Source organism: Pristiophorus japonicus, chromosome 24 (genome assembly GCF_044704955.1).
Source record: "Pristiophorus japonicus isolate sPriJap1 chromosome 24, sPriJap1.hap1, whole genome shotgun sequence".
Classification (NCBI taxonomy): Eukaryota; Metazoa; Chordata; class Chondrichthyes; family Pristiophoridae; genus Pristiophorus; species Pristiophorus japonicus.
The window spans coordinates 13782905-13854993 of NC_092000.1; the positions used below are offsets into that span (position 1 = coordinate 13782905).

General features: G+C 47.6%; 1 protein-coding gene across 1 annotated transcript; it reads left to right on the forward strand.

Annotated features, from left to right (window-relative positions):
* Positions 1-5678: 5678 nt before the first annotated feature.
* LOC139237940 (protein lyl-1-like) lies at positions 5679-50842 on the forward strand. Its single transcript, XM_070867266.1, has 4 exons — positions 5679-5707; positions 17621-18186; positions 45578-45672; positions 48360-50842. Exons 1-4 carry the CDS (start codon positions 5705-5707, stop codon positions 48875-48877), a joined length of 1182 nt encoding a protein of 393 aa, XP_070723367.1. The 5' UTR covers positions 5679-5704; the 3' UTR covers positions 48878-50842.
* The last annotated feature ends 21247 nt before the right edge of the window (positions 50843-72089 follow it).

Sequence of the window (72089 nt, forward strand, 5' to 3'; positions counted from 1 at the left end):
GGCTACTGACTTTAGATCAGTAACCTCTTTGGCTTCCTCTTTATTTTTTGATTGGAGGAAGCCTTTAAGAGCAACAGCAACATGCGGGAACCAGCGAACACATCTAATGCTACACTGGTATCCACATGATTAAAATCAGACATTAACAGGCTAGTTTTGATTAAATTCGAGGATAAAAAAGGCTTCTAATGCTTTGCACAGGAGTATAACACTAGCATCGCCCGTCTCCGCCCCTGTCTCAGCTCATCCACTGCTGAAGCCCTCATCCATGTCTTTGTTACCTCTAGACTTGACTATTCCAACACACTCCATGGCCGGCCTCCCACGTTCTAGCCTACGTAAACTAGAATTGATCCAAAACTCGGCTGCCTGTGTCCTAACTCGCACCACGTCCCGCTCACCCATCACCCCCTGTGCTCGCCGACCGACATTGGCTCCCACTTAACGCTTCATTTTCAAAATTCTTATCCTTATTTTCAAATCCCTCCATGGCCCTCACCCCTCCCTATCTCTAATCTCTTCCAGCCCCATAACCAGCACCCACACCCCCCCCCCACCACCCGAGATGTCTGGACTCCTCTAATTCCGCCCTCTTGAGCATCCCTGATTATAATCGCTCAACCATCACTGGCCTTTTGTTGCCTGGGCCCCAAGCTCTGGGACTCCCTGCCTAAACCTCTCTGCCTCTCTTTCCTCCTTCAAGACGCTGCTTAAAACCTACCTCTTTGACCTGCGCTAATTTCTACTTATGTGGCTCGGTGTCAAATTTTTTAAATCTCAGAATACTCCTGCGGAGCGCCTTGGGACGTTTCACTACATTAAAGGTGCTATATAAATACAGGTTGTTGTTGACGTGTAGGTAGTCCAACCAACTGTTGACAAGCAAAATTCATTTGCACTCAAGCCAAGGTAAATGCCCAGGGTTTATCCGTCTTTTTTGTGTCTAATTCCTGAGGAAATGTAGAGTCCTACAACAACTTCCATTTATGTAGTGCCGTTAACATAGTAAAAGATCCCAAGCCGCTTTACAGAAAATTAATAAAATTTGACACCGAGCCAGAGAGAGAAATATTAGGACAGTTGGACAAAAGCTTGGTCAGCGAGGTAGGTTTTAAGGAGCGTCTTGAAGGAGGAGAGAGCGCGTTAAGAGAGGTGGAGAGGTTTAGGGAGGGAATTCCAGAGCTTAGGGCCCAGGCAGCTGAAGGCACGGCCGCCAATGGTGGAGCGATGAAAATTAGGAATGTAGAAGGGGCCAAAGTTGAAGGAGGACAGACATCTCGGGGGGGGTTGTAGGGCTGGAGGAGATTACAGAGATAGGGAGGGGTGAGGCCACGGAAGGATTTGAAAACTAGGTTGAGGATATTTTTTTCATTGAAGCATTGTCGGACCAGGAGCCAATGTCAGTAAGCAAGAATTTAATTGGTCTTCAGGATTTAGGTAAGAATCAAGGATGAAATTACTTTCTTTCTCAAGATTTATCAGATGAAATTTCACATGAGTCAAGCAATTGAAAGAGCTTTGCTTGGAATCGATTTTGCTCTAATTAAATATGACACTGAAGTGAAATAGATTTCCACATAAATAAGCGCCAGAGTCACGTACAAGATAAGAATTGTGCCGCAAGAAATGTGACAGGCATGAAATCCATGCACACAAACTATTTTTATGATATTACAGATACATAATGTTTTGAGACCAGCTGTCACACTTCAAACAGAAAAAGAGAAAAAAAAGGTGTTGTAATAATGTGCTGGTTTATTCGGATCTGGAACTCAAAATTTACAAGTCTCCGCCAATCTACAGACCTCTCGCCAAAAGCAATCGGCAACAACTTGTATTTATATAGCACCGTTAACGTAGTAAAACATCCCAAGGCGCTTCACACAAACGTACACAAACAAAATTTGACACCAAGCCATATAAGGAGCTATTAGGACAGATGACCATAAGCTTGGTCAAAGAGGTTGGTTTTAAGGAGCGTCTTAAAGGAGAGAGCGGCGGAGAGGTTTAGGCAGGGAATTCCAGAGCTTGGGGTCTTAGCTGCTGAAGGCACGGCCACCGATGGTGGAGCGATTAAAATCGGGGACATAGAAACATAGAAAGTAGGTGCAGGAGTAGGCCATTCGGCCCTTCGAGCCTGCACCACCATTCAATATGATCATGGCTGATCATTCACCTCAGTACCCCATTTCATGCTTTCTCTCCATACCCTTTGATCCCTTTAGCTGTAAGGGCCACATCTAACTCCCTTTTGAATATATCGAACAAACTGGCCTCAACAACTTTCTGTGGTACAGAATTCCACAGGTTAACAACTCTCTGGGTGAAGAAGTTTCTCCTCATCTTGGTCCTAAATGGCTTACCCCTTACCCTTAGACTATGACCCCTGGTTGCACAAGAGACCAGAACTGCAGTGGTATCCTGGAACTCGGCTCCCAATTCTCAAGCACAAAGTTCTACATCAATTGAAAGCACTTTAATTGACACAGGCATCAAAATACCGAATTAATCTGGGCAATCAAAAAAAGAGAATTCCTGGATGTTGAACAGCAACATGAAAAGCAATTAAATTTTAATCTCAGAGTTTACTTAACAGTACATAGACCCTATGGCCTCAAAGGGACATTAGAATTAGACAACAGAGTAATACATTCTCGTTTACATGCTATAATATTGTAAAATAACTTATCTCCCAAGTTACCATGAGCAATCTATACTGGATATAGTAGAGAAATAGAAAAAGTCTTGGATTTATATAGCGCCTTTCATGACCACTGGACATCTCAAAGTGCTTTACAGCCAATGAAGTACTTTTTGAAGTGTAGTCACTGTTGTAATGTGGGAATAGCCGCAGTCAATTTGCACACAGCAAGCTCCCACAACCAGCAATGTGATAGTGACCAGATAATCTGTTTTTGTTATGTTGATTGAGGGATAAATATTGGCCCAGGACTCCCCCCTGCTCCTCTTCAAAATAGTGCCATGGGATCTTTTACATCCGCCTGAGAGGGCAGACGGGGCCTCGGTTTAACGTCTCATCCGAAAGACGGCACCTCCGACAGTGCAGCACTCCCTCAGCATTGCACGGTCAGCCTTGGTTTTTGGGGGGCTACAGTTCCAGGAGTGGAACTTGAACCCACAACCTTCTGACATCGAGGCGAGGGTGCTGCCCACTGAGCCATAACTGACACGGTGATATTAGATTAATAGATAAATAATTGGTCAAGCATGAACAATCAGTAAAATTTACCAATTGACAAAGGGAAATTAAGCAAATCACTCTACTTACAGCTGGTATCTTGGGGACACTTGTATAATTTGCCTCTCTGTGCCCCAAAAAAAACATTAAAAAACAAAAAAAAGGGGGGCACTTGAAAAATGTTTGGAGTGTCCTCCCCCTTTAATCAGGGGGCACGTGATTTATTGGTTTAATTGTTTACAACCAAAAGAGTTGTACCAAACACTTATTTGCTGAAAGTAAAGTTGGTAACATAATAAAATATATATTTTTTTAAATGCTACACTTACAAGATAATTAAACATTCCTACACAATCGCATTTTCTGTGCTTTGAAATACCTGAAACAGTACCAACATGTGAAGTCTGATGCTGGAGTGCTTACAAGTTCCAAGTCACATTACCATCAGTTTCAGAGATTATCCACAGCAACAGGGAACATCTCCTGCGCCGGGTGCTTACAACCGCTGGGGATGTTAATGATCGACAGCCAAACTGGCTATTCACAGAGTAGGGCGGGACTTGCTATTTACAAGCCCCACCCCTCCAGTTGAAAATCACCCAGAACACAAACTGTCAAGGAAACAATTAGAATTCACTAGAATTCATTTTTTTGCATGATGAACAAGGCAAAGCATAATATTTTTTCTGCAATAACTTTGAAAGCAAAACGATTTTTTTTTATTATACATTGCTGCTTGCAGTAACTACAGTTGCTAAGTATTGCAATGCAGTCAAATGCATATATTTATAATACGACACACTTATGTCAGCCTGGTTCAGTGGGCAGCACTCTCGTCTCTGACTCTGAAGGTTGTGGGTTCACATCCCACTCCAGGCACATAAATCTAGGCTAACACTCCCGGTGTAGTGCTGACGGGGTGCCGCACTGTCGGAGGTGCCGCCTTTTAGATGAGACGTTAAAACCATGGCCCCGTCTGCCCCCTCAGGTGGATCCCATGGTGCAATTTCGAAGAAGAGCACAAGATTTCTGCCCAGTGTCTTGGTCAATATTTAACCCCTCAACCGACATTGCTGAAAATTAGATTGTCTGGTCATTATCACATTTGTGGGATCACGTGAGTGAACTTTGGCTGCCGCGTTCCTTCCATTGCAACATTTAATGCACTCCATTGGTTGTGAAGTGCTTTGGGACTTCCCAAGGTTACAAAAGGCGCTGTGCATAAGAAATAGGACCAGGCCATCTGGTCCTTCGAGCCTGCTCCATAATGATTCAATAAGATCATGGCTGATCTGATCTTGGTCTCATCCGGGAGGGCGTTGAGCTCTTCGAGTCTCAATGCAAAGAGCGTGAAGAGGCCAAGCGCAGGCAGCGGAAGGAGCGCGCGACAAACCAGCCCCACCCAACCCTTCCCTCCACGAATGTCTGTCCCACCTGTGACAGGGTTTGTGGCTCTCGTATTGGACTGTTCAGCCACCAAAGAACTCAATTAGGGAGTGGAAGCAAATTTTCCTCGATTCCGAGGGACTGCCTATGATGACAACCCTCACATCCAGCCCTCTGAACCTTCCCTATTGCAAGAGCAAAATTCACAAAGAGACATCCACAGATGTTGATAACTTCAAATTGAATAATTTCCAATATTTGTTCTGTATTTCTTGTTGTGCTGAATTTGCAAAGAACACATTATAAAGTGCAACTTAATTATTGCTGCATCTAGTGTGTCCGGTGCGCTGATAGTGCCAGTCACAAAATAATCACAATTAATATTTGAGGCAAACACTTAACTTCTGTACAAATCTCTCAAACTGCGCTCCCAATCCTTCCAGCGGCCTGCCTAACCTGCTTATAACGATGGAGCTTGACTCGCCATAAGCAACACGGGAGATGCACCAATTATTAAGATACCATCAATAATGCTGGCTGTCTCAATTTGCAAATTGTGCATAAAAACACAATATGTCAAACGATTCAATAAATGCAAGATATCAATGTATTTCACATGTGCCTATTATTATAGAGAAACATTTTCAAACGGATGGAAATTAAAATGAGACATTTATCTAATAAGTTTATTTTAAGTCCCAATGTCGATTAATGTCCCGTTATTAAACAATAATAGTTTACAAATATTAGAAAATGGGAACTTGGGCCATACAATGTGCAGATCCAATGCCTCAAATGCATTTTTAAAGAGAAAGAACGAGAGAGCAGAAAAAAAAATCTATTCCTATGTAATCGTTTCCTCTTATGTTCAATAGACCGGCCAAATAGGCAGGGTTGGTTGGGGCTAAACGTGTGGCTTCCTTATCTGGGCTGCACAGACTGCTCCGGGCTCTTATCCGGAGCTGCACCTTGCGGGACTGCATCCTCTCCTCGTCTTAAATAGGAAATCTGCACAGACCAGGCACTGCGAGAGAGGGAAAAAAAAACTAACTTAAAAGCACAGCAGCCACAAATGGAGACTGGAGAAAATGGCCCCGTTCAGATCCCCTCAGCGCAGAGATGGTAAGCTCAAATTTTAGCTTTCAATAACTATAAAACACACAATTTAAAGGGTCCCTCTGGGCTGCGGGTTAGGGCTGATTGTGGCTGGGGCTGTACGAGTGAACTCTAGCAACTAAGGTTAAAACAAATAAAAAGAAGAGAGATTTAAACTTTTAAAAATATAAGAGCTGAAATGTATTTTTTTAATATACATCCAAGGTTAAATGTCTGCAAGACAGTTTGAAACTATTTCTCGTCTGAAACCTGGTCTCAAATTGATTTTGAATTCAGTTTTAAGAAGGACATGTTCTAGGACGATAAACAGCGTGCAATGAACCACAGTTAACACATCTGAGAGAGAATATTGCAATATATGTGCAGAACAACTTTAACATATATATTCGCAAATGGTAAATTGCAGGTTTGGGGTGGTGTTAGAATTTTACAAAGTAGCAATTTATTATTTGCCACATGTTGGCTTAATTGCATTCTAAACGGTTACATTAATAAAATACATAATTGTAGCATTTTTTTGTTACTTACAGGCTGTGCTTGTTTTGAAAAATCGAAGCGATTGTTTTAATGGGACGAGGTTATGTTGGTGATAACTGGCAGCTAATGGTGCATATCGGCCCGTTATTTTAAGATAACATATCACGGGTCTATATATATATATATATATATATACGTGCTTCCGTAGCAATCAGAATATCTGGTCACTTTAAGCGGATTGGAGGTAGTATTATTTGAAACCAAATTCTATTCGAATGTCTCAGCCAACTTGGATCAATTTCTCAGGTTTTGCCCAGTGATAACTGGAAAATCCCGCAGCTAGATGTTTCCAACACACTTGGAATAATATTTAGAACATTGCAACAAATAGATTGTGTGTAAAGTTTGATCAATTTCTTTATTGTCAAGATTTAAGGTAATTCGCTCGTGTTTATTTTTTGAAGTAGTAGAATTGGGCGGATAAAGGATTAAACAAGTAAGTCGTTATTTCAAAGCCGGGAAGGAGAGGGAAATCAATAGTCTAATTTCCAAGACTGAGGGAGAGAAACTTTGTCACTTTAATTGTGTGTTTGTTTAAAAATAATACGCAGTGGAATGATACATTGCAAAAAAGAGGAATTGGGAGACTTTGCACAAAATAAGACGGTAATTGCAATGGGCTTTGTGTTTTGCCACTTTTTTTAAAAGCACACTTGCACTTTGCAAAAGAACTCCCAAAGAATCAGGCTTGCAAATGAGCCGAGGTCATTAATGCAAGCGTAGTCCTGGGACAGACGTGTGCTGAGCAGTAAGTTGCAAGAATCTTTCAGAACAGTAGAAGACCAGATCAGTCGCAGGGAGGGCAAAGGGAAGTACTGTGGGGATATTTTTAAATTGTAAAATTGCCCAACCGGGATTTTAAAAAAAAATCACTTTCGATAATGAACTAATTTGTGCTCGTGACGATCCGGTTGTAGAGGCGCTGTTTTAGGTCAGAAATTATTAAAATAAATGGAGTACTAAAATTAGCCAGATTATTATTTCCTTGCTAATAAGCTACAGATATTCTCGAGGTTATTTAGGTTTTTTTTTAAATCTAGAATTCTTAATCTACCCCGGTAAACCTCAGTTTTACTGCAGTAACCTCTGGCCAAAAACAATAATTAGCAGCACCTATAATGTGGTACAACGTCCCAAGACGCTTCACAGGAGCGTTATCAAACAACATTTGACACCGAGCCACTTAAGTAGGTATTAGCGCAGGTGAGCAAAAGCTTGGTCAAAGAGGTAGGTTTTAAGAAACATAAAAATTTACAGCGCAGAAGGAGGCCATTCCGGCCCATCCACGTATCCACGCCGGCCGACAAAGAGCCACACGGCCCTCGGTCAGCAGCCCTGAAGGTTACATACAAACCTATGAACAATGGCGGAAAGGTAAAGAGCACCCAGCCCAACCAGTCCGCCCCACACAACTGCAACACCCCTTATACCGAAACATTCTACACGCCACCCCAACCGGAGCCATGTGATCTCCTGGGAGAGGCAGGAGTGTCTTAAAGGAGGCAGAGAGGTTTAGGGAGGGAGTTCCAGAGCTTGGGGCCTTGGCAGCTGAAGGCTCGGCCACCAATGATTGAGTGATTATAATCAGGGATGCTCAAGAGGCCAAAATTAGAGGAGCGCAGATATCTCGGGGGCGTTGTGGGGCTGGTGGAGATTACAGAGATGGGGAGAGGCGAGGCCCATGGAGGGATTTAAACACCAGGATAAGAATTTTTAAATCGAAGCGTTGCTTAATCGGGAGCCATTGTAGGTCAGCGAGCACAGGGGTGATGGGTGAGCGGGATTTCGTGTGAGTTAGGACACGGGCACCCAAATTTTGGATCACCTCTAGGGTGAGGCCAGCCAGGAGCGCGTTGGAATAGTCAAGTCTAGAGGTAATAAAGGCATGGATGAGGGTTTCAGCAGAGATGAGCTGAGGCAGTGGTGCCATTAAATACAACTCTTATCAACAAGTCTCGTTTGAATCATGTCTTACAAGTAGGGACATTTCTACCGATTCATTTCTGGGTTTGTTTCAGTTGAAGCGGATTTTCCTCATGATAGTGAAAAAAACCAAATATCCCATTATATAATTACCCCAAATATGGTCGAGATTCTTGTGCATCACATTCGCAATGTCAGGTATACATTGAAGAGCCTGGATACTGAGTACTGTTACATAATTAGCAAAATTAAACTTTGGCATCAATTATTTCATATTTCAGTCAGACTATAAAAAAATGTGTCTGTTTCGCAATACAATGGCAGTGATGTGCTAGGTTAAACATTGCTTTTATCGGGCGATATTTGGCAGTTCACAGTCCACTCACAAATAGAAAGAAAGACGTTCCATATCGCATCTTTGATGACTTCAGGACACTGTTGTAATGTGGGAAACGTAGCAGCCAATTTGCGCACAGCAAGCTCCCACAAACAGCAATGTGATAATGACCAGATAGTTTGTGTTAGTGATGCTGATTGAGGAATAAATATCGGCCCCAGGACACTGGGGATAACTCCCCTGCTCTTCTTTGAAATAGTGCAGTGGGATCTTTTACGTCCACCCGAGAGGGCAGACAGAGCATTGGTTTAACGTCTCATCGAAAGACGGCATCTCCGACAGTGCAGCACTCCTTCAGCACTGCACTGGGAGCATCCACCTGGATTTTTGTGTTCAAGTCCCTGGAGCGGGGCCTGAACCCACAACCTTCTGACCCAGAGGTGAGGGTGTTACCCACTGAGCCATGGCTGACACACACATACTGTACTGCAAACGTGTTTCTCTGCGGAAAATAGTTGAACAGTGGTCATGGAAACGTTTGGAAGTGCTGGTAAGGCCCAGAGCAAGTAACGACTGTAAACTCTAAATAATTGTGGGTTGTTAGTTAGCTCAACTGTACCTTGTTATTCCCTTGCCTGATTTTGTACTGATTTAGTGATTTTAGTAAAACAAAAAGCAGATCTTCTCTGAATGTATCGCCTTTTTGTACTCTCATTCTTCCCCTCTGATGTTTGTGACGCTAAAAATAAAAACCGCTTGAAAAAAAAAACACCCTAAAAACCCTGGGATTTTTTAAAAATCAGCAATATGAGGTGACTTTTTAAATGTCTTTACTTATTAGTAGTCAACGTTTTCAAATGAATACTCCGAGTGTTTTGAGATTAAATCGCTAACAATGAAATGCTGGTACCCTGTAGTGGGAAATACAGGCCGATGTTCACAACTGTGGAGAGGTGATGAGAGGAGCTCACTAAAAGGGCAGAGAGCAAAACCTAGTCCGTTCGTTCACAGACGGCTCAAAAACATGGTAAGGTTTTAAAGGAGGAGAGAGGCGGGGAGGTTTAGGGAGAGAATTCCAGAGCTTTAGGCCCAGGCAGCTGAAAGCGCGGCCACCAATGATTGAGCGATGAAAATTGGGGGCGGATAGCATCATAGAATCAGAAATTTACGGCACAGGAGGCGGCCATTCGGCCCATCGCGACTGTGCCCGCAAGAGGCCAGAATTAGAGGAGCACAGAGATCTCGGAGGGTTGCCGTACTGGAGGCGTTTAGAGATAGGGAGGGGTCGAGGCCATGGAATGATTTGGGAAACCAGAATGATAATGTTAAAATCGAGGCGTGGCCGGGCCAGGCCACACAGCGGAATTCAACAAGAACGCATTAGCCGCTTGCACTAGCAGAGGAAATTCAGCCATAAAATATTAATCAGGGCTCATTACATTTTTCTGCATCATCACGTGCGGAGAGGGGGAGTTCCTTGATTGGCTCAGGGTCTGAGCCAGTTAGGTAGCCTGCTCGAAACAGACTGAATTAGAACCCACATTGACAGTCAGATTCAATTAGAAGGAAATTTAGATGGTGGCATGTGTATCGTATTAGTTATCTTGATATGATATATTTATGTCTGTGTATATATATTATTATGTTTGTATGCAACATGTGTGCACCTGAATATCCTTATTTGTAATAATGTTAGACATGTATTTCCTACATTGCAAGAGTGACTACGCTTCAAAAGTACTTCATTGGCAGTAAAGCACTTTGGGGCACTCTGAGGTTGTGAAAGGCGCTATAGAAATGCAAGTTCTCTCAAGTCTTTATTTATAATGTGTTTACCAGTTTGTTACTTCCCCATTTCTCCCCATCCTGACTATCGATGGGCCCTCCCTTCTTCAGCGGCAGTAACCTTCTGGTACCCCACCCATGTGATCATTCCTCATGCGAGCGCCCAAATAGTAAATGGTCGCAGGCTATTCCATCAAGAAAGAAAAGAGGAAGGAAAAGGAAGGAAGCTGACTGACTGGCATTTATATAGCGCCTTTCATGACCACCGGACATCTCCCAGCGCTTTACAGCTAATTAAGTACTTTTGGAGTGTAGTGACTGTTGTAATGGGGAAAACACAGCAGTCAATTTGCGCACAGCTCCCATAAACAGCAATGTGATAATGACCAGATAATGTGTTTTTGTTATGTTGATTGAGGGTAAATTTGACCCCAGGAAACCGGGGATAACTCCCCCTGCTCTTCTTCGAAATAGCGCCATGGGATATTTTACATCCACCCGAGAGGGCAGACGGGGCCTCGGTTTAACGTCTCATCTGATAGACAGCACCTCCGACAGTGCGGCATTCCCTCAGCACTGCATTGGGAGTGTCAGCCTAGATTTATGTGCTCAAGTTCCTGGAGTGGGATTTGAACCCACAACCTTCTGACTCAGCTACAGCTGATAATCGGGGGCATCACAGATGCATTTTCTAGTGGGGGGGGGGGGGGGGTGCAGGGGAGGAGTCACTGGATAGAAAATTAGGAACCGAACCCTGGGCTGATTCCACGCCCAGCCCAGAGACCAATTCTAGCTCCCCCAATGCCTTCCTATCAGTCAGTTCAGCACGCACCAGGAATCTAATCGTGCTGATGGTGTGCGTGACTGAGTATCAAAGGGCACTTGCCCACTTCGACTTATTTGTCGATGCCAGTGTAATAGATGCAACTGTGATGCTCACAGGTTTGAAACATAGAAACATAGAAAATAGGTGCAGGAGTAGGCCATTCGAGCCTGCACCACCATTCAATAAGATCATGGCTGATCATGCAACTTCAGTACCCCCATTCCTGCTTTTTCTCCATACCCCTTGATCCCTTTAGCCGTAAGGGCCACATCTAACTCCCTTTTGAATATATCTAACGAACTGGCCTCAACAACTTTCGATTGTAGAGAATTCCATCGGTTCACAATTCTCTGAGTGAAGAAGTTTCTCCTCATCTCGGTCCTAAATGGCTTACCCCTCATCCTTAGACTGTGATCCCTGGTTCTGGACTTCCCCAGCATCGGGAACGTTATTCCTGCATCTAACCTGTCCAATCCCATCAGAATTTTATATGTTTCTATGAAATCCCCTCTCATTCTTCTAAATTCCAGTGAACATAAGCCTAATTGATCCAGTCTTTCTTCATAAGTCAGTCTTGCCATCACGGGAATCAGTCTGGTGAACCTTCGCTGCACTCCCTCAATAGCAAGAATGTCCCTTCCTCAGATTAGGAGACCGAAACTGTACACAATACTCAAGGTGTGGTCTTACCAAGGCCCTGTACAACTGCAGTAAGACCTCCCTGCTCCTATACTCAATTCCTCTCGCTATGAAGGCCAGCAGCCATTTGCCTTCTTCACCGCTTGCTGTACCTGCATGCCACTTTCAATGACTGATGTACCATGACACCCAGGTCTTGTTGCACCTCCTCTTTTCCTAATCTGTCACCAGAACTGTTTGTTGAGCTGTTGCATTGTGCCTTAGGCAGTCATGTGATGTTCACAAGACTCAATAAAACCCCAGCCAGTTGGGTTCAAGGGATCCACGATAAAGCAAGTGGTTGTGAGCCTGGTGGATGAACTGATAATGTGTAGTGTGATTGTGAAGCCTTTTGTTAATAAACCAACTAGTTCTTAATAGCAGTGTGTTGCTATGAATTCTTAAGCAAAGAACCCATGAAGCAAATATATTACAGTCAGGATTACCAACTCTAATTGGACATATTTCTGGATAACGAATAAATGAAACTTTTCCCCCCAAAAAAACACAATTATATTTTTTGTTCCGCTTATGATTTTTCTCCCGGATTTTGTTCGCAGTTTCCAGATGAATATTTAATTCCTGGAAACTCCAGGGCAATCCGGAGAGATGTTGGCAAACCTACTCAGCTGAGATCAGCACAGGTCAGGAATCGATCCCCAAACCTTCTCGGGCTGAGCTGCTACCCAAAGCTACAATTTAAAATCGCAATTTTTCCAGGTCGCCCTTAAGCTACCCGACCTTTATTCATGTGGCTCAGGGCCTCAAAGTATAGTGTCAGGTACCTGAGTGTTATTTGTATAGCATTACCCCATCATCTACAGCTATACAGGGTATTGGTGAGGCCACACCTGGAATACTGCGTGCAGTTTTGGTTTCCATATTTACGAAAGGATACACTTGCTTTGGAGGCTGTTCAGAGAAGGTTCACTAGGTTGATTCCGGGGATGAGGGGGTTGATTTATAGCAAAGGTTGAGTAGCTTGGGCTTCTATTCATTGGAGTTCAGAAGAATGAGAGGTGATCTTATCAAAACGTATACGATAATGAGGGGGCTTGACAAGGTGGCTGCAGAGAGGATGTTTCCACTGATGGGGGAGACTAGAACTAGAGGGCATGATCTCAGGAATAAGGGGCTGCCCATTTAAAACAGATGAGGAGAAATTTATTCTCAGAGGGTTGTAAATCTGTGGAATTCGCTGCCTCAGAGACCTGTGGAAGCTGGGACATTGAATAAATTTAAGACAGAAATAGACAGTTTCTTAAACGATAAGGGAATAAGGGGTTATGGGGAGCGGGCGGGGAAGTGGAGCCGAGTCCATGATCGGATCAGCCATGATCTTACTGAATGGCGGAGCAGGCTCGAGGGGCCGTATGGCCTACTCCTGCTCCTATTTCTTATGTTCTTATCAGGGTTAAGATATCTGCACCCGCTGTCAGAGAGAAGTCTTTTGTGTGGAGTGGTGGTTTTGCACTGTTGGTCAAAAGCCACCAAGGTGTCAGCCACAGTGTGTCGTTTGATAGACGGTGCCACCACACACAGAGAAATCCCTATCTTACTCCTCCCGTGAATCTCGTTACGAGTTGTTACGCTTAAGCATGAGTCAGCAGTTAACCTCTTCAAGGAACGCCCTTTGCAAAGATCTGCAGAAAGTAACACGAGACCGTTGAAAACAAGAGATAAGCACCTTTAAAAAAAAAAGTGTTTCAAGAACGCAATCACACGAACAACTGTTTTAATCATAGAATGACAGTACAGAAGGCCAGTCGACCTCGTGTCAAAGAGCTATCAAACTAGCCTCACTCCCCCACCCTTTCCCATATCATCATCATAGGCGGTCCCTCAAAACGAGGATGACTTGCTTCCACGCCAAAAACGGATGAGTTCACAGGTGTTTCAATGAAGGACCTAATATTCCAGGTCTCAAACTACATCCTGAAGGGTGGAAGATGTCTGTGCGTGGATTTTTTTAACGTGGGGTGGCCGTTGCACACCAGCCACCACACGGGCTTGACAGAGCTCGGTCTTGGTCCAGTGGCAAGGATTGACCAAGACAACTGGAGACCAGCTCTGCTGCACGGACCCAGTGCGCGCACATATCGCAGTGTGGGCTGGGCCCGTGCTGCCCCTGGGCCCTCGCCTCTTTCCCTGGGTCCTCGCCTCTTTCCCAGATCCCTGCAAGTGTTTCCCCTTAAAGTACTTATTCAATTCCTTTTTGAAAGTTGCTACTGAATCTGCTTCCACCGCCCTTTCAGGCAGCGCGTTTCCAGATCACAACCACTCTCTGCGTAGAAATCGTTTTCCTCTGGTTTCCTTTGGCACTTTTGCCAATTACTTTCAATCGGTGTCCTCTGGTTACCGAACCTCCTGCCACCGGAAACTGTTTCTCCTTCTTTATTCTTTCAAAACCCTTCATGATTTTGAGTAGAGACCAGGCTCCATTTTCGTTTTCAATAACTTTGGGGAATAGGAGAAAATATATCCCGTGGCGACTTTAAAAAAAAATTAATTCCTGGGCTGTGGGCGTCGCTGGCAAGGCCCAGCATTTATTGCCCATCCCTAATTGCCCCTTGAGAAGGTGGTGGTGAGCCGCCGCCTTGAACCGCTGCAGTCCGTGTGGTGAAGGAGCTCCCACAGTGGTGTTAGGGAGGGAGTTCCAGGTTATCCACTTTGGGCAAAAACAGGAAGGCAGATTATCTGAATGGTAACAGATTAGTAAAAGGAGAGGTGCAACGAGACCTGGGTGTCATGGTACATCAGTCATTGAAGGTAGGCATGCAGGTACAGCAGGCGGGGAAGAAAGCAAATGGCATGCTGGCCTTCATAGCGAGAGGATTTGAGTATGAGGTCTTACTGCAGTTGTACAGAGCCTTGGTGAGACCACACCTTGAATATTGTGTGCAGTTTTGGTCTCCTAATCTGAGGAAGGACATTCTTGCTATTGAGGGAGTGCAGCGAAGGTTCACCAGACTGATTCCTGGGATGGCAGGACTGACATAAAGAAAGACTGGATTGACTAGGCTTATATTCACTGGAATTTATAGGGGATCTCATAGAAACATATAAAATTCTGACAGGATTGGACAGGTTAAATGCAGGAAGAATGTTCCTGATGTTGGGGATGTCCAGAACCAGAGGTCACAGTCTAAGGATAAGGGGTAAGCCATTTCGGACTGAGATAAGGAGAAACTTCTTCACTCAGAGTTGTGAACCTGTGGAATTCTCTACTGCAGAAAGTTGTTGAGGCCAGTTCGTTAGATATATTCAAAAGGGAGTTAGATGTGGCCCTTACGGCCAAAGGGATCAAGGGGTATGGAGAGAAAGCAGGAATGGGGTTCTGAAGTTGCATGATCAGCCATGATCATATTGAATCGTGGTGCAGGCTCGAATGGCCGAATGGCCTACTCCTGCACCTACTTTCTATGTTCCTACATTTTGACCCAGCGACGATGAAGGAACTTCCAAGTCATGGTGGTGTGTGACTTGGAGGGGAACGTGGAGCTGATGGTGCTCCCATGCACCTGTTATAGCAAACCCTTCCTTCTGCTGGGCCAATTTGCATTGCTCCCAATTCATTTAATCTCCACTTGAAAATATGTAAGCACCGATAATACTTTCGACAGAAGAAACCCTCAATTATAATGTGCAATGGCTTCACAAAATATGTACTTGTATGCAAAATTGACTTCAGCTGACCCTCAACCAGTGGTAGGAAGGAGAGATTTTGACCCAGCGACGATGAAGGAACGGCTGATATATTTCCAAGTCAGGATGGTGTGTGACTGGGAGGGGAACGTGAGGTGGTGGTGTTCCCATGCACCTGCTGCCCTCGTCCTTCTAGGTGGTAGAGGTGTCGTGTCTGGGAAGTGTTACCGAAGAAGCCTTGGCGAGTTGCTGCCACAAGGTGGGGGAGGGCGGCGGGCTGTTGCAGGGGCCTGGTACGTGTGTTGGAGAAGATTGTCTGTGTTCAGTACTTCCAGTAAAGTGGCCGTACACCAGGAATTCTTCACAAAATGGTGCTCCCATTGTGGAGCCTCTGGCGTTAGGGAATCAGGGTTGCCATCTCTGATTGGACGTATTGCTGGAGGTTTCGTCACATGACCTGCCTCCCTCCCACTTCCACCATTGTCGACCATCACATCTAATCCTGCGGCACACCAACTCCCCACGGCCAATTGGGAAGCGAACAGACTCTTCATTATCTGATTGGGTGATTCTCAGCTTGAGTAAAACGGCCCTATTTCCCATCTCCAAAATTTTTTTTTATAACCAATAAGGAAAAAAGTGTTGAAAGAAAATGTTTTAAAAGCACACCTTTTTTTGTTTTTAAAACCTCCTGATGATTTTTCTTTTGGAGTGCTTGAAGCCATGCCGTAGAGATCAAGATTGAGTCGATTGGGCCTATACTCTTTGGAGTTTAGAAGAATGAGGGGTGATCCCATTGAAACATATAAGATTCTGAGAGGGATTGACAGGGTAGATGCAGGGAGGATGTTTCCCCTGGCTGGGGAGTCTAGAACCAGGAGTCACATTCTCAGGATAAGGGACCGGCCATTTAAGACAGAGATGAGGAGAAATGTCTTCACTCAGAAGGTTGTGAATCTGTGGAATTCTCTGCCCCAGAGAACTGTGGAGGCTGGGTCATTGAATATATTCAAGGTGGAGATAGACAGATTATTGAGCGATAAGGGAATAAAGGGTTATGGGGAGTGGGCAGGGAAGTGGAGCTGAGCCCAAGATCAGATCAGCCATGATCTTATTGAATGGTGGAGCAGGCTCGAATGGCCGACTCCTGCTCCTATTTCTTATGTAATAAAGAACGAACTTGCATGAATACAGCACTTTCCACAACCTCAACACTTTACAGCCAATTAAGTAATTTTGTAGTACAGCTGTAACATAAGTTAACATGGCAACCAATGTGTGCACAGTAAGTCTCACGTACAGCAATGTATTAGCGACCAGATCATTTGTTGGTTCAGGGATAAATATTGGCCAGGGCACTAGTGCGAACTCCCCTGTTCTTCTTCGAAATAGTGCCGAGAGATCTTTTACGCCCACTTGAGGGGGCCGATGTGGCCTCGGTTTAGTGTCTCATCCGAAAGATAGTGCAGTGCCCCCTCAGCACTGCACTGGAGTGTCAGCCCAGATCTTGTGCTCAAGTCTCTGGCGGATGTAAAATATCCCATGGCTCTATTTCGAAGTTCTCCTCGTGTCTGACCCACTTTTAATCCCTCAACCGACACCTAAAAGCAGATCAACTGATTACCACCTTGCCGTTTGTGGGAGTTTGCTGTGCGCAAATTGGCTGCCGCGTTTCCTACATTACAACAATGACTACACTCCAAAAAGTGCTGTAAAGTGCTTTGGGACATCCCGTGGTCACGAAAAAGGTAAACACAATGCAAAAGCACAAATTCGGATGAAAAGAATTAGAGCTCGGCTATTTTTGGAGCGTGATCAGGAAGCATTTTTCCACTCAAATGGTGGTAGAAATCTGTAAATCTCTCTCCCAAATTGTTGCGGAGGCTGGGATAATTAGAGCTTTCAGGACGGAGTCAGATAGATTTTTGTTGGGTAAGGGGATCAAGAGCAAAGGCAGGTTAGTAGGATTGAAGTACTGATGAGCCACGATCCACTTGAATGGCGGAGCAGGCTCGAGGGGCTGAATGGCCTCTTCCTGTTTCTATGTCTCGTATTCCAGTAACCTTGGTCTCAGGCAATAAAACAAGCAGGGTCTTCAAATGGTTAAAGAGGTTTCTCCCATGTTATTTTCTCCCCCCCTTTTTTTTTATATACAGCATCGTTTCTTACCTGTCTCTCTTCCCCGCAGCTAACCCACAGTGGATTGCCAGCGTGTTCGACAGTCCATGCGGTGCACTTCAATTTGATGCAAGGTACACCGGTTAAAAAAGGGAGAAAGATGATGGAAAAAATCGAGTCGCATTCGCCTCCCAGCACTGGGGACACGCTCAGCCCTGTGAAGACCGAGCCCGGGCCAATTAGTGAGTCCCCGGCTAACGAGGGAGACGGAGCGGACATCACGACCCGAGCTCTTGACTCGGTCCCCGGGGACGCTGCTCAGCCAAGCAAGCGAGGTGGCCCGTCGGCGCCGGTTGCCGCGGCAACCCCCTCCAGCTCGTCGGGGAGGCTGCCGTCGGCGGCCGTGCCGGTTATCAGCCTGGGACACAGCAAGCTCCGCCCGCCGGCCGACGCCCACCTGCTCAACGGAGTGGGGGCCATCCACACCACCGAGCTGACGGCCCTGCACCCCATCCCCGCCCTCATCCAGTGTTCCGACAGCAGGATGGTACAGCTCTCAAACCACACGGTGACGTCGCTGGCGCTTCAGAGCCCGCTGCTCGCTTCCCAGTACCACCCTCACCCCCTCATCAACAGGTCAGTTAGCTCCGTTATTTATCCTTCGGTCGCTGGCTGAACCATCGTTCCTTTAACCCCTTCTGGTGCCGCCTGCCTTGTTCTCGATGGGTCGCAGTCAGTGTAATCCTGTCCGCCTCAGTTTTGAAAGACTTGCATTTATATGGCGCCATTCACGACCACCGGACATCTCTCAGCGCTTTAGAGCCAATGACGTACTTTTGGAGTGTAGTCACTGTTGTACTACAATGGGAGATATTATGAATCGCATTGATTTCTGCATTGACAATACATGTATATAATCTTTGCCCATAGATTCGATGTGCACATATGGGTGCGGGTGTACTTGAGATATAGACTTGAAATGGTGCTGTTTGGATATTACCAGCGCTTAACACGATTGTGTGAAATTTGTGCACAGCAAGCTCCCACAAACAGCAAAGTGATAATGACCAGATAAACTGCTATATTGATTGAGGGATAAATATTGGCTGGGACACCAGGGGGAACTCGGAGGGGGAACTCGGAGCCTAGATCAACTGGGCCTGTATTCACTGGAGTTTAGAAGGATGAGAGGGAATCTCATAGAAACATAGAAAATTCTGACGGGACTGAACAGGTTAGATGCAGGAAGAATGTTCTCGATGTTGGGGAAGTCCAGAACCAGGGGTCACAGACTAAGGATAAGGGGTAAGCCATTTAGGACCAAGATGAGGAGAAACTTCTTCACTCAGAGTTGTTAACCTGTGGAATTCCCTACCACACAGAGAGTTGTTGATGCCAGTTCATTGGATATATTCAAGAGGGAGTTAGATGTGGCCCTTACAACTAAAGGGATAAAGGGGTACTGAGGTGAATGATCAGCCATGATCTTGTTGGGTGGTTGTGCAGTCTCGAAGGGTCGAATGGCCTACTCCTGCACCTATTTTCTATGTTTCTATGCTCTTCTTTGAAATAGTGCCATGGGATCATTTACATCCACCTGAGAGAGCAGGCAGGGCCTCGGTTTAATGTCTCATCCGAAGGACAGCACCTTCGACAGTGCGGCGCTCCCTCAGCACTGCACCGGAGTGTCAGCCTAGATGTATGTGCTCTAATCCATGGAGTGGGACTTGAACCCACAACCTTCTGACTCCAAAGCAAGTGTGCTACCCACTGAGCCACAACTGACACTGGGCAAATCATGTACGAAAATGTACTTGTTAAGTAATGCATTGGGTATCTGGGAGTGTATTCAATGCAGGAACCTGATCAAGGTTGCAGCAATTTCTTTCCCCACTGCCTTCCCCAAGTTTCCTCCATTCCTCTTCTGATGGTGCTAAGGTGAAACATGTAAGATTCTGAGGGTTGATGCGGAGAGGTTGTTTCCCCCGGGCTGGAGTGTCTAGAACCAGGGGTCACAGTCTCAGGATAAGGCCATTTAAGACTGAGATGAGGAGGAATTTCTTCACTGAGGGTCATGGATCTTTGGAATTCTCTACTCCAGAGGGCTGTGGATGCTGAATCATTGGATTATATTCAAAGCTGAGATCGATAGATTTTTGGACTCTAAGGGAATCGAGGGACATGGAGATCAGGCGGGAAAATGGAGTTGAGGTAGAAGATCAGTCATGATCTCATTGAATGGCGGAGCAGGCTCGAGGGGCCGAATGGCCTACTCCTGCTTCTATTTCTTACGGTCTTAACTTATGCCTTGGGACACTATCAATTTTTTTAAATTGACGTCTCATTGGAAATGGTGCCTTTATTTCTCATCCCCAATTTCTCCAAGAAGGTAGCAGAGGGAATTTGTTGCTATAACCGGCTTGCTAGAGGGTGTCAAAGGTCAGCCACATAGCGTGGGAGTGTGGCCATGTATGGGATCAGTTGGGTTTTTAAACAACAGGGCCATTTTTCCCCTCTGGCACAAGCTCACAGGATTTAGTGAATTCGATTCCACCACTAGCCATGGGATTGAAACGGTCGACCTGTAGGTCATCACTAGTCCAACACCACAACCATTACCCCACCACACCCTTTTGGCCACGTGTCAGTCAGTACCAGCAAATCATCATCCCTGGAGAGAGCAGGGCCTCTCGGTCAAGACTGACCCTGAACTCCATCGTCTACTCGTGCTCCTTTTCCAATAGAGGCATGAGATTGGTATCAGGACATAATACCATAAGAAATAGGAGCAGGAGTCGGCCATTTGGCCCCTCGAGCCTGCTCCACCCTTCAATGAGATCACAGCTGATGTGATCTTGGCCTCAACTCCACTTCCCTGCCCGTTCCCTATAACCCTGGACTCCCTTATCGCTCAAAAATCTGTCAATCTCTACCTTAAATATATTTAATGATCCAGCTTCCACAGCTCTCTGGGGTAGAGAATTCCACAGATTCATGACCCTCAGAAGAAATTCCTCCTCACCTCCATTTTAAATGGGCGACCCCTTATTCTGAAACTATGCCCCCCCCCCCAGTTCTAGATTCCCCCACGGGGGAGAAACATCCTCTCTGCATCTACCCTGTCAAACCCCCTCAGATATCTTGCATGTTTCAATAAGATCACCTCTCATTCTTCTAAACTCCAATGAGTACAGGCCCAACCTGCTCAACCCTTCTTCATAAGACAACCCCTTCATCTCATGAATCAACCTCGCGAACCTTCTCTGAACTATTTCCAATGGCTGATTCTTCCGAAGGCTGGACGAGAGCTATAGCTTGTTGCATCTACCCAGCCACCAGCTCCCTGTCCGAGATCAACTAACTCATCGCAGAGAGCAGAAAATAAATGGGGGCCCCCTCATTGGAACAGGAGAAGGCCAATCAACCCCTTGAGCCTGTTCTACCATTCAGTTGTATCACGGCTGATCTGTATCTGAATGCCCACCTTGGTTCCACAACCTCCCTTACCTAACAAATAAGAACAGAACATAAGAAATAGGAGCAGGAGTAGGCCACATGGCCCCTCGAGCCTGCTCCGCCATTCAATAAGATCATGGCTGATCCGATCATTGACTCAGCTCCACTTCCTGCCCGCTCCCCATAACCCTTCACTCCCTTACTGCTCAAAAACTATTGATCTCCTCCTTAAATATATTCAATGACCCAGCCTCCACAGCTCTTTGGGGCAGCGAATTCCACAGATTTACAACCCTGAGAGAAGAAATTCCTCCTCATCTCAGTTTTAAATGGGCGGCCCCTTATTCTGAGACTATGCCCCCTAGTTTTAGTTTCCCCCATGAGTGGAAATATCCTCTCTGCATCCACCTTGTCGAGCCCTCTCATTATCTTGTATGTTTCGACAAGATCACCTCTCATTCTTCTGAGCTCCAATGTGTATAGGCCAATATCTATCAATCTCCGATTTGAAATTTATAATTGACCCCCAGCCTCGACGGCAGGGGGAGAGTTCCAGATTTGTGTGAAAACGTGCTTCCTGACATCACCCCTGAACGGCCTGGCTCTAATTTTAAGGTTACACCCCCTTGTTCTGGACTCCCCAACCCCCACCCTCCCCCCCCCAACCAGAAGAAATAGTTTCTCTTTATCTACGCGATCAATTCCTATTAATCACTGTAAACACCTCAATTAGATCACCCCTTAATCCATACTCGGGGGACACAAGCCTAGCTGGTGTAGCCCGTGCTCATAATTTAACCTTTCTAACCCCAGTATCATTCTGCATCCTATCTGTATGGATCAGTGAGCAGTGTGCAGAGCCAGGGAGCCACCAAGAGAGTTTACGCAAGGGATTTACAACTCTTAACTGAACTAGGAGGATATTGCCTTGAAACTAATATATATATATATATAATACTGTCAATATTATGAGGGAGGAGTTCAGTTCGGAGTCTTGCGTTGACAGTCATTAACAGTATTCGGTTCTACAGTGGTAATATAGGTAGTATATATTATTGTAGGGGTTTATTTCTCTCCCCCCCGCTCCTACAGTAATTGCAATACTAGACCTAGAATTTCCCTTAATTATCACAGACTATTTCTCAAGAAATCTAGTGTAATGATGCCAAAATCGTTGATCCTTCAGGGTGAACATATTGACACCACAAGCCAAGCTGGTTAACCCTCGCCACTGGATAAAGGCCTAGCTCTGTCAAGCCTGTGAGGTGGCTGATGTGCAATGGTCACCACACATTTTTAAAAAAAAATCCATGCACAGGTATCTTCCACCCCCCTCTGTTAAGTATCGAATAACTCCACGAGGCTAAGTACGGTGAGCTAGTTCAGGCATGATCTTACTCCAGTTTATTTATTCTCAAAGTGAGGATTCAACATGGCTGCCAACATTATATGCACGGCGTGCACGTGTCTGCCAGTCACCATTAGGACTCCGACTGTCACGCCCTCCGGTGGCAGGTAAAACCCAGTTAACATACACAACGCCCTCAACTGGAGTTCAGGACTGGAACATCGGGTCCTTCATTGAAACATCTGTGAACTTATGTAGAAGCAAGTCATCCTCGTTCAAGGGACCGCCTATGATGATGATCAAGTTGGTATCAAAACTAACTTGCACCATTGGCATAAACCCACCCAACACATGCACACAAAAGTTTATATTACAAATCAGAATAGGGAGTGGAAGAAAGTTGTAATCTAATCCAAGGCTGTAGATTAATTCAAGTTAGGCCATCAGCTGGAGTACTGCGTGTAGATCTGGTCACCACATTACAGGAATGAGGAGATTGCACGAGAGAGGGTGCCGAGGAAATTTACGAGGATGTTCTCCTGGACTGGAGAATTTTAGCTATGGGGAAAGATTGGATAGGCTGGGGTTGTTTTCTTTGCAACAGAGGAGGGACTTTATTGAGGTTTGAAAAATGATGAGGCGCCGAGATAGAATGGATAGGAAGGACTGATTTCCCTCAGCAGAGAGGCCAACAACCAGGGGGCACAGATTTAAAGTAATTGGTAGGAGGTTTAGAGGGGATTGGAGGAGAAATGTCTTCACCCAGAGGGTGGTGGGGGTCTGGAACCCACGGCCTGAAAGGGTGGTAGAGGCAGAAACCCTCACCACATTTAAAAAGTACTTGGATGTGCACTTGAAGTGCCGTAACCCACAGGGCTACGGACCGAGAGCTGGAAAGTGGGATTAGGTTGGATAGCTCTTTGTTGGACAGCACGGATACGATGGGCTGAATGGCCTCCTTCCCTGCTGTAAATATCTACGATTCTCTTATAAAATCCTTTTATGTTCATAGCAGCTGTCGGTTGCTTTTCTTCTTTGAGAAACTTAAAGCATTATTGTAAAGTATCTTCATCTCCTTATTCTTGGCTTGGAGGAGATTTACCGGTATCTATGGCAACACTGAGGAGAAGCCCAACTAATCCGAGCTGTGCCAGCATCAAGGTGTACGCTGCATTTTTGTTGCTTCGCTAAAGGCTCACAGTTCAGGAAATCACCAAGGAGGAGGAGGACAGAAGAGGAGACATAGGAACATTGGAGCAGGAGCAGGCCATTCAGCCCCTTCGAGCCCACTCCAACACTCAATCATTTCACAGCAGGTCAGTCAAATCGGGACGGATTGATTCTGCGACACTATTCGTGGGTTTTCGAAGCCTGTAGATTGTCAGAGGCAGGGAAAACTGAGGGAAGCAAGGAACTCGGGGCCCTTTTAGAATCAGAAACCGTACAGCAAGTCTTGATTTCAATAAAGAGGGGTTTCAGGGAAGAACAAGGTGTAGTGCTCTTTGTTTGGAGCTTAAGAGGAACGAAGTTTGGAAGAGCAATGATTATTATAATATCGATTAAAATAGACAGATAAAGGTTTCAAGAGAGAGAGAGAGAGAGAGAGAGAGAGAGAGAGAGAGAGAGAAAGAAAGGCCGAAGAGGGAAGAAGGATCATTTATCAGACAACCAGCTTTTTCTTGTACACTCCCCAGGGTTGTGAGAGGGGTCTTCTTGGAGCTGGGTGCAAGATTCAATTCTTGGACTGGCTTCAGCTTTGCAAAGAATTCCAAGAGAAATATCGCGCCTTTCACCATCTCAGGGCGTGCCAAAGCGTTTTACAGCCAATGAAGTACTTTTTGAAGTGTAGTCGCTGTTGTAATGTGGGAAAGACAGCAGCCAATTCACGCACAGCAAGATGCCACAAACGGCAATGTGATAATGACCAGATAATCTGTTTTTGATTGAGGGATAAATATTGGTCCCATGACACCGGGGATAACTCCCCTGCTCTTCTAACAAATAGTACGAGGGGGCAAATGGGGGCTCGGTTTAACGTCTCATCCGACAGAGAGCCCCTCCGACAGTGGAGTACTCCCTCAGCACTGCACTGGGAGTGTCAGCCTAGATTTGTGTGCTGGAGTGGGACTTGAACCCACAACCTTCTGACTCAGAGGCGAGTGTGCTGCCCACTGAGCCACAGCTGAGACTTAACAGGTGGTAAGGGAGATTTAAGTATTTGGCACAAAAGCGTCTTTCCAATTGACTTCAGTACCCTCAGACACAGAAGGTAAAATTTAATACTAATCTTTGCATCACTTGAAAACACTTTGCCAGTGTGGAAGTGGCAATATAGCTGGAGCAGCGTACTACATCAACCTCAGCGCGCGCTGCTCCAAGGATTTTGAGATGGGCGACGTCATCAAAATCCTGGTCGCCGTTTTGGAGTGTGGGCAGGAACATCGGCAGGACCCAGGTACAAAGGAGTGGGAAGGTCGGGGCGGATGAGCGGCGAGTGTTTGTGGCGGAAGGTACGGGGCCCAGAAGAGCCGAGGGCCCAGGGTCAGCACGGGCCCAGCCCACACTGTGCGATATGTGTTCGCGCACGAGGTCCGTGCAGCAGAGCTGGTCTCCAGTCGTCCTGGTCAACCCTTGCCACTGGACCAAGACCTAGCTCTGTCGAGCCCGTGTGGTGGCTGGTGTGCAACGGTCACCCCACGTTAAAAAAATCCACGCACAGGCATCTTCCACCCCCTCAATTGGAGTTCAGGACTGGAACATCGGGTTCTTCGTCGAAACACCTGTGAACTCGTGGAAGCAAGTCATCCTCGTTCGAGGGACCACCTATGATGATGATGATAACTCTGGCTTGTGAAGTTCAACAGAGTCTGTGGAGCGAACAGTTGGGATGGACTATTATGTATGCATGTCAATGATGTACTGTAACACTCGACCTGAATGTACCTTCACCCTGTATATACCATACCTGTACACCAGAGGGTACTGCTGCTGGAGACCCAAGGGTCACCTGTACACTGCAGGTAACCCAGTATAAAAGGGAGCTCACCTCTTGGTGTCCTCACTCTAGGAGCTGCAATAAACGGACTACAGTCTGTCCAGTTCAAGTGCCATAGCCCTGCCTCGTGGAGTCATTAACAGAGTACTTACATATACAATAGGCTGAAAGGACTTTTTCCACCCCATACTTGTGTACTATTCCTGCGACAAGCAGTGTGCTATTTTTGCTTCTAAGGAAGTAGTAACTTCCTTGAATGATAACAGAGAAAGCTACTCTGGGTTCAACCAGTGTTTCTGCCCAGTACATGTGGTGGGATCCTGTCCGATTCAGACTTTAGGCAGGTGGTTTCCCTGCAAACTTCATTGCTTCATCAAAACAATCATACGATTGGTGACCTCAACCTGGCACAAACTGGTCAATAGTAGGCGAGGGGAAAAGGCGTTGATGCTTGTGTGTTTGCACAGGTGCAGATTTTCCAGGGGAACAGGGGGTAAAGAACCTGGAAGCCTGCTCGATTGTCATTGTGCCCGGCGTTTCGCAGTTTGTGCCCAAGATTGACCTCCGTCATTGGAGAGAGATGACGAAAAGGAGGCGGGAGGGAGGGACAGAGTGACTCCAGGCCACCCCCGATCAACTCCGTGCTGCTGGTTTCACAGGAACGTTAAGAATTAGGAGTCAGCCATTCGGCTCCTTGAGCCTGCTCCACCATTCAATGAGATCATGGCTGATCTTCTACCTCAACTCCACTTTCTCGCCCGATCCCCATATCCCTTGATTCCCTTAATATCCAAAAATCTATCGATCGCTGCCTTGAATATACTCAACGACTGAGCCTCCACAGCCCTCTGGGGTAGAGAATTCCAAAGACTCACCACCCTCAGTGAAGAAGTTTTTCCTCATCTCAGTCCTAAATGGCCGACCCCTTATTCCGAGACTGTGACCCCTGGTTCTAGACTCCCCAGTCAGAAGGAAACATCCTCCCTGCATCTACCCTGTCAAGTCCTGTAAGAATTTTGTATGTTTCAATGAGATCATCTCTCATTCTTCTAAACTCTGAAGAATATAGGTCCAGTCTACTCAATCTCTCTTCATAGGACAATCCCCCCAACCCATCCCAGAAATCAGTCTGGTGAACCTTCGTTGCACTCCCTCAATGGCAAGTATATCCTTCCTTAGGTAAGGAGACCAAAACTGTGCACAATACTCCAGGTAAAAAGGAACAGGAGGAGGCCATTCTTCCCCTCGGGCCAGCTCCGCCATTCAATAAGATCATGCACCTCAACTCCATAGTCCTTGATGCACTTGCCCAACAACAGGAGCAGCAACAGAAGCCTGCTGTGTGGTGCAGCCTGCAGACAGATCTTCCAACACGAGAAGAATTTCTGACGGTGCAAACTCAGCCAAGTATCGCAGGCTGCATTGTAACAGACGATTCAGGCCGCCCAGAAGCCTCGAGTTGCCACAAACCCCTTCATTTATTCAGTTAGATAGAAAACATATCAGCCAACGAAGTAATGAGGTAAATGTATGCGAGTACTGACACCAGTGTGTCAGTTGGTGAGTTGGGGGCTGGACTTGTGGCTGGACTCGCAGCAAACAGTATATTTTACAGCAAATGGAGTCTTACTTTTTTTTTTAAAAAGTGTCTCGGCGAACTTCAGCAAACAGAACCACTGACCGAAAACTACAGCAAAGTCTCCCAATAAAACAGAAATATAGAAATTTACAGCGCAGGAGGAGGCCGTTTCAGCCCATCGTGTCCGCGCCGGCCGACAAAGAGCCGCACGGCCCTTGAGCAGCAGCCCTGAAGGTTACATATAAACCTATGAATAATGGCGGAAAGGTAAAGAACACCCAGCCCAACCAGTCCGTCCCACACAACTGCGACACCCCTTGCACCGAAACATTCTACACTCCACCCCAACCGGAGCCATGTGATCTCCTGGGACAGGCAAAAACCAGATAAAAACCCAGGTCAATTTAGGAAGAAAAATAAAATCTGGGAAAATTCCTCTCCGACCCATCCAGGCGATGGAAACTAGTCCAGGAGATCACCCTGGCCGTATTCTATTCACTGCAATACTTACCATTACATCCAACAAAAAGGTCATCCAGTCTAATCCCAATTACCAGCTCTAGATCCGTAACCCTGCAGGTTGCTGCACTTTAAGTGCCCATCCAACCATCTCTTAAAAGTGGTGAGGGTTTCTGCATCCACCACTCTTCCAGGCAGCGAGTTCCAGATCCCCACAACCCTCTGCGTAAAGAAGCCCCCCCTCAAATCCCCTCTACCTTCCACCTTAAAACTATGCCCCCTCGTAATAGACCTCTCCACCAATGGCAATAGACCCTTACTATCCACTATGTCCAAAGCAGAAATATTTCTCCAGCAAAATTCAGCAAGTGGAGGAGTGTTGCATTTGCCGGTGAGCAAAATCGATCTCAGTCACTTACAACAGTGCGGTCTCCAGCCGTGATCGACGGGGGAATATCCCAATCATCTCCATTCTGGCCGGGACTTGTGGGGTCACTATAATCAGATATAGTAGGGTCACTATAATCTAAGAAAGAAAGACTTATCGAGGGCAATTAGGGATGGGCAATAAATGCTGGCCTTGCCAGCGACGCCCAGATCCCAGGAACAAAGAAAAATAAAACAATTATCAATAATCCAACACAAATGGGTTTTTAAGTTTGCTTAGACCAAGTTTATTAACCTTGTTGGGGGTGGTTCGAGAAAAAGGAATTCTGGGTAAAAAGAAAAAAACTTGCATTTATATAGCGCCTTTCACAACCACCGGACTGAGTGTAGTCACTGTTGTAACGTAGGATATATATATATATGCACCTGTGAGTATGCTCATTGGTTTGTAGAGCTGTTGGTTCACCGGTATGCTCGCGGCCTTCCGCGAGAGGTGGGCGCCGGAGGGACTGGAGTGCATCATCACCCCCGGCATCCAAATTTTAATTTGACCATTTAATGTCCGAAGTTTAATTTGTTAATTTGTCTGTTTTAGTGTCCCTTTTAAGCTGGGGGCTGGGGGGGGGGGTGGTAACACTTGATTTATAGTTTAATTAAAATAGTTGTAGAGCTGTTGAGTCGGGAGTGGGTTAGCCAGTCACATGATGTTCACAAGACCCAATAAAACCCCAGCCAGTTGGGTTCGGGGGATCCACGATGGGGCAGGTGGTTGTGAGCCTGGTGGATGAACTGGTAATGTGTAGTGTGATTGTTAAACCTTTTGCTAATAAAACAACTAGTTCTTAATAACAATGTGTTGCTATGAATTCTTCAGCAACGAAGCAAAAACATTACAGAGACCATTCGGCCCATCGAGTCTGCACCGACTCTTAACATAAGAACATAAGAATTAGGAACAGGAGTAGGCCATCTAGCCCCTCGAGCCTGCTCCGCCATTCAACAAGATCATGGCTGATCTGGCCGTGGACTCAGCTCCACTTACCCGCCCGCTCCCCGTAACCCTTAATTCCCTTATTGGTTAAAAATCTATCTATCTGTGATTTGAATACATTCAATGAGCTAGCCTCAACTGCTTCCTTGGGCAGAGAATTCCACAGATTCACAACCCTCTGGGAGAAGAAATTCCTTCTCAACTCGGTTTTAAATTGGCTCCCCCGTATTTTGAGGCTGTGCCCCCTAGTTCTAGTCTCCCCAACAGTGGAAACAACCTCTCTGCCTCTATCTTGTCTATCCCTTTCATTATTTGAAATGTTTCTATAAGATCACCCCTCATCCTTCTGAACTCCAACGAGTAAAGACCCAGTCTACTCAATCTATCATCATAAGGTAACTCCCTCAGCTCCGGAATCAGCCTAGTGAATCGTCTCTGTACACCCTCCAAAGCTAGTATATCCTTCCTCAAGTAAGGTGACCAAAACTGCACACAGTACTCCAGGTGCGGCCTCACCAATACCCTGTACAATTGCAGCAGGACTTCCCTGCTTTTGTACTCCATCCCTCTCGCAATGAAGGCCAACATTCCATTCGCCTTCCTGATTAGCTGCTGCACCTGCAAACTAACTTTTTGGGATTCATGCACAAGGACCCCAAGGTTCCTCTGCACCACAGCATGTTGTAATTTCTCTCCATTCAAATAATATTCCCTTTTACTGTTTTTTTTTCCCCCCCCAAGGTGGATGACCTCACATTTTCCGACATTGTATTCCATCTGTCAAACCTTAGCCCATTTGCTTAACCTATCTAAATCTCTTTGCAGCCTCGCTGTGTCCTCTACACAACCCGCTTTCCCACTAATCTTTATGTCATCTGCAAATTTTGTTACACTACACTCTGTCCCCTCTTCCAGGTCATCTATGTATATTGTAAACAGTTGTGGTCCCAGCACCGATCCCTGTGGCACACCACTAACCACCGATTTCCAACCCGAAAAGGACCCATTTATCCCGACTCTCTGCTTTCTGTTAGCCAGCCAATTCTCGATCCATGCTAATAGATTTCCTCTGACGCCGCGTACCTTTATCTTCTGCAGTAACCTTTTGTGTGGCACCTTATTAAATACCTTTTGGAAATCTAAATACACCACATCCATCAGTACACATCTATCCACCATGTTCGTTATATCCTCAAAGAATTCCAGTAAATTAGTTAAACATGATTTCCCCTTCATGAATCCATGTTGCGTCTGCTTGATTGCACTATTCCTATCTAGATGTCCTGCTATTTCTTCCTTAATGATAGCTTCAAGCATTTTCCCCACTACAGATGTTAAACTAACCGGTCTATAGTTACCTGCCTTTTGTCCGCCCCCTTTTTTAAAACAGAGGCGTTACATTAGCTGCTTTCCAATCCAGTGGTACCTCCCCAGAGTCCAGAGAATTTTGGTAGATTATAACGAATGCATCTGCTATAACTTCCGCCATCTCTTAATACCCTGGGATGCATTTCATCTGGACCAGGGGACTTGTCTACCTTGAGTCCCATTAGCCTGTCCAGCACAACCCCCCTAGTGATAGTGATTGTCTCAAGGTCCTCCCTTCCCACATTCCCATGACCAGCAATTTTTGGCATGGTTTTTGTGTCTTCCACTGTGAAGACGGAAGCAAAATAATTGTTTAAGGTCTCAGCCATTTCCACATTTCCCATTATTAAATCCCCCTTCTCATCTTCTAAGGGACCAACATTTACTTTAGTCACTCTTTTCCATTTTATATAAAATCGGTAAAAGCTTTTACTATCAGTCTAAAAGCTTTTACTATCGAAGAGCAATCCAGTTAGTCCCACTCTCCCACTCTTTTCCCCCATAACCCATGCAAATTTTTCTCTTTCAAGTATTTATCCAGCTCCCTTATGGAGGCTGCAGTTGAACCTATATCCGCCACTCCTGTCAGGCAATGCCTTCCAAATCCCAATCACTCGTTGCGTTAAAAAAAAAAGTTACGCCTCATGTCGCCAACCACCTCACAATAATAACGCAGGTGATGGTACTAAAATGGTGGTGTAGCCTGCCAAGTCAAGTCAGGGATGCAATACCAGGGCAAGTTCAGCAGTCCCACCCTCCCAGAAGGGAAGCCACACTTGAAGGAAGCATGGTTTGAAGGTGGGGGATGGGGGAGGGGGAGAGAAAAGAGGGCAACAGGCCACAAATCCGCAAATCTCACCACCGATTTGCCCCTTTACGAGTTCAGGTCCCGCTGGGAGTGTGGAATCTACCCGAAAGGTGTAGCGAGTCCTCAATAACAAAAAAAAAAATATATAGGAATATTGAGAATTCCGTTTAGTATTTTGTTCAGCTCTCTGTAAAAGTGTGTGTCCACCGAGGGATTTAATGAGGGGCATGTATTAGAAAGTCGGTTCTGTGCCCTGAGCTAATGAAAATGCACAGTTGTCACGGTAACATAAATTAACATTGACAAAGATCCTCACCGGAGCTACTGTTCCAACCCGAACTGTGTCGCCTGCTTTTAAAGTAGTCGTCTTTCGTGGGTGGAGTGCATGATGTGGACAGCCTGTTTTTTTTTTACCCCCCCCCCCCAACATAAATCTAGAAACCATATTTTTCAGGCAATAGCAGGGGCACCTCGGTCGCCATGTTTGAGGTGTGCAAGTGGTTGTCAGTGATATGGAAACCACAACAGAGGAGGAAATGAGGGGGAAAACTGATCACTGCTCAGACATCTAGCTGCAGATGAGTTTTTAAGTTTGAAAATATCTTCCGCCAACCAGGGCCGGATTCAGGGCCTGATGGGCCTGGGGCAAACTGATCCAAATGGGCCGATAGTTCTGTTTGTTCATGTTCATTACATTATATATATGATTCAGAGTATGAAAACATATGCCAGTATATTCAACAATGAAAGCATATATATTCTGTATCAAGTAGGTAAATATTATGGTTCTGGTAACATTGCAATAATAACTTGTATTTATATAGCGCCTTTAATGTAGTAAAACGTCCCAAGGCGTTTCACAACAGTGTTACAAGACAAAACAGATAATTTTGACACCGAGCCACAAAAGAAGAAATTAAGGCAGATGACCAAAAGCTTGGTCAAAGAGGTAGGTTTTAAGGAGCGGCTTAAAAAAGGAGGTAGAGAGGCGGAGAGGTTTAGGGAGGAGTTCCAGAGCTTGGGGTCCAAACAGCTGAAGGCACGGCCACCGATGGTTGAGCAGTTATAATGAGGGATGTTCAAGAGGGCAGAATTTGAGGAGCGCAGACATCTTGTGGTTTTGTGGGGCTGGAGGAGATTACAGAGATAGGGAGGGGCGAGGCCATGGAGGGATTTGTAAACAAGGGTGAGAATTTTGAAATCGAGGCGTTGTTTAACCAAGAGCCAATGTAGCACGGGGGGGGAGGCGGGGGCGATGGGTGATCGGGACTTGGTGCGAGTTAGGACATGGGGCAGCCGTGTTTTGGATGACCTCAAGTTTACGTAGGGTAGAATGTGGGAGGCCAGCCAGGAGATACATTTATGCAAATTTTGCTCAATAACATGCAAAATAAAACAGGCTAGTACATATTCTGTTCTGTATATCGGTACATTAGTGTATATAGGTACTTCTGTAAATAGGGAGAAACAAGTGAATCTATTTGAGTTCAAAAATTTCAGAGTGTAACCGCTGCCAATCACTGGCTCCCTTTCCACGCCCCCCGCTCAGAGGCCATTAATTTTTTTCTCCTTGTCTCTAATGCCAGTTGGTCATTATCCCGCCATTCACGGCCTATCTTGACTAATATTTTTCGAACTCCTGGCATTACCATTTGAATTTGTGCCATCATCCCCTTTGTCTCTCTAATCTCTCCTGTCTTCCACCCTATCACAGACCTTCCCTTTTGTTCTTTCCTCCCCGCCCCCTCTCAGTGCTCGTAAAGAATCTGTTCTTTTCGAACTCTCTGCGGTTCTGATGAAGGGTCACAGACCCAAAACGTTAACTCTGTTTCTCTCTCCACAGATGCTGCCTGACCCGCTGAGTATTTCCAGCATTTTCTGCTTTTATTCTGCATTTTGCTTTTGAATCTATTTTCCCTCGGTCTTGTTTTTCCTCTCTTACTGTCTATTCGATTCAGCTTATCGCCGAGAGCGTGCAGAAAACAAGCGCAGGCAGCGGAAGGAGCGTGTGGCAAACCAGTCCCACCCATCCTTTACCTCAACGACTATCTGTCCCACCTGCGACAGGGACGGTGGTTCCCGTATTGGACTGTTCAGCCACCTAAGGACTCATTTTTAGAGTGGAAGCAAGTCTTCCTCGATTCCGAGGGACTGTATGTTTTGGGTGGCCTTATATATATTTTTTTCCCCTACATTTATTTGGTGGGCCAGGGCCTGCAGCCCCATGGTTAATTCCCCCCCCCCCCCCAACGCTTAACGCGGCTTGAAATGTTTAATAAAGCCGGCTCGTTCTAAAATGTGCCTTCGGAGGCCGAATGGCCGATTGCTGGAGGAGTCCCGATGGACGTGGGCGAATGGGCTGCCTTCCATCTAACTCAGCAAGCAAGCTGCTGGACCTGCAGCCAAGAGCAGTGAGCGGCAGCCCTTGTTGTTTCCTCTCTCATCAGAAGATGGCAGAGAGGTGCTGATGGTGCCACAGCGATGCCGAGGACATCTGTTAGGCACGGGAACCGCAAGATGCCAGGCTGGAATCGATACACAGAACGCATCTGCTGAGCACAAACTCCGTGGTTTTTTTTGTGGCTTTTTTGGGGGAAATTGTGTTTTTCAGCTGTCTGTTGGCGAGGACAGCGGACAGCTGAGGAAAGGGTAGTGATGGGGGGGGGGGGGGGGTGTTGGGAATGATAGATGAGGAGATGCAAGCCAGAACGCAGCACAGAAGCAGGCTGGAGGGAAGCAAAAGGGAGAGAGGCATTGACTCAGAGAGCAGCAGGCTGCAGAGAAATCGAGGCGACTACTGGCAGGTGTAGATCAGGAGAGAGAGACCGAGACCGAGACCGAGACAGACAGCAAGAGAGAGAGCCAGAGAGAGAGAGAGAGAGAGAGCCAGAGAGAGAGAGAGAGCCAGACAGAGACAGAGACAGAGACAGAGAGAGAGAGAGAGAGAGACACAGAGGAGTGACTACTGGCAGAAGTATAGATCAGGAGAGAGAGAGAGAGAGAGAGAGACACGGACGGAGGAGTGGGAGAGGTCAGACAGCGATGGAGCAGAGAGGGGGCTGGGGGGGGGTTCAGGGAGCTAGATATAGAGAGAAGGGAAGAGATACAGGAGAGTGGTAGAAAAGGGAGCATGGAGGAGAACAAAGGAAGGAACAAATGCGAGCGAGAGATAGTGAGAAAAAATGGAGAAGAAAGGAGAGAGAAAACATGAGGAAGAGACACGTTGCGGAGAAAATCAGGCAGATGAGAGAAAGGAGAAGAGATGAAGGAGACAACGGGAAATAAAGAAGGACTAGGGGGAAGACAGGTGGGGAAGAAAGACAGATAAGAGCTAGTTGAAGAGAAGAAGATAAAAGGGAGAGAGAAGAAAGAGTGAAGGTTAGAAGATAAAAGTTTATAAACTGGGAGAAAAGGACAGATAATTAATAAAAAATAAGGATATAAACAATACGATGAAGGAAGGAATATTTAATCTAAGCTAAAAATATTACGGTTTTAAATTGAGCCCTAAACTTAAATCCAGAAGAATCATCGCGTGCCTTTTTCTGGTAGGGTAATAGATGTCACTTGGATTTGAATTAAACATGGTATTAAGAGGACCGAGTCGATATCTTTTGATGCTATTAATTGGTTCGAACACATGGTGTGGCATGGTCTATTATATTAACAGCAGGGAGCAAGGCAAATTGAATTTAGTGTCAATCTCGACTTGGTGAAAATTAGTATCGTATTTTCACTGACAGACTGCACACGCAACTTAGAACAAAAATACTACCCAAGACTTGCCATCTCTCTTTGCGAGCTTTCTCTGCACTGCTCTTCAAAGAAAATAACAAAGACTTGCATTTATTTAGTGCCTTTCACAACCTCAGGATGTCTCAAAGCGCCTTACAGCCAATCAAGTACTTTTGAAGTGTAGTTACTGTTGTAATTGTCTAAATGGTCAGACTGTTTGTCCGACATCCAGTGCTGGATGAGCAGAAATTTTCTCCAATTAAATATTGGGAACACCGAAGCCATTGTCTTTGGTCCCCGCCACAAACTGCGTTCCCTAGACACTGACTTCATCCCTCTCCCTGTGATATCTTCAGAGAGCACACAACCTGTGAGATGGCTGCAGGTTCTGCAAACTTCTGGCCTCTTTATTAAACAGCACTAGCTGCAATAACACAGACGTCCATAGTGTGGGGCTACAGACATCATACTCTCCAACTTCTGTCTGAGGCTGAACCAGACTGTTCTCAACCTTGGTGTCATATTTGACCCTGAAATGAGCTTCCGGCCACATATCCGCGGCATAACTAAAACCGCCCATTTCCACCTCCGTAACATCGCCCGTCTCCGCTCCCTGCCTCAGCTCATTCACTGCTGAAACCTTCATCCATGCCTTTGTTACTGGAAAGTCCTGTCCCCTCAGTACAGATTCACACGAGGCATGTAGTGAAGTCAAGGTCACTCTGGACCTGCACCTTTATTTCACAGCTCTGGAATAATGCACTTGCCTGAGACCTATCCTTATATATCTGTCTCTTGCAAGTGCACCCTTGGTGGTAAGGTATGCTGGTGGTTAAGGTCATATCTTATTACAGTCATGTATAGCATGTGAGGATGCAGTTATATATAATAATGTAAGATACATGACATCACCCTCCCCCAAGGTCTTATTGTCTTTATAGGTTCAGTCTCTCAGGTGGTCTACACTCTCGCGTGGAGCGTCTGAGTTGTGGTCAGTTGTTTGCCTTGGTGTCTGTTTTTCTTTGGGTGTGGTTGCTGGTATCTCGCCTGGGCTGTCTGTTTCGATTGGTGTGATTGTTGTTGACTCGCCTGGGCTGTCTGTTGGGATTGCCCTTTCCTCAGGTTGTTCTCTGTCTGTCCACCAGGTGTGGTGCGAGTTCCACATTGTAGTCTGCCTCTGGTTCCGCAGTGTTGTTGGTAAATCTGCTTTTGACTTGGTCTACATGCCTCCGGCAGGTTTTGCCATTGTCCATTTGTACTACCAGTAGCCTGTTTCCTTCCTTGCCCGTTACTGTCCCTGCAAGCCATTTGGGACCCCTGCCATGGTTTAGTACAAACACTTTGTCCCCTATCTCATTCCATCTCCCCCTCGAATTTCTGTCATGGTACTCATTCAGCTTACGGCGCTTTGCCTCAACGATTTCGTGCATGTCTGGGAGGATTAATGAGAGCCTTGTTTTTAAAGTTCTTTTCATCAACAGTTTCGCGGGAGGAATCCCAGTCAATGAGTGCGGACGAGATCTATATGACAGCAGCAGTCGCGACAGGCGACCCTGCAGCGTGGGACCTTGGATTTTGAGCATGCTTTGTTTAATGATTTGCACTGCTCGCTCCACCTGGCCATTGGAGGCCGGCTTGAATGGTGCCGTCTTGACGTGATTTATGCCGTGGTCAATTATAAAGTCTTGGAATTCTGCGCTGGTGAAGCATGGACTATTGTCACTGACCAATATGTCAGGGATTCCGTGCGCTGCAAACATGGTTGCGAGGTTCTCCACAGTGGTGGAGGTTGTGCTAGAGTTTAAAATGGTGCATTCGATCCACTTTGAAAATGCATCTACAACTACGAGGAACATTTTGCCCATGAATGGGCCCGCATAGTCTACGTGCACCCGCGACCACGGTTTGGTAGGCCAGGGGCTCAGTGGAGCCTCCCTGGAGACATTGTTGAGTTGGGCACAAATGGTGCACCTTCGGACGCAGAGCTCCAAGTCTGCGTCAATACCAGGCCACCAGACGTGGGATCTGGCTATGGCCTTCATGAGAACGATCCCCGGGTACTCGCGGTGGAGCTCCCGGACAAATGCCTCTCTGCCTCGCAGAGGCATGACTACTCGGCTGCCCCACATCAGGCAGTCTGCTTGGAGTGATAGCTCATGCATGCGCCTGTGAAAGGGTTTTAATTCCTCCGGGCAGGCATCGCGATCCTCTGCCCAGTCACCGGTTAGGACACATCTTTTTACTAAGGATAACATGGGGTCGCTGGCCATCCAGGCTCTGATTTGGCGAGCCGTCATGGGCGAACCTGTGGACTCAAAGACATTGATTGCCATGACTATCTCACAGTCCTGTTCGTCAGACCCTTCCATGGTCGCCAGGGGTAGCCCGCTGAGCGCATTGGCACAGTTGTCTGTGCCTGATGGTATAGTTGTAGGACGCCAGCATGAGTGCTCACCGTTGAATTAGCGCCGAGGCGTTGTCGTTTATTGCCTTGCTCTCGGATAGGAGGGATGTGAGGGGCTTGTGGTCGGTTCCTAATGCGAAATTGGCCCCAAAAAGGTATTGGTGCATCTTTTTGACACCGTTCACGCACGCGAGCGCCTCCTTCTCTACCATTCCGTACCCGCGCTCCGCCCGCGAAAGTGACCTGGAGGCATAAGCTATGGGTTGTAATTTGCCCGCACTATTGACATGTTGCAAAATGCACCCGACCCCATACACTGACGCATCGCATGTGAGAAATAGCTTTTTACCTGGGCCAAAGAAAGTCAAAACACTGTTGGAACACAGAAGGTTGCGTGCTTTATTGAAGGCGCATCCAAGGCCTCCCCCCCAAAACCAATCGCACCCCTTCCTGAGTAACACGTGGAGAGGCTCCAGCAGCGTGCTTAAGTTCTGCATAAAGTTCCCAAAGTAATTGAGTAGCCCGAGAAAGGCGCGCAGTTCTGAGACATTCCGGGGCCTGGGTGCAAGGCGAATTGCTTCTGTTTTGGACTCTGTTGGGCGGATTGCATCAGGGCAATCCTTCTGCCCAAAAATTCAACCTCGGGTGCGAGAAACAGGCACTTGGATTTCTTGACTCGTAGGCCTACCCGATCCAACCGCTTTAGTACTTCCTCCAAATTACAGAGATGGGAGTCGGTGTCCCTGCCCATGATAAGTATGTCGTCTTGAAATACAACCATCCCCGGGATGGACTTGAGCAGACTCTCCATGTTGCGCTGGAATATGGCAGCTGCCGACCTGATGCCGAATGGGCATCGATTGTACATGAAAAAGCCTCGATGTGTGTTGATGGTGGTGAGTAGCTTGGATTCCTTGGTCAATTCTTGCGTCATATACGCAGATGTGAGGTCTAATTTTGAGAAAAGTTTACCTCCAGCCAATGTGGCAAATAAGTCCTCCGCTCTGGGCAGCGGGTACTGGTCCTGTAGGGAGACTCTGTTTATGGTAGATTTGTAGTCCCCACAGATTCGTACAGATCCATCAGGCTTCATGACTGGGACGATGGGACTTGCCCAGTCGCTAAATTCCACGGGTGATATAATGCCTTCCCGCAGAAGCCTGTCTAGTTCGTGTTCAATCTTTTCCCTCATCACATAGGGTACAGCTCTGGCCTTGTGATGGACCGGTCTAGCATCCTGTGTGATGTAGATTTTGACTTTGGCCCCTTTGAAAGTGCCCACACCTGGCTGAAAGAGATGTTCAAATCGCTTTATAACTGTTGAGCAGGAGGTCCGTTCCTCTAATGACATGGCATGGTCATCATCCCATTTCCAGTTTAGTTTTGCCAGCCAGCTTCTCCCCAGGAGTGTTGAGGGGTCTCCGGGGACAATCCACAGGGGAAGTTGGTTCACTGTCCCTTTGTGTGTGACAGAGAGCATGGTATTGCCGAGGACTGGTACGATTTCTTTGGTATAGGTCCTTAGTTTTGTGTCGACCTTTGAGTTTTGGTCTGTCTCTTTTATGCGGCCACAGTTGTTCAAATTGTTGAGTGCCCACGAGAGATTGACTCGCTCCCGTATCCAGCTCCATGTTGACAGATATTATAGGAGGCGACCTGTTGTAGGAGCAGCGGCCATTGATCGTGTTGTCCCGCTGTACATCGTTGTCCCGGGTACTGTCCCCATCTTCTAGTCCGCTTTCAGACCCATCCGATTCGTATACCAGCCGAGCTGCCGTTTATTTGCACATGCGGGCCAAATGCCCTGTATATTCACAATTTCTGCAAACAGCCTGCTGAAATCGACATCCCTTTGATGAGTGCCCACCCCCACACCTCCAGCACAGACCTGTTCCATTGTTCAAAGCGTCCCCAAAGAATGAACTGCGTCTGGCTGATCTCTCTTGAGCTTCTCTCAGTTTGTAGTTGATTGCTTGCATTGTGGGTTGATGAGGTATGAACGGCCATTCCTGTGGCCCTTGATGGCTTCTGCCTGCTGTCGAAAGCCTGTTCTCCCGGTTTTGTCTGTGTGTGGGGGTAGCAGTTTGTTTAGTGCTGTGAACTTCTTGTTCCGATATTTCGTTAGTTGTCGTACCTGCATTGTAAATCAACCTCGTTTCTTCTTCCCCTACCAAGAATGTCTGTGCAACCAGTGCTGCTGCCTCTAAGGTCAGGTTCTTGGTCTCTATGAGCTTTCGGAATATGCCTGCGTGGTCTATTCCTTCAATGAAAAAGTCTCTCAGCATTTCTCTCCTCAGTTCATCGGAGAACTCACATAAACTAGCCAACCTCCGAAGTTCCGCCACGAAGTCGGGTATGCTCTGGCCCACACAGCGTCTGTAGTTGTAGAACCTGTGTCTGGCCATGTGTAGGCTGCTCGCTGGCTTCAGGTGGTCTCTTACCAGTATGCTCAATTCTTCAAACGACTTGCTTGCTGGTTTCTCGGGTGCCAACAGATCCTTCATTAAAGCGTATGTTTTCGAGCCACAGCTGGTCAAGAGATGGGCTCTTCTCTTGTCTGCCTTATCGTCACCTAACTAGTCTTTGGTTACAAAGCTTTGCTGGAGCCTTTCTATAAAGTCCTCCCAATTGTCTCCCGCATTGTACTTTTTCGCCATTCTGTGGATTCTGTAATCCCGTAACTCGTCGCCACTGTAAAGTCCTGTCCCCTCAGTACAGATTCACACGAGGTATGTAGTGAAGTCAAGGTCACTCTGGACCTGCACCTTTATTTCACAGCTCTGGAATGCTGCACTTGCCTGAGACCTGTCCTTATATACCAGTCTCTTGCAAGTGCACCCCTGGTGTAAGGTATGCTGGTAGTTACAGGTCATATCTTATTACAGTCATGTATAGCATGTTAGGATACAGTTATTTATAATAATGTAGATACATGACAGTTACCTCTAGACTTGACTATTCCAACGTACTCCTGGCCGGCCTCCCACATTCTAGCCCACGTAAACTAGAGGTGATCCAAAACTCGGCTGCCTGTGACCTAACTCACACCAAGTCCCACTCACCCATTACCCCTTGTGCTCGCTGACCTACATTGGTTCCCAGTTAAGCAACGCCTCGATTTCAAAATTCTCATCCTTGTTTACAAATCACTCCATGGTCTCACCCCTCCCTATCTCTGTAATCTCCTCCAGTCCCACAACCCCCCCCCCCCCCCCCCCCCCCCCCCCAACATATCTGCGCTCCTCTAATTCGGCCTTCTTGAGCACCTTGGATTCTAAATCGCTCAACCATCGGTGGCCGCGTCTTCTGTTGCCTGGGCCCCAAGCTCTGGAACTCCCTCCCTAAACCTCTCCGCCTTTCTTTCCTCCCTCAAGATGCTCCTTAAAACATACCTCTTTGACCAAGCTCTGCCGTAATTTCTTCTTACATGGCTCGCTGTCAAATTTATTTGGTATGTCTTATAACAATGCTGTGTAGCGCCTTGGGACGTTTTACGACGTTAAACAGTGCTATATAAATAAAAGTTGTTGTTGTAATGCAAGAGCAGAGGCAGCCAATTAGCGCACAGCAAGCTCCCGCAAACTTCAATGCGATAATGCGGCAAGGTTGAACTGGGGCCCGTGCATCCTCCGACCTGTTCCCCTGCGAGCCCGTCTCCCGAAAGGGAGCGTGGGATTGCACAATTGCCCCTTCAAAAATGCTCATTTTTTGCATCTTCAGAGTGCCAGCGCTGTAAGTTTAAGTGATACACACAAGGATGTAAATCACAAACGTTATTGACAAGTCATTCCGTGTTTGTCAGGGAGCTCAGATAGAACACGGCAGCCACAAGAGCACAATTATAATTCAGCATGGTAATTGCTTGGGATCTGCATCTTATTTTATTCAATGTAAGGTGAGACGTAATTGAAAAATGTGTTAACATCTGCACAAAGTGCCCCTGGTGGTGGGGGTGAGGAAGTGGGTGTGGGAGACTCGGCTAATCTAAGGCATGCCGGTTTCAAGGTATACGATGTACGGAATCATAGAATGATAGATATTTACAGCACGGAAGGAGGCCATTCGGCCCATCGTGTCCGCACCGGCCGACCAAGAACCACCCAGCCTAATCCCACTTTCCAGCTCTCGGTCCGTAGCCCTGCAGGTTACGGCACTTCAGGTGCACATCCAAGTACTTTTTAAAATGCGATGAGGGTTTCTGCCTCTACCACCCTTTCAGGCAGTGAGTTCCAGACCCCCACCACCCTCTGGGTGAAGAAACTTCCCCTCAAATCCCCTCTAAACCTCCTACCAATTACTTTAAATCTATGCCCCATGGTTGTTGACCCCTCTGCTAAAGTGAAATAGGTAATAAGAACATAAGAAATAGGAGCAGGAGTAGGCCATACGGCCCCTCAAGCCTGCTCCGCCATTTAACAAGATCATGGCTGATCCGACCATGGGCTCAGCTCCACTTCCCTACCCGCTCCCCATAACCCCTTATTCCCTTATCATTTAAGAAACTGTCTATTTCTGGCTTAAATTTATTCAATGTCCCAGCTTCCACAGCTCTCTACGGCAGCGAATTCCACAGATCCACAACCCTGAGAGAAGAAATTTCTCCTCACCTGTGTTTTAAATGGACGGCCCCTTATTCTAAGGTCATGCCCTCTAGTTCTAGTTTCGCCTATCAGTGGAAACATCCTCTCTGCATCCACCCGGTCAAGCCTCCTCATAATCTTATCCGTTTCGATAAGATCACCTCTCATTCTTCTGAATTCCAATGAGTAGAGGCTCAACCTACTCAACCTTTCTATCCAGGCCCCTCATAATTTTACACACCTCAATCAGGTCTCTCCTCAGCCTCCTCTGTTCCAAAGAGAAAACAACCCTAGCCTATCCAATCTTTCCTCCAAGCTAAAATTCTCCAGTCCTGGCAACATCCTCGCAAACCTCCTCTGCACCCTCTCCAGTACCGGGAGCTTGTTTGATTGAGAAATGCCTCAACAGTGCAAGACCAAGGTCGACAAGAGAAAAAGAGAAAAGACGAGAGCGATGGAGATCGCGGGGGGGCATCAGGACGAGTGGCGAAGATTTAAAAAAAATAGAAACCGGTCGACTGTAGGAGAGACGGAGGCAGGGAAAGGGTTCCCGTTGGGGTGTTCTGGGACAAGAATGAATAGGAGGTAGAGCAGCGAGGGTTGGGTTCAGCACTGTGGGAAATGCAGAGAGATAGGCCGAGTCTCTATGCCTCCGTCAGGAAGGGCTACGTGATGATTTTGCATTGCTGTGCAGTGCGATTTGGGGGCGATGTCATCGTAACCCTCTAAGATCATAGAAATTTACGGCACAGAAGGAGGCCACTTCGGCCTCTAAGCTCTGGAATGCTAAGTTACGAGGAGGGATTACACAAACCAGGGTTGTATACCCTAGAATTTAAGGTGGTTCACGGGTGATTTGATTGAACTTTACGATACTAAGGGGAACAGGGTAGATATAGAGATACTATTTCTGCTGGCTGGGGATTCTAGGACTAGGGTAGGGAGCATAGACTAAAAATTAGAGCCAGACCTTTCAGGAGTGAAGGGAAAAAAACACTTCTACACACAAAGGGCGACAGAAGTTTGGAACTCTCTTCTGCAAATGGCAATTGATGGTAGATCAATTGTTAATCTTAAATCAGAGATTGGTAGATTTTTGTTAACCAAAGATATTAAGGAATATGGACCAAATATGGAGTTAGGTCGCAGATCAGCCGTGATCTCATTGAATGGCGGCACAGACTCAAGGGGCTAATGGCCTCCTTCTGTTCCTGGGTCTCGTGCTCCCTTGTTCCTATCCCTAAACCTCTTCTCTCTCTCTCTCCTCCAAACCTACCTCTTTGATCAAGCTTTTGTTCACCTGTCCTGATGTCTCCTTCAGTGGCAGTTTTTCTCTGACTAATGCTCCTGTGAAGCATCTTGGGTAGTTTTATTACGCTAAAGGCGCTATATAAATGCAAATTGTTGCGGACGTACTTAACCACGGCCAGAGTGCGGACATCAGGGGGGGTGGAGTTCTTTCCCCAGCGTGACGTTAGCAGGGCTCCGCGGGGTGGAGTCTGTTTAACACATGAGGTGTGGTGTGCAAAAAATCTAGAGATTTCTTCAATTACATCGGTCGTTAAATAACTCCAATTTGAGAATGAGGAGGAAAAACACTTGTGTATAGAAGAACTTCACGAGGCGGAGTACTGTGAGCTAAACTGAGTGTGACCTTAGTCTTCTTTATTACCACTCCAGAGTGCCTAATCAACATGGCAGCCAACCTTTTATATTGGCCCTGCACATGTGTGCAGGTGACCATTAAGACTCCAACAGTCGCGCCCTCTGGTGGCAAGTATTACATCGTTACATATATAACAAAAACACTTCCCTTTCGTTACTGAAATAACATCACGGACGCTCGGTACATTTATTTAACTATAGCGTTAACCAAATGGATGTGACTCCCTCAACCTGCTCGAGCCTGATGTACAAAAGCAACGGGAGTTTGCAGCAGAGAGGGAGACCATTCAGCCAGCCAGGTCTATACACCAATTGCAGAAAATGTTTTGATATACAGCAACGTTGGCTCTATCTGTAGCATCAATTGTCGTTTGCGGAAGAGAGTTCCAAACTTCTACCACTCTTTGCGTGTAGAAGTGTTTCCCCAATCTCACTCCTGAAAGGCTTGGCTCTTGAGAAAATCGAGAGGTAGGTTTGGAGGAGAGAGAGAGAGAGAGAGAGTGTGAAAGGTGAAAAGATTTATGGATAGAAACAAGGGAATAAGAAACCTAGGAACAGGAGGAGGCCATTCAGCCCCTCGAGCCTATTCGGCCATTCACTGAGATCACGGCTGATCTGCGACCTAACTCCATATACCCGCATTTGGCCCATATCCCTTAATACCTTTGGTCAACAAAAATATAGCGGTCTCCGGTTTAGAGAGGTCCTTGAATCCACTCTAGCAAAACCTTTCATAATTTTAAAGAGAATGTTTCCACTTGTGGGGAAGAGCATAACTAGAGGCCATCAATATAAGATAGTGACTAAGAAATCCAATAGGGAATTCAGAAGAAACTTCTTTACCCAGAGAGTGGTGAAGTGAATAGTATCGATGCATTTAAGGGGAGGCTGGACAAGCGTATGAGGGAGAAGGGAATAGAGGGTTATGCTGATAGATTTAGATGAGGAAAGACGGGAGGAGGATCGAGTGGAGCATAAGGGACTGGTTGGGCCGAATGGCCTGTTTCTGTGCCGTATATCCGATGTAATAGTAGCTCTTTCATAGAACAATCCAAAAAATAATCCCACTGCACTGCATTCTCCCCATAACAAGTATCTTAAGGAGCTAATATTGCTGTTTCTGTATTTTAAAGCATTTTATGCAATGATGGCACATTTCTGAGATATTGAGGGGGCTTGACAGGGTAGATGCAGAGAGGATGTTTCCCCTCGTGGGAGAATCTAGAACTAGGGGACATAGTTTCAGAATAAGGGGTCGCCCATTTAAAACAGAGATGAGGAGGAATTTCTTCTCTCAGAGGGTCCTGAATTTTTGGAATTCTCTGCCCCAGACTGCTGTGGAGGCTGGGTCATTGAATACATTTAAGGTGGAGATAGACAGATTTTTGAATAGGAAGGGAGTCAAGGGTTATGGGGAACAGGCAGGGAAGTGGAGTTGAGCCCAAGATCAGTTCAGTCATGATCTTATTGAATGACAGAGCAGGCTCGAGGGGCCGAATGGCCGATTGCGGCTCCTATTTCTTATGTTCTTAGCCTTTGGTTAGCAGGCACTGTCTTTTAGAAGTTAGGATGTAGGATCTGGAGTCCACCAATGGAGAGAAGTTTGAAGTTTTCCATTGTTCTTTGATGTTCCTTAATGTCCTTTCTATATTTCATAATATGTCGCATGAACACAGGTCACATAAGGCGTGTTTTCAGGGTCAAGATGGTGACCCAGTGATTTAGAGGTCAACAAGTCAGAAGGTTGAGAGTTCAAGACACTTCCAGGGCTTGAGCATGTAATCCTGGCCAACACTGCTCCCCCGACCAATCCCAATAGATTAACTGGCCATTTTAAGAACATAAGAAATAGGGGCGCAGGAGTAGGCCATTCAGCCCCTCGTGCCTGCTCTGCCATTCAATAAGGATCTAGACTCCCCAGCCAGAGAAAACATCCTCCCTGCATCCACCCTGTCAAGCTCTGTAAGAACTTTGCTGACCATGGGAGCTCGCCGTGTACATTGGCCACTGCGTTTGTCTGCACAACAGTGGTGACTGCACTCCTAAAGTCATTCAATGGCTGGAAAACATCTTAGGAGGTTTTGAGGACATGAAAGGCACTGTATAAATGCAAGCTATTTTCCTTTTTTTGGGCACTGGAAGCCCACTCAAACAAGTGGTTCATAAGAGGGCTCGGGTCAGCTTGGGCCAGTTTGAAGATCTATGCATTCACGGTTAGCAAACACTCTTAACCTCTTCTGTTCCCATTCTAGTGCATACATCGGAGCAACAACTACATTCAGCATGTTCCCAAATAACAGGATCAAGCGAAGGCCTTCACGACATTATGAGTTGGAGGTGCATGAGGGTAAGTAAAGCTCGTCTATCTACATGTATGAACATACGGACAGGTAAAGACTATCTGGTCCATCGGGTCTGTCCCATACAATCCCGATACCTCGTGTATCACAACATAAACACTCTCCACCCCCCCCCCCCCCACCCCAAACCATGTGATCTCCTGGGAGAGGCCAAAAAATAGGATTTAAAAACCCAGGCCGATTTGGGAAAAAAGAAAATCTGGGAATTTCCTCTCCAACTTATCGAGACGATTGAAACCAGTCCAGGAGATCACTCTGGCCATTAAATTCCCTGCAGTACCTACCTTCTGTAAGAGGTGATCTCCGCCGCAGGCAGAAACAAATCCAGCTTTTGCTTAAGGGAATTCAACGAGTCTGCATCCACCGCATGAGAGGGCAGCGTGTTCCAGAGGCCTACTATTCTCTGGGGAAAAGAACCACCTCCTGACCTCTAACCTAGATCTAGCCTTATACAATCACAGATGTGGTCGTACATTGAGTTTGTGCTGTATTTGCGGGGTCAGTTATTGGGCAGCGATTCTGCCAAGGTGTTTTTTTTACTCTCCCTCGGGGTCTGCCAGATGCGAATGAAAAGGTACGGCCTGGAAACTTATTTGTCACCATGGCCGTTTTACAGGCACAAGATGGACACCTAAGTGTCCAATATGGCGGGTGCTGTGCGCACTTTCCACGCTGAAAGTAGGCAGCCCGCCATATTGGTAAACAACAACTTGTATTTATATAGCACCTATTACTTGGTGAAACAACCCAAGGCGCTTCACAGGAGTATTAGGAGACAAAATATTTGACACCAAGCCGCACAAGGAGAAATTAGTGCAGGTGACCAAAAGCTTGGTCAAGAGGTTGGTTTTAAGGAGCGTTGTGAAGGAGGAAGGAGAGGTAGAGAGGCAGAGGGGTTTAGGGAGGGAGTTCCAGAGCTTGGGGCCCAGACAACAAAAGGCACGGCCACCGATGGTTGAGCGACTGTAATCAGGGATGCTCAAGGGGGCAGAATTAGAGGAGCGCAGACATCTCGGGGTGGGGGTGGGGGGGTTGTGAGGCTGGAGGAGATTATAGAGATAGGGAGGGGGCGAGGCCATGGAGGAATTTGAAAACAAGGATGAGAATTTTGAAATCGAGGCCTTGCTTAACCGGGAGCCAATGTAGGTCAGTGAGCACAGGGGGTGATGGGTGAGTGGGACTTGATGCGAGTTAGGACATGGGGGCTGTCAAGTTTTGGATCACCTCTAGTTTGCGTAGGGTAGAAAATGGGAGGCCGGCCAGGAGTGCATTGGAGTAGTCAAGTCTAGCGGTAACAAAGGCATGGAAGAGGGCTTCAGCAGCGATGAGCTGAGGCAAGGATGGAGACGGGCGATGTTATGGAGGTGAAAATAGGCGCTTTTAGTGATGGCATGGATGTGTGGTCAGGCGGTGGAGGGAGATTCAATAGTAGCCCTCAAAAAGGAAATTGCATAAATACTTGAAGGGGAAAAAATGCAGGGATGTGGGGAAAGAGCGAGACTAACTGGATTGCTCTTCGAAAGAGCCGGCATGGTCTCAATGGGCCAAATTGAAATGTATAAAATTCTTAGGGCTTGACAGGGTAGATGCTGAGGAGGAGGAGAAATTTCTTCACTCAGAGGGTGGTGAATCTTTGCAATTCTCTACCTCAGAGGCCAGTGGAGGCTCAGTCGTTGAGTATATTCAAGACAGAGATCGATGGATTTTTGGGCACTCGGGCAGGTGAGGTCGATGATCATCCATGATCTTATTGAATGGTGGAGCAGGCTCAAGGGGCCAAATGGCCTGCTCCCAATTCCTGGGATGGCAGGACTGTCGTACGAGGAGAGATTGGGTCGACTAGGCCTGTATTCACTGGAGTTTAGAAGAATGAGAGGGGATCTCATTGAAACGTATAAAATTCTGACGGGGTTGGACAGACTGGATGCGGGGAGGATGTTTCCCCCGGGCTGGGAAGTCTAGAACAAGGGGTCACAGACTCAGGATACGGGGTAGGAAATTTAGGACAGAGATGAGGAGAAATTTTTTCACTCAGAGGGTGGTGAACCTGTGGAATTCTCTACCACACAGGGCTGTGGAGGCCAAGTCAAATGAATATATTTAAGAAGGAGATAGATTTCTAGACATAAGAGGCATCAGGGGGTATGGGGAAAAAGCAGGAATATGGTGTTGAGATAGAGGATCAGCCATGATCATATTGAATGGCGGTGCAGGCTCGAAGGGCCGAATGGCCGACTCCTGCACCTATTTTCTATGCTACAAGTTCTTATATATTCTTACATGGCTAGGCTGAAGGATCCAGCGGTGTGCAGGAATACGGCCCAAACGTAGAAAATGGCAGTTCACACGACAGCTAGCTGTTCAAACTCTCAGCAGAACCTCTTTCTTAGTCCCGCCTATCCCATTGGTACCTACCTCATCAATGGGTTGTGCCAACGTAACGACCTCCCGACAGCTTGTTCTCCGCCCACTTGCACAAATGAATTTTGCGTCGGCACATTCTATTTTATTGACGAGGAGGAAAAAAAGCTTCTTGGGAGATTGAATGTCGGGCCCCGAGTTGCGCGGTTCTTTGATCTTACGCGGCGGTCGGTTGCGGAGGACCCTCGAATTGCGTGGGCCGTTTTGTTTACTGACCGAAAGGCCGTGTGTTTTTTTTTTTTTCTCTCCCCAGGCCCGCCTCAGAAGATCGTGCGGCGAATGTTCACCAACAGCCGGGAGCGCTGGCGGCAGCAGAACGTCAATGGCGCCTTCTCGGACCTGCGACGGCTCATCCCGACACACCCTCCGGACAAGAAGCTGAGCAAGAACGAGATCCTGCGCCTGGCCATGAAGTACATCAACTTCCTGGTGAAGCTGCTGAGCGACCAGGCAGCGGACGAGAAGCCGCGGCCAGCCGCCAAGAGGAACGGGGTGAGCGGCCCCGTCGCCGCGGAAACCCGGGAGGCGGGGGCCGAGGCCCCGCGGCCTTCGGGCCCGCCGCAGAAGCCGGGCTCGACGGGCACGGCCGCCGGGAGAAGGCACCTGTCGTCCGTCACCAGCGCGTCGCCCTCGTCCAGTTGCTGCGGCGACGGGGCGAGCCCCAACACCGAAGAGGAGGAGGAGGAGGAGGAGCCGGAGCCCTTCATAAAAACAGAGCCAGAGGCGCTGGAGCCCACCCTGGTCTCCACAGTGGCCGCAGCCCACCGATGATGAAGGCTTGGGTTCGGCCGAGCCGGGGAGAGAGGTGAACCGAGTGGGCCGAGACAGGGATTCCCGCCACTGGGCCTTCTCCCGCTTGTACTGGATTCACAGCGCATTCACAGCTGAACGATTGACGTCAAGGCCGGGGGACTTAGGGGGTGGGGGTTGGGGGGGGGGGTTACGGGGGGAAGAACAGCTCGTTACTCCTGCCCCGACGAAACCAGGTAGCACGTGGGCGTGCAGAGAGCCTAACCTGGTCAGTCTCGGGGCCCCTGCTCCCAAAGCAAGCGCTCGACTCGCAACTCCTTCACGGCAAACGAGCCAAAGGTGGGCCAGAGGAAACGTTACAAGGGACACCCCTCCAAAGCCTCCCTGATAAAGTGCAACATCCCCCACCGACACCCGGGAGCCCCCGGCCAAAGACCAGTCCGCCCCAAGTGGAGGGCGCCGAGCACCTCGAGTCTCGTCGCCCGAGAGCGTGCCGAAACCAAGCGCAGGCGGCGGAAGGAGCGTGCGGCAAACCAGTCCCACCCTCCCCTTTCCCTCAACCACTGTCTGTCCCACCTGTGACGGGGACTGTGGTTCGCGTATTGGACTGTTCAGCCACCCAAGGACTCGTGTTTAGAGTGGAAGCAAGTCTTCCTCGATCCCCAGGGACCGCCTGTGATGATGTTGATGATGTTTTGGAGCGGGTGGAGTAAAATTGCGTAGGTTACCACAGACTGGGCGGGAGTGGTGGGGGCGGGCGGGGAGAATGTTTCAAGGTGACCGATTCTAGAATACGCCGTGTGTGATTTGTCAACTACAAGTCTCCTCTGTGAAGGCGAATTCATTGGGAGGACAGCTTAACCAAGCGGTGTTGCGGTTCCAGTGCGTCTGAACAAAAAGGCACTTGGTGTTGGAGGAAAAACCCCGTTGTTAGTCGCCCCGAAGAGGACGATGGGTCGACGCAAGTGTGATACCACAACCGCAGTCGTGCAATTGCGTGCAAGGGGGGGGCGGTCACGCTTAAAGTTTTAACGGTGGCAAACTTGTGGACTGGCTTCAGCCTAACTGGTCTCTCCCCTGCTCTGCTTCGAAATAGTTCCGGGGGAGGAGGGTGGGGTTGGGGGGGGTGGGGAGAATTCCTCTCCGCTCCGCGAATACAAAATCACGTACTCGTTCACAAATCGAGTTTAGGATTTCACGACGCATTGTGCACTATCGGATTGTCGTAAAAACCCAGTTGGTTCACGAATGTCCTTGAGGGAAGGAAATCTGTCGCCCTTACCCGGTCTGGCCGTATGTGTGACTCCAGACCCGCAGCACTGTGGTTGACTCTTTAAATGCACTCTGAACTGGCCCCAGCAAAACACTTATGCAGGAAGACAGCTCACCACCACCTTCTCGAGGGCAATTAGGGACGGGCAATAAATGCCGGCCGTGCCAGCGATACCCACATCCCGGGAAATAATTTTTTTTAAATGACAAAAATGTAAAAATATGAGGACAGAGGTAAACAGCAGCTGGTTTGGTTGGTAATATTACGTTTCATGGTGGCTTGGTTATAGCAAAGAGGCAGTGTGGATTACTCTGGTGAAGCACGTAATGAGCATTCACTTCACAGAAAACTGCCCACGGAAAAAAGAAAAAAGTCCCAATTTGATGTAATATCCTTGAAAGAGAGAGAAAATACTAATTAACATGGCACCACACACACTGTCTATCCTACTGTCTACAGTCGTGCACCTGCTGAACTGCAAGTGAATTCTATAACCTTCCCCTGTCCGCGGATGTATTTAATATATATTGTAATCAAATCACACTTGGTCATCACCTACTGTTCTATTTATTACGTGTGTGAAGTGTTTCAAAAATAAACAAGCTATTCGTAACGCGAGTGGTTGTCATTTTTTATTCTAACTTGTGAATAAAAGTGTTGTGATATCAGAAGGATCGTTTTTTTATTCATTCACGGGATGTGGGCGTCGCTGACAAGGCCGGCATTTATTGCCAATCCCTAATTGCCCCTCGAGAAAGTGGTGGTGAGCCGCCGCCTTGAACCGCTGCAGTCCGTGTGGTGAAGGTGCTCCCACAGTGCTGTTAGGGAGGGAGTTCCAGGATTGTGACCCAGCGACAATGAAGGAACGGCCGATATATTTCCAAGTCAGGATGGTGTGTGACTGGGAGGGGAACGTGGAGGTGGTGGTGTTCCCATGGGCCTGCTGCCCTTATCCTTCCAGGGGGTAGAGGTCGCGGGTTTGGGAGGTGCTGCCGAAGAAGCCTTGGCGAGTTGCTGCAGTGCATCTTGTGGACGGTGCACACTGCAGCCAGGGGGCGCCGGTGGTGGAGGGAGTGAATGTTGAAGGTGGTGGATGGGGTGCCGATCGAGCGGGCTGCTTTGTCCTGGATGGTGTCGAGCTTCTCGAGTGTTGTTGGAGCTGCAACTCATCATAAAAGGAACAGCCGACAGATTTCCAAGTCAGGACGATGTGTGACTGGGAGGGGAACATGGAGGTGGTGGTATTCCCGTGTGCCTACTGCCCTTGTCCTTCTAGGCGGTAGAGGTCGTGGGTTCGGGAGGTGCTGAACCACGCAGACTAGGTTGTCCACTCTATGTGGACTGGAACAGCTGCGGGGGCAGGAGGGGATGGCTGGGGTGGGGGATGGTAGCGTTTCCCCCGATGCACCCAGTTACAAGAAAGGGGGAGGGGGTGAAGAGAGGGGAAACAAAACTAGGCAGGGTTCCTACTCCTAGTCACAAAGTTCAGTAAACCCCTGCCAGAAAGTGCAAGTCATGCGAATGAGAAAAAAAGGATCAGGTCTGTGTCATATGTGTATACTCTGTGTATATACTATGCTGGTACCACTAGAGGGTGCAACTGTGGGAGGCCCAGGCAGGAGCTGCATAAAAGGCTGGTCACCACACGGTGAAGGCACTCTGCAGTTACAATAAAGAGACTAAGGTCACAGCAATTCAAGCACAGCGCTAGGCCTCGTGGAGTTATTCTACAGATAAGTAGAGACATATTAGTCTGAGTGTCAGCCGTGGCTCAGTCTGCAGCACTCTCTCGCCTCTGGAGTCAGAAGGTTGTGGGTTGCAAGTCCCACTCCAGAGACTTGAGCACAAAAATCCAGGCCGACTCTCCCAGTGCAGTGCTGAGGGAGCGCTGCACTGTCGGAGGTGCCGTCTTTCAGATGAGACGTTAAACCGAGGCCCCGTCTGCTCTCTCAGGTGGACGTACAAGATCTCATGGGCCACTATTTCGAAGAAGAGCAGGGGGAGTTATCCCCGGTGCCCTGGGGCCAATATTTATCTCTAAATCAACACAACAAAAACAGATTATCTGGGTCATTGTCACATTGCTGTTTGTGGGAGCTTGCTGTGCGCAAATTGGCTGCCGCATTTCCCACATTACACTCTTAAAAAGTACTTCATTGGCTGTAAAGGACATCCGGTGGCCCTGAACGGGGCCATATAAATGCAAGTCTTTCTATTGCTCCCATGGTTGAACAGTCCACCCGACTTCTGCATTCTTGGCCATTGCACTGGTAACCAACAGCAGAGTTTGCTGTCTAGGCTGGGGGTCCAGGACCCCGAGAGGAGGGGGAGGAAATTGAACTGAGGCATGAGCTTTACAGCCAATGGGAGAGATTGATTGGAGAAGCCCAGAACGGCAGGGAAACTAAATTGAACAGATCCGGTGACGATCCCCCCCGCCGACTCCAAGCTCCGGGTTTTACATCTTGCTCAGTTGCCGCTGGTCGAAGTGAATCTGCTGAGCACTTCCTGTTTCTCAACAAAAGTCAAGCATTCTGTTTAACGCAGCCTTGCTTCCCCCGCAACCCGCCTGCCCCGCACCCCCCTCCCATAGGTTTAAACATAGCTACAGTGCAATGGCCAAGAATACCAGAATGCAGAAGTCAGAAGGACTGTCACAGAAGGTCGCCCATCAGTGCTTTTGTCCAGCCTCAGAAATATCAAGCGGCATAGAACGTACAGCACAGAAACACTTGGGGTCCATGCCCTCCCTCGTGATGCTAGCTTTGGGAAAGGGGAGCGCTCGAATTCGGGGGAAGTGAAAACCAGAATCAGGCTTCATAAGAAACAGGAGCAGGAGTAGGCCATACGGCCCCTCGAGCCTGCTCCGCCACGCAATAAGATCATGGCTGATCCGATCATGGACTCGGGTCCACTTCCCCGCCCGCTCCCCTTAATCCCTTATCGGTTAAGAAACTTGTCCATCTCTGTCTTAAATTTATTCAATGTCCCGGCTTCCACAGCTCCCTGAGGCAGCAAATTCATAACCCTCAGAGAAGAAATTCCTCCTCATGCCAGCTTATGGGTTTGGCCAAGCCCAGGCATGGGAGGGCGGCCTGGGTTCTACGTACTTCTCGTTCATTTGACGCGCCGGGTTACGGATTGCGAGGGGCTGGGTCGTTTATTACGACTGGCGTCCCACCGATGAACGAAGACTAATTGGAAAACACCCAAGATCCACCAGTACGCACATCTTCATCTGCGCACGTGACAAAACTATTTATGGCACGGAAACAGGCCACTCAGCCCAACTGGTCCTTGCCGATGTTTATGCTCCGCACAGACCTCCTCCCACCCCAATTAACATATCCTTCTATTCCTTTCTCCCTCGTGTTCATCCAACTTCCCCTTTAATGCATCTGTGCTAATCGCCTCATCTACTCTTTGCAAAAGCGAGTTCCATATTTTCACCACTCTCTGGGTAAAGAAATTCCTCTTCTAATTCCCTGTTGGATTTATTAGTGACTACCTTATATTTATGACCCAGTTCTGGTCTCGCTGGCAAATGGAAACATCTACATCTACCCCATGGAACCCTTTCATAATCTTGAAGACCTATATCAGGTCACTCCTCAGCCTTCTCTATTCTAAAGAAAAAAGAGCTCCCATTCTGTTCAGTCTCTCCCGGTAGATATAATCTCTCCATTCTGGTATTAATTATTTGGAGAATTATATTTATCACTCACCTTATCGGTACAGTTGGATAATTTATCACTGAATAAGTGAAGCTGGACTTAGTTGGCAATAGTTTCATTGAATATATTTAAGTTGGAGATAGACAGATTTTTGAACGATAGGGGAGTCGAGGGTTACGGGGAGCGGGCGGGGAAGTGGAGTTGAGGCCACGATTAGATCAGCCGTGATCTTATTGAATGGCGGAGCAGGCTCGAGGGGCCAAATGTCCGACTCCTGCTCCTATTTCTTAACTTCTGTCCCCTCCTGGCTGGGAAAGTCAGACAAGCTTCCAAAGCAGAGGGGCAGGAATAGGTTTGCATTGAGCCTGTTGAGGGTAAACAAGTTCAATTTAGCAGTGGGAGAGCCGGTGACTAATTTGCACAGGTGGGGTGGTTTTTTTCAGGCATCCGGGCAGATGCCCAAAACAGGCGATAGTCCCCTTAAATATGTAAATTAGTGGCTCAACAGCGCGACAAGCGGGGACCGGTATTGGGCCTACCCCATCAGGCTTCTTCAGTGGTTTCCACTTGCGGCCGCTGCCATCTCCAGGTTAAGTTGAACAAATAGTTTTTGTGTTAAGAAACCCCATCTGGAGCCAAGAAAGAAAAGACTTGCATTTATATAGCGCCTTTCACAACCACCAGACTCAAAGCGCTTTACAGCCAATGAAGTACTTTTGGAGTGTGGTCACTGTTGTAATGTGGGGAACGCGGCAGCCAATTTGCGCACAGCAAGCTCCCACACACAGCAATGTGATGATGATCAGATCATCTTTTTTTTTTTCATTATGTTGATTGAGGAATAAACATTGGCCCCAGGACACCAGGGATAACTCCCCTGCTCTTCTTCGAAATAGTGCCGCAAGATCTTTTATGTCCACTTGGAGAGAGCACATGGCTCTGGCTTTCATTCCGAAAGGTTTCCTCGGAAGCTTTGTGGCCGTGTGTGCGGCTGGCTCCTCCCAGGACACCCCCCCCCCCCCCCCCCTCTCTCCTCTCGTGAGACTCGGCGCGGGCAGCTGAAGCGGTCAAAGGTCAAGCGGAGGCTGTCGAACGCAGAACCGCCAAAGGCGGCTCTCCCCGGGAGCTGGAGGGAGGGCCGGTTGGCAAGGGCCGTTACACCACTGGCATCACCGGCCAAGGCGGTCGACATTTACTGCTTCATCATCGCAACAACTTCCTCAGCCCCGGAGGAGAAAAAAAAAAGTCAAATAGAAAGTTCTCCATTTGTGGAGTCGCACATCAACAGGGCTCCTGTGGGATTATGGCCGGAGTCTCTGCAATTTGCAAAAGAACAAGCAGACATTTTGTGCTGGGGGCCAAGATTGAGTTTATCCCCCATTTTCTTTCCTGAAGGCTCCACAGGTGAATGAGGGCCGGATTCAGGGCCTGATGGGCCTGGGGCAAACAGGCCCATAGTTATGTTTGTTCATGTTCATTACATTACATATATGATTCTGATTCGGAGTATGAAAACATAGGCCAGTATATTCAACAATGAAAGCAGATATTCTGTATCAAGTAGGAATATATTCTGGTTCCAGTAACATTGCAATACTAGATTCCTATACCTGTATACAAATAGTAAAAATAGGTGTGTACACATTAGGCCAATAAACAATATTTTCCTCGGTCTTGTTTTTCCCTCTCTTATTGTCTATTCTATTCAGCCTATTTGGGAGGCCTTAGGGCTAGATTTGCCACTTTAGATCGCTGGGCTAGTGCCCATGTATCGCCCAAAAAAGGCAGACTAGCGCCCATTTTGCTTAAAAAGTGGGAAGTTGGGCCGGATCGTCGCCGGAAAATTGGCGGCCCAACTTTCGTGTCAACATCGCCGAGGTGATCGCCCACACATCGCCCAGCGCAACTTTCGGCACATCGCCAGGCCGATCGCTCGCCGAGGAGATGGCTGGAGAATAGCTGCTTTTACCTGGCCTCCCTCTCCGAACTCGGTGCTAGGGATGTCGTTTTGAACGTCAGAGGGGGTGAGGAGGGTTTTTGCTCTACATTTACACGGTGGGCCTGGGGCTGCAGCCCCATCCGCCCCGTGGTTAATCTGGCCCCGTGGCGGCTGCAACCCAGGATAGAGCCATGGAAAAAAAAATTTTTTAAATAAGACTTGCATTTATATCGTACTTTTTATACATCATAGAAATTTACAGCACAGAAGGAGGCCATTCGGCCCATCGTTTCCGCACCGGCCGACAAAAAGCTACCCGACCTAATCCCACTTCCCAGCTCTCGGTCCGCAGCCCTGCAGGTTAAAGCACTTCAAGTGCACATCCCAAGTACTTTTTAAATACGGTGAGGGTTTCTGCCTCTACCACCCTTTCAGGCCGTGAGTTCCAGACCCCCACCGCCCTCTGGGTGAAAAAAGTTCTCCTCAACTCTTTGTATTTATACAACGCCTTTAACGTAGTAAAATATCCCAAGGTGCTTCACAGGAATGTTATAAGAAAAAAGACATTTGAAGCCGAGCCACATGAGAAGAAATGATATTGCAAAGCATTTTACAGCCAATTAAGTACTTTTCTGAAGCCACTGTTGTAATGTAGGAAATGCAGCAGCCGATTTGCACACAGGAAGCTCCCACAAACAGCAATGTGATAATGACCAGATCATCTGTTTGTGGGATAAATATTGGCCCCCAGACACCGGGGAGAATGCCCCTGCTCTTCTTCGAAATAGTGCCGTGGGATCTTTTACGTCCACCTGAGAGGGCCTCGGTTTGACGTCTCATCCGAAAGACGGCCCCTCCGACAGTGCAGCACTCCCTCAGCACTGCACTGGGAGTGTCAGCCTGGATTTATGTGCTCAAGTCCCTGGAATGTGACTCGAACCCACAACTCAGAATGCTACCCACTGAGCCACGGCTGACACTTAGGAATAGGCCTTTTAGCCCCTCGAGCCTGTTCCCTTGTGGGACAGTCCAAAACTAGAGATGATGAGAATAAGATAGTCACTATTAGGAACATAAGAGGAGGACATTCAGCCCTTGAGCCTGTGCTGCCATTCATTGAGAGCATAGCTGATCTCATCCATCTGCCTTGACTCGATGTCCCTTAATACCCTTGATTAGCAAAAATCTAAATCGATCTCAGATTGAAGATTAATGGAGCTTGCATCTACTGCTTTTTGTGGGAGAGAGTTCCACATTTCTACCGGCCTTTGCATGAGGATGTGTTTTCTGACTTCTCTCTTGAATGGCCTGGCTCTGATTTTAAGGTTAAGTCCCCTGAATAAATCCAAGAGAAAACTATTCTTAGAATGTGGAACTTGCTACCACAAGGAGTAGTGGAGGCGAACAGCACAGATGTATTTAACGGGAAGCTAGATGAGGGAGAAAGCAATAAAAAGGAAAGAAAGACTTGCATTTATATAGCGCCCTTCACGACCACCCGAAGCGCATTAAAGCTAATGGAGTACTTTTGGAGTGTAGTCACTGTTGTAATGTGGGAAAAATTGAGGGATAAATATTGACCCCAGGGATAACTCTTCTTCGAAATAGTGTCGTGAGATCTTTTACGCCCATCTGGGGCCTCGGTTTAACGTCTCATCCGAAAGACGTCACCTCTGACAGTGTGGCGCTCCCTCAGCTCTGCGCTGGGAGTGCCAGCCTGGATTTTCATGCTCAAGTCCCTGGAGTGGGACTCGAACCCACAACCTTCCGACTCAGAGGCGGGAGTGCTGCCCACTGAGCCACGGCTGACCCAAGGAAGGAAGGAGGGGTTCGTGTTTTAAATGTGCAGATCGGGTTCGAAGGGAGTCAATCTGCAATATCGACCAAGGACCGAGCGGGGATACGGGAGCGTGGGCAGTGCTGCATTCTCCATCAGGCAGAACCTGCCAGGGGCCAGACCCTCAGCCAGAAGAGGCTCGGAAGCCAAGTTTGACGTTTATTCTTCAGGTTTTCCTGTGGTCCAAGAGAGCTGCTCCATGCCTCACAAGGGCCTGCCTTGTGCTGGGCTACCTGTTATATATGCAGACTATAGATATATTCTGTGTGCAATTGCATAAGATGGAGGCTTGTTACCTGATGTACTATCAATAAGGCTTACACTGTGTATATACTATGCTGGCACCACTAGAGGGTGCAACTGGTGGAGACTGGAGTTTCCTGCCCCTGTGGCAGAGGATGTCCACCAGAGGGCACTGCAGTGGGAGACCTGAGGGGCACCTGCATAGGTGTGCAGGGCCCAGTATAAAAGGCTGCCCACCATGCTTGTGCCTCACTCTGGAGTTACGAATAAAGGACAAAGGTCACTATAGTTTGAGTCATTCATAGGTACATCACAGACATAACACTATCCCCTCCCGGCCTTGCTCCTGCAGCAAGATCAGAGCCACACTTTTGAGATAGTTTGGCAGCACTACCCTGTAGAGAGCGATCACATGAGCGCAGTATCGAGTGTTTAAGGGGACGGTTCCAGGGCAGGAATGACTAAACCTTTTCCTCGGTTCTCCAATTGAACCAAACACATTCAATCCACTCTTTTTAAATTGTGGGGATAGGGGACGGAGGCAGGGTAGGGCGGCAGATAGAACATAAGAAATAGGAGCAGGAGTCGGCCATTCGGCCCCTCGAGCCTGCTCCGCCATTCAATGAGATCATGGCTGATCTTCTACCTTAACTCCGCTTTCCTGCACTGTCCCCATATCCCTCGATTCCCTTAATATTCAAAACTCTCTCTCTCTCTCTCTCAGCCTTGAATACACTCAACGACTGAGCCTCCACAGCCCTCAGGAGGTAGAGAATTCCAAAGATTCACCACCCTCTGAGTGAAGAAATTTCTCCTCATCCCAGTCCTAAATGGCCGACCCCTTATCCTGAGACTGTGTGACCCCTGGTTCTAGACTCCCCAGCCCAGGGGGGAAACACCCTCCCTGCATCTACCCTGTCAAGCCCTGTAAGAATTTTGTGTGTTTCAATGAGGTCACCTCTCATTCTTCTAAACTATGTTGATGCGCTGAGATGAAGAGGGGTGGAGAGGAAGCTTGTGTGGAGCATAAACACCAGCACGGACCTGTTGGCTCGAATGGCCTGTTTCCGTGCTGCGAAATGCGATACAATTCCAGCAATCCATCACCCGAGCAGCAAGCGAGATGGCCAGAGAAGAACCAGCGTTTGTTGCTGGCAACAATTCAGAGAAAAGAGGCTTATGCTGCCCTCTTCAGGAGAACGATGGTACTGCAGCATAGTCAATGGGATCTTTTCAACCAGTTGCCGAGCTGGAGATAACATTCTGTTCCAGGTTTAATCTCTTCCAACCACGATGAAAGAGTGCAAACGCCAACAAACACGTAATGAAACGACTTGCACGTGCCGACACCATTGCAAAGATCACACCTTGCTCTTTACCCTCCTCACGTCACACAAAGCTCTGTGCTTTTTTCCAGAAGGCGCTGCCCCTTTAAATGTCGGGAAGAACATTTGATGTGCTGTCACTGTTGTAAAGGTGGCAGCCAATTTTCGCACAGCAAGCTCCCACAAACAGCAATGTGATAATGACCAGATCATCTGTTTTGGGTTGAGGGATAAATATTGGTCAGCACACCCCCCCACTCTTAGAATCACAGAATGGTCACAGGACAGAAGGAGGCCATTCGGCCCATCGAGCCCGTGCCGGCTCTCTGCAAGAGCACTTCAGCTAATCTCACTCCCCCGCCCTTTCCCCGTAGATCTGCAATATTTTTTCCTTCAGGTACTTATCCAACTCCCTTTTGACTCCCGATTGAGTCTACCTCCACCACCCTCTCAGGCAGCGCATTCCAGATCCTAACTGCTGTGCCGTGAATAAAGAGTCAGACTAGATACCGCAAGCTCAAAGTAAGGCGTGACCATAGTCCTTTATTACATTGTGGGATCCCTTGGGACTTCAGGGGATAAGCCCTCTGGTGGTTAGACATGGTAATTACAGGTTTACATACACAACACTAACCACTTGCTGCGTAAAATAGTTTTTCCTCATGTCGTCTTTGGTTCTTCTGTCAATCACCTTAAATCTGTGCCCTCTGGTTCTCAACCCTTCCACCAATGGGAACAGTTTCCCTCTATCTGACCCATTATATTGCCATGGGATCTTTTACGTCCACCTGAGAGAGCAGATGGGGCCTCGGTTGAATGTCTCATCCAAAAGACGGCACCTCCGACAGTGCAGCACTCCCTCAGCACTGCACTGCGAGTGTCCGTGGAGTGGGCCATGAACACACAACCTTCTGACTCAGAAGCAAGGGTGCTGCTCACTGAGCCACAGCTGACACATATATATATATATACCTTAAATCAACAACTTGCATTTATATAGCACCTTTAACGTCGTGAAACATCCCAGGGCGCTTCACAGGAGTATTATGAGATAAAAAAATTTGACACCGAGCCACATAAAGGAAATTAGGGCAAGTGACCAAAAGCTTGGTCAAAGAGGTAGGTTTTAAGGAGCGTCTTCAAGGAACATAGAGAGGTAGAGAGGCAGAGAGGTTTAGGCAGGGAGTGCCAGAGCTTGGGGCCCAGGCAACAGAAGGCACAGCCACCAATGCTTGAGTGATTATAATCAGGGATGCGCAGAAGGGCAGAATTAGAGGAGCGCAGACATCTCGGGGTGGGGGGGGTTGTGGGACTGGAGGAGATTACAGAGATAGGGAGGGGCGAGGCCATGGAGGGATTTAAAAATAAAGGATGAGAATTTTGAAATCGAGGCGTTGCTTAACCGGAAGCCAATGTAGGTCAGCGAGCACAGGGGGCGGTGGGTGAGCAGGACTTGGTGCAAGTTAGGACACGGGGCAGCCGAGTTTCGGATCACCTCTAGTTTACGTAGATGAATCGCAAAACACATTCCTGACCTAGGCTCTGGGACACTCAGGAGAAAACAAAATGAGTAAAACCATAAAGGAACAAACCAGAGAGGTATTGAGTCACTGAGAAAAATCAACTTACTTGGAAATGTCCCACCGTCTTCTCTTCAAAAGTTGCCCCAGAGGGTCCTGCTAATGGTGGTAGATTTCCCAAGGTGGACCAGGTTGCCCATGGCAACCTGCAGAGCAAGATACCTTGAATTTGCCAAGCCCAGTGTGGGAGCTGACAACGCAGTCAACAGCTAGATTTGGATAAGGTCCTTCAACCAGTCGTCATCCATTTAAATGTTGAAACAGAAGAGCTCTTTTCTATTTAAAAAAAACCCCAACTATTATATTTAAGAATTTCCATGAAGTTGAAAGTATTGTGCTCTAAACATTTTATACGAGGAGACAGCTTCAAACACTCCCGGGTCGGGTCAGGTGAGGTGAGGTGAGGTGCAGAGTAGATCTGTTCCTGCTCTTCCCTGAGCCTCAGATCAGAAGCCCCCGCCACCATTCCCATTTCCCTTCTCCATATTGCTGATTGGTCCTCCAAGGCAGATTGGCAAATTGGTACCAATCAAGCACTGAAGTGAGACCAGCTTTATATTGTGGGGGGGACAGAATTTTAATCTGATCTGATTTGCAAAAGGTTCCCTTTAATTTCCAATTGTTAAATTGTGGTTGTTGGTGCCCTCAAAAAAAAGGGGGCACTTGATTTAAAGTTGCTTTAAAGTTACTTTTCAAAATAGTTATATTGTGGGGAGAGCTCCAGGATTAACATTGGGAACTGCCCATTTTGTAGTGTATGAGATGATACAATGAACTCCATACTGTGAGCCAGTGACCAGGTCAGTCTTTAATGGCTTCCAGAAGTGAAGATACAAAGGTGAAGTTCAGGTTATATACCAGGTCCAGCACGAGTGTACCTACGACCCTAGGACCTCCAACGGTAGTGCCCCCTGTTGGTGGGCAGACCTTATGTACATACATTACACGTTTCATTTGAACACCTCCAGCAATCAGCAAGGGGGAGACCCTTCCAGAACTGGTGGGCATCGCAACACTCTTTAAATACCGGCAATTAAGTCAACAATCAATAAACCTGTAAATTAACAAAAACAAATGTTTAAAGGAACCTTAATAAATCAAATTAAAATTCTATTCCCAGGGGTGATGATGCACTTCAATCCCTCCGGCGCCCACCTCTTGTGGAAGGCCTCGAGCTTACCGGTGGACACTGCTTGCTCCATCTCCAGGGACACCCTGGCTCGAACGTAGTCACTGAAAAGTGGATAGGCAGGACCTATTTCCCAGATAGAGTGGAAGGGAGCTTTTTCCCTTAGCAGAGGGGTCGGGGCATAGATTTAAAGTAGTTGGTAGGTTTAGAGGGGATTTGAGGGGAAGTTTATTCACTCAGAGGGTGGTGGGGGTCTGGAACTCACTGCCTGAAAGGGTGGTAGAGGCAGAAACCCTCACCACATTTAAAAAGTACCTGGATGTGCACTTGAAGTGCCGTAACCTACAGGGTTACGGACCGAGAGCTGGAAAGTGGGGTTAGGCTGGGTAGCCTCTTGGTCGGCCGGCGCAGACACGATGGGCCGAATGGCCTCGTTCCATGCTGTAAATTTCTATGATTCTATGATATAAGAGAGGCAGGCAGTGGGGCTGAATGACCCAACTCAACATGATGGGTACCACAGGGGCTGGAGTGCTTCATGGACAATAGTAATAACAGAATTATAAAACAATTTTAAGTTTCCTTTGGTTTTTGTGGTCAAATCAGTTGTGCCTCTGTGAATAATGGCCACTTTCTCTCTGGCATTTCGGCCTGGTGATCTCCTCACGAGTTATTTTAGAGAAGAGCAGAACGGGTCTTGCCTCCTGTCGTTCCAGGCTCAACTCAAGCCCAGCGCTTGGTCTTCTGCATTAGGTGGACATCAATTCCTTTGTGCACTGATGCCATGGGAACTGGGAGAAGTAGTTGAGCCCAGTGCCTGAGGTACCTCGTGCGGGACATTTTTCTACAAGGATTAAATTTCCTGAGCAAAGAGCCTGAAGATGTTGAAACATAGGTAAACTTTCCATTGTTGCCATGAACTTTCAACCCCCCCACCCCCCACCGCAAGCCAACTCAAGCTCATAATCGAGCTAGTACTGGAGGAGTGCTGCATTGTCAGAGGTACTAGCGTGTCTGTAATGTAGTTGCTTCATGGGTTCTTTGCTTAAGAATTCATAGCAACACATTGCTATTAAGAACTAGTTGGTTTATTAACAAAGGTTTAACAATCACACGACACATTACCAGTTCATCCACCAGGCTCACAACCACCTGCCTCATCGTGGATCCCCCGAACTCAACTGGCCGAGGTTTTATTGAGTCTTGTAATGTACTTATGAATGACTCCACGTGGCAATGTGTTGTACTCAAACTGTAGTGACCTTGGTCCTTTATTCATAACTCCAGAGTGAGGCAGCCGCATGGTGGCTCCCCTTTTATACAGCCCCTGCCACCAGGGCAGGAAACCCCTGTCTCCGCCAGTTGCACCCTCTAGTGGTGCCAGCATAGTATATACACAGTGTAAATCTTATTGATAGTACATCAGGTGACAAGTCTTCATCTTATGCAACTATACAGTGACTACACAGAGAGTATAACTATAGTCTGCATATATAACAGTGAACATCACGTGACTGGCTAAGGCACTCCCAACTTAACAGCTTAACCAACCTGTGAGCATACACAGCTCCAATATTATTAAAAAAGTAAATTAAGCTTCCTGCGCGATGACTGGCGTTTATATAGCACCTTTGATGTGGCGAAACATCTCACAAGGCCAAGCAGGAGTGGAAGGAAATCTGGGGACATGGTCAAAAGAGTACTCAAAGAACGTAAGAAATAGGAGCAGAAGGAGACCATTCGGCCCCTCGAGCCTGCTCTGCCATTCAATGAGATCATGGCTGATCTTCTACTTCAACTCCCCTTGCCTGCACTATCACCTTGATTCCCTGAATATTAAAATATCTATCGATCCCAGTCTTGAATATACTCAACGACTGAGCAGCCACAGCCCTCTGCGATGGAGAATTCCAAAGACTCACCACCCTCTGAGTGAAGACATTTCTCCTCATCGCAGATCTAAATGGTTGACCCCTTATTGTGAGTCTCTCACTCCAAGTTCTCACTCCAGCCCGGGGGAAATCAACTTCTCAGCATCTACCCTGTCAATCCCCCTCAGAATCTTATATGTTTCAATGAGATCACCTCTCATTCTTCTAATCACCAAGGGTATAGGCCCACACCTTTCGCCTTCCGAGGTGCTTGCTGTACCTACAGGTTAAAAGAAATGGGTTTGAAAGAGCTTTTGGAAGGTGGTGAGTGAGAAGGTTCAGTTCAAGGGCCAACATCCTCCATTTGCTTGCTTAGCAATCACGAGGACCTCCGAGCTGTCTTTCCCTTGCCTGTGACCAACTCTTGTTTTGCGATCAACTTATCTTTAAGCACACTTACCTTCATTCCGTTAAACATGAGGCCGTATTTCAAATGTGATTAGTTTGGACAGGTTTAGTACCGCCATTTATTGCCTTCCTGCCGTGATGTCGAAGGTGATGTCCCTGGCTCCAGTCATGGTCTTAAACCTGTTGACACTGAAGTCATGTGATGCCACAGCCATCATAGAAGAGAACTTGTGCCTTTCTGGACCTTAGGATGTCTTGAAGCCCTCTTAGCCAATGCAGTACTTTTTGAAGTGTAGTCACTGGTGTAATGCAAAGTGTAATGATTGAATAGAAAAATCCCCTGCTCTTCTTCAAAATAGTGCCATGGGATCTTTTACATCCGCCTGAGAGCAGACGGGGCCTCGGTTTTAACGTCTCATCTGATGACACCTCAGACTGTGCAGCGCTCCCTCAGCACTGCACTGGGAGTGTCAGCCTAGATTGTTTTGCCCAAGTTCCTGGAGTGGGACTTGAACCCATGACCTTCTGACCCAGAGGGTGCTGCCCACTGAGCCACGGCTGACACCTCAATGCCGTTAAAACCACACCAAAGGAAGCAAACGGAGCTGGTGCAGTGGCACCTCAGTACTCCCAGATCGCGGACCAATGTGGGTTGGAAACTTTTCTGTGTTCACGGTTAAAGCTGCAATTAAACATGGGAAAGGTAGAGAAGAGCCATAAATGACCTCCCCATGGTGCCTCCTCCTAACTGGCTATTGAGTGCATTGGTGGTAACCATGTGGTAACTATGCGCCCAGCCAATCGGCTGCATTGGTGGTAACTATGCGCCCAGCCAATCGGCTGCATTGGTGGTAACCATGTGGTAACTATGCGCCCAGCCAATCGACTGCATTGGTGGTAACCATGTGGTAACTATGCGCCCAGCCAATCGGCTGCATTGGTGGTAACCATGTGGTAACTATGTGCCCAGCCAATCAGCTGCATTGGCGGTAACCATGTGGTAACTATGTGCCCAGCCAATCAGCTGCATTGGCGGTAACCATGTGGTAACTATGTGCCTAGCCAATCAGCTGCATTGGTGGTAACCATACGGTAACTATGTGCCCAACCAATCGGTTGCATTGGTGGTAACCATGCAGTAACTATGTACCCAGCCAATCGGCTGCATTGGCGGTAACTATGTGCTAACTATGTGCCCAGCCAATCAGTTGCATTGTAGTAACCATGTGCTGCAGGTGTCATGGAAGCCAGACAAAGAAACCAGGATAACAAGTACATAAGTGGGAGCATGCACTGCCCCGCAGCCAGAAATGTCTCTGGTTCAATCCCTGATCAGTGCTGATCCCAGTGGGGGAAGTAGTTGGAAGCCACGTGGTCTGTTGATGCTCAGTAGTCTAGGCTCAGGCTTGGCAAACGGGTGAGGTAACTGAAGAGTCAGCCTCCAACACCTTGTATTTATATAGCGCCTTTAACATAGTAAAACATCCCAAGGCGCTTCACAGGAGTGTTATAAGACAAAAACAATTTGACACCGAGCCGCATACGGTGAAATTAGGGCAGGTGACCAAAAGCTTGGTCAAAGAGGTATGTTTCAAGGAGCGTCTTGAAGGAGGAAAGAGAGGTAGAGAGGCGGAGAGGTTTAGGCAGGGAGCTCCAGAGCTTAGGGCCGAGGTAACAGAAGACACGGCTGCCCATGGTGGAGCGATTATAATCAGGGATGCTCAGTAGGCCAGAATTTGAGGAGCGCAGACATCTCGCAGGGGTTTGTGGAGCTGGAGGAGATTACAGAGACAGGTAACTGCAACCCTGCAGCTTGGGAAACACTTCTAAAACGCAGAGGGTGGTAGAAGGTTGGAACTCCCGTCCGCAAATGGAAATCAATGCCACGACAATTGTTAATTTTACATCTGAGACCGACTGATTCCGTTAACCAAAGGCATTAAGGGATGTGGGGGGGGGAGCAAAGGCGGGTAGATGGAATTAGGTTGCAGATATAGCCATGACCCCGCTGGATGCCGGAACAGGCTCGAAGGGCCGAATGGCCCGATGTTCCTTCGGTGGGGAGTGGGGGAGAGCGAGTCGGAGGAGGGGGAGTAGAGCGAATGAGCCAGTCGGAGCCCAGAAGCAGCAGCAGACCACTCTGAAGACAAGAGACTTTTTGCAAAATCACCGACAAACAGTTTCGTACAGTCAAGAACATCTTTTTTATTCAATCAGTTAAACAAGTGTTGCTCTATAAAATTGTTTTATTATGGAGAAAGAAATGGTAATTAAACATGCAATAAACCACGGAAATCGGCGTGCACAGGGGGATCCCAGCGTAGCGAGACTCTAGCACTATGCTCTGTCACTAGGGAAATGCTGGTGTCATGTCAAGTTGCATTGATGTCCCAATTTCCTTGTGTTTTTAGATTTATATGTTTCCCTGCCCCTCCCTCACTCTTCCCCACACCCCCCCCCCTCCCCATGGGCATTCATGACCAATCGCCACCTTCAGATAGGGAGGGTGGGTTGGCAATTGAGTAGATTCTCCTCCCCTGCCCCTGCCCACTGCCCCAGCCTGTCCCCCACAATGCTCAGCTGATAGTCGTTGCGTTTGTTGACTGGCGGGCTATCATGGATGCTATAGGGGTAGCAATCGATACCCACCCACCCACCATCAAATGACAACTCCCGCTCCCCCAAGGGGAGGGGGATAAGAGAAAAACGTCAAGAACTCACCCTTCCTAGAATTAACTCCGATTAGATTTGGGTGCGGGGGAGCGGGGGTGGATGAATTTATCTCGGCCAATCACTGCCCTCGGGCAATCCGAGCCTTGGCCTCTCTCGCCTGGGCTAACAGCCCCTTGCAGGACTGACCCAGGTCTGGTCCAATCCACCCGTGAGCCCAGGCACGCTGACGTGCCGTCAAGCAGTCCTCCAAAGCCTGCCCGAGGCCCGACTCGAGCCAGCCCCCACCCCCCCGCCCCCCCCCCCCCCCCCCCCCCCTCGGCCTCCAGTAGTTGACAGGAGCAGCGGCAAGCTCTGTGGATCTCGAGAATTGCCTTGGCATGAAGCGGAGCGTCATGACCACTGTGGGGGGGGGGGGACCGCAAAACGATTCGACGCACAGCGCCGGCAACTGATGGCACCAGCGGCGACTTTGCTGCGGTACCCGGAGCCGCCTGTTCACTGGAAATACCGAGCGGGGCGCAAAACGTATTCGCTATAGGAAAACCCGGCACTGGTGTCAGCGCACAGGCCTCTGGAGCTGCCAGAATGAGGGGTGCTCTTCGAGACGTGGCTTCTCTGCCACCTTTGTGGTAGGCCGCCACATTGGTTGTCCTTCCCGGAGCGGGCCCTGTACATGCCAGCGCGTCCTGTCCCGTGGTGGAATCCCTCCGATTATCCAGCTGAGAATTGATCAAATTTACCAACCCTACCCTCCCATCTCCCCACCACCCACTGTTAAGTCATTAACCTACTCCCCCCGCCCCCCCCCCCCCCCCCGAACTCCCTTGCGTGCTCGAGTATCAGGCAGTGCCTGTGACTCAACAATCCCTGTGCCCAGTCAGATTTGGGGGGGGGGGGGGGGGGGGGTGATGGGGGCAGGCGGGCAAGGGCATCACTCTGGCCAGGCTATGCTAGGTGGCATTCTTGACCCTGACTGCCTTTGCCATCTGTGTCCACTGACTTGCATCGTAGCCCGGTCTGGCGCTGAAGGGGTTAACCCTTTCGCCTCCCCCCCTGCCCCCGCCCCCCACAAACACCCAGCATCAGCAAGCACCCTCACGAACAGCCCACTCGCTGTGAACCACCCATAACCTAACAAAACACGTTGCATTTATTCTGGTCTCTAACTAACGTTTTTTTTTTGAATAAGGTGCTGAAATCCCCAATAATTGCATAGTCGTAGTTCAGATTAAGGCTTGATTACACTGACCAGGGTTAGATTAGATTTCAAACCAAATAACATTCTAGTGTCCCACCCCGCTCGACTTCAATCCAGGTTTCAATCTCACCCCTCCCCCCCTCCCCCCACCCCGACCCCACGCCCTTTGAGCATGTGTGGGTACAATACTTTCAAACAAAAAACACCAGATCCGAATTGGACACGTTATAGGTCACCAATTAATATTCATTAGATCACACATTAATATTCATGAGCAATCTCTTTTGAGCGACATGATTTTCAACACGCACATTTTGGGAGATGTGCCTGTTTATTCCTCCTGGACTTAAGCATTTCACTGTGTCATTAACTTGCCGCTTCCTGTTAAACAGTTGACAGTAAAATAGTCCTTCACTGTTGCAGTGTAAGAACTTGCATTTATATAGCGCCTTTCATGACCTCAGGACGTCCTAAAGTGCTTTACAGCCAGTGAAGTACTTTTGAAGTGCAGTCACTCTTGCAATGTAGGAAACGTGGTGGACAGTTTGCTCACAGCAAGCTCCCACGAACAGCAATGAGATATTTGTTTCAGCGGTGTTGGTTGAGGGATAAATATTAGCCAGGACACCGGGGATAACTCCCCTGCTTTTCTTTGAATAGTGCCATGGGATCTTTTACATCCACCTGGGAGGGCAGATGGGGGTCTCGGTTTAACGTCTCATCCGAGAGACGGCACCTCCGGCAGTGCGGCGCTCCCTCAGCACTGCACTGGGAGTGTCAGCCCAGACTGCTGTGCTCAAGTCCCTGGAGTGGGGACCTGAACCTGCGTCCTGCAACAGGCTCTTAACGATTGAGGGAAGATTGCGGGCAGGAAGCTGAGTTCTCTATCTCGGTCACATTCGTCAAATAGAGGCTAGGCGATTGCCCGCACAGTGGGAGGGTAAAAACTCCACAAGGGTCTGGAACTTCTCTCGTTCCCCCCCTCCTGGTACCCACGCAGCGCTGGGAGAGGTTCGAGAGGATATCCCCGCTGGGGTTGAAGCATGGCATGGGAGAAGTTCCACCACTGAAGGAGTAAGGGTGGTTGGGAGAGTGGATTAATAAAAGAAAGAGGCGATGCCTTAAAAGGACAGCCATTTTAAGACGCAATGTCTACGTAGAGTAGGAGCTACTCCAGCCCCAATGTCACAGTGAAATAATTAAGCAGGCCGCGACTGCGATTTTCGATTCAAGTACTGCCTACAAGTTGCTACGCAGTTGCATCACACCTCACCCACTGATCCTTTGTGTCTGTGGGCGGGGGCTAAGACTGCAGCAGAGTTGGTCACGCCAATGGGCATGGGCGCACGACCCACGCCCCCTGCCCCCGCCATCCCCATCTTTCCAACCAGCCTCCCACCCCTTGAGCACGCCAATGCACATGGTATGTAAGGACTTTTTTTTTTGTTTCCCTTGCTTGGAGTTTTCTTTTTAAAAATTTTTTTTCAATATTACATCTTTTTTTTTTCTTAATTATTTAGCTGTTTGATGGATAAGCTGAAGAGATCGGCATGGATACCATGTGAGGTTATAAGACAATGAGATAACATATGTGATTACTGCATTCCACTTCAACACAGAAACCCATAGAATAACATATATGATTACTGTACTCCATTACAGTGGAAAACGATTAAACAGGGAAAATACACCAAACTCCATTAGTACTACACCGTATATCTCAGCCTAAAAAGACTTGTTCCGATAGAATTAACAAAAAAGATAAAACAATAATGATTTTTTTCTCCTCTCTACAGTGACCATGAATAACAATTAATTGCTTCATTGCCTATATACTGTAATCGTAGAGTTGAATGTACTTTATATCGTAAAAAGCACCATTTTATTTATAATTATTTGTTTTTTTTAATTCTCTCCTTCAGCCCTCCCCCAAGGGGTACAGATTCATTCATAATAAAAAAATAAAAACGCAAAAAAAAAAAAAAACAATCAGAAGAGAAGAAATACATTAGCTCCCCACACTTATAAAGGCCGGGATAGGATTGCCCCCTCTTCGTTTAGAGTCCCGGGGCAATTGGACTTAAAAAAAAAGGCAGACGTCTTTTTAAAAAAAAATAGAAAAAAAATTCTCTTTTTTTAACAATCTCTAACATACAAAGATATTCAACTACCCAATGCATTGCACTTGGTTTCAATCGAGAACTGTTACTTTTTTTTTTAACTTTTCGACAAAAATCCTGTCGAATCTCCATCACAAAAACAAAAAAGCAGGCCGGCCTTCATAAATTTTCCTTTTTTAGATTTTTTTTTAAAATTTTAAAATGAAAAACAAAATTATTTTGCGCAATCAGCGAGGGTGCTTAAGCACCGGATTGTGTTGTACGGACTTTTACTGCGTGGCGAGGAGTGCGCGCAGACGGAACCAAGGTGGGAAACCGATGGCCAACTAAAATCATCCCTAAGTTGACATGTTTGAGGCGACACTAACCTCCCCACCCCCACCCCCACCCACCCCCACCCCCCCCCGGTTATCTGAATGTGAGGTTTGAGGGCGCACTTCTCGTCTCAGTCTGAAGGCAATTCTCAGTTGGGTTGCAATGCATCCCTTGCAGAAAAGAATCCTTATAGTTACAGGATATGGCATTCTTGCACGCTATACTCCCCAATATACCCTGCCCGAAATCTTGGGATAACAACTTTTCTAGGATTTGTATCTGTGTGGTTTGTGGGTGACTTCGACATGGGTTGTTCTGTCATATACCTTCTCCCAATGGGTTTCCCGCCTTGTTTGCACATCCCTCTTATAATATCTGCTGTGCTCAAGAACAGTTTTCTGTTACCGGGCAACATTTATTTTTTAAGCGGCTATTTTTTTTCCCGTTTTTTTTTTTTTTTTTTTTTTGTGTGTGAGAGATTGCTATGGAGAAAGTGTGAGGTGAAGACTGTAATGGTAACTGAGAAATGTGCAGTATGCATGCTGGCACTAGTTAATTATTTGTCCACTCCGACCAACCTTCGCCCCCCCACTCCCCCCCCCCCACCCCGCAGGACAGGTGTAGGGTTGCCAACCCTCCTGGATTGCCCTGGAGTTTCCAGCAATGAAAGGTTAATCTCCAGGGCGCTGCAGTGAGCATAGGGTCATTAAAAACATGTTTTTTCTTCCATTTTCCTCGACATTGTTATACAATTATTGGGGATGGGGGTGGGAGGCGGTGGGGGGGGGGAAGGGCTGTTTGACTCACAGTCATGAATCATCCAACTGGGTAATGAAGGGTCTATTCTCTTCCCAGTTGGCATGAGGTGGGCATGTCAGGTGACCAATGGCTGGAGTCTAGGGAGTGGGGCAGGAGGAGGGAGGTGATGCGACAAAACCTCCAGCGTTGGCAAGCCTTGACAGGCTAGTACCAGGCCCAGGGTGTCCGGTGCTCGTTTGGACCAGACTCCGGCTCGCTCGGGGACAGGAAGAGGAGAAAATGGGCAAGGCAAACTTCAAAGCAGCCATGTTGTGGGCACACTACCAAAGCTGTGTAAAGGGTATTTCCCGCATTATCGTGGTCAGTGCACTCAACCATTCACTTGTGGGGGATAAGTTTATATATCCCCTCACCGCACCCCCCCCCCTCTTTCTCCCTAAGGAGTTGAGTTGAACATCATGGGGCAACTAGGAAGAGGCCAAAGGCTTTCCTGCAGGCAAGTCAGACACCGAGTGAGCCTTCTCGTACCTGGTCCCAGCATATCATTAGCTTCAACTCTCTGGGAGCAAGCAGGGGTAGAGGAGAAACATGCATTAATTGAAAAATAAAAAGGGAGGCAGGAAATGGGATCACATTTCTCTATCAACATTCTGATTGATGACCTTCACCATCTGGCTGACTAGAGGAGACTTATTTGGAGACAAAGTTTTTCCATTAATAAGAAGGGAGCTTTAAAAATATTTCCTTCCCTGCTCTCCTAAAGGTGCGGCCTCATGATTGGGTAACTGTTGCCCAGCAACTCTGCCCATATATGGACATACTCCGTGGTTGGGACAGTTGGCTATCCAATTAAGGAAATATCACTACCCAGCCCAATTCTCTCCCCATC

Coding starts and splice junctions, on each gene's coding strand:
- LOC139237940 (XM_070867266.1), top strand. Junction 18,187..45,577: donor CCTCACCCCCTCATCAACAG/GTCAGTTAGCTC, acceptor TTCCCATTCTAG/TGCATACATCGGAGCAACAA. Junction 45,673..48,359: donor TGAGTTGGAGGTGCATGAGG/GTAAGTAAAGCT, acceptor TTCTCTCCCCAG/GCCCGCCTCAGAAGATCGTG.